Source organism: Lolium perenne, chromosome 7 (assembly GCF_019359855.2).
Source record: "Lolium perenne isolate Kyuss_39 chromosome 7, Kyuss_2.0, whole genome shotgun sequence".
In the NCBI taxonomy this organism is placed as follows: Eukaryota; Viridiplantae; Streptophyta; class Magnoliopsida; order Poales; family Poaceae; genus Lolium; species Lolium perenne.
In genome coordinates, this window is record NC_067250.2 from 313,566,375 (window position 1) to 313,638,463 (window position 72,089).

General features: G+C 43.1%; 2 protein-coding genes across 2 annotated transcripts; both read left to right on the plus strand.

The window, feature by feature from the left end:
• The first annotated feature begins 28,770 nt into the window (after window positions 1–28,770).
• LOC127311321 (DNA (cytosine-5)-methyltransferase CMT1) lies at window positions 28,771–31,304 on the plus strand. The gene is made up of 5 exons (XM_051341730.2): window positions 28,771–29,567; window positions 29,714–29,736; window positions 29,847–29,943; window positions 30,951–31,058; window positions 31,137–31,304. The coding sequence occupies exons 1-5, from the start codon at window positions 28,914–28,916 to the stop codon at window positions 31,302–31,304; spliced, it is 1,050 nt and encodes a 349-aa protein (XP_051197690.2). The 5' UTR covers window positions 28,771–28,913.
• On the plus strand, window positions 31,142–35,198 carry LOC139829887 (DNA (cytosine-5)-methyltransferase CMT1-like). The gene is made up of 17 exons (XM_071824738.1): window positions 31,142–31,271; window positions 31,374–31,473; window positions 31,740–31,927; window positions 32,014–32,079; window positions 32,170–32,394; window positions 32,528–32,586; window positions 32,660–32,726; window positions 32,801–33,130; window positions 33,211–33,279; window positions 33,352–33,438; window positions 33,540–33,627; window positions 33,829–33,947; window positions 34,028–34,132; window positions 34,213–34,256; window positions 34,329–34,398; window positions 34,489–34,592; window positions 34,699–35,198. The coding sequence occupies exons 2-17, from the start codon at window positions 31,374–31,376 to the stop codon at window positions 34,895–34,897; spliced, it is 1,920 nt and encodes a 639-aa protein (XP_071680839.1). The 5' UTR covers window positions 31,142–31,271; the 3' UTR covers window positions 34,898–35,198.
• Window positions 35,199–72,089: the final 36,891 nt, after the last annotated feature.

Below are 72,089 nucleotides of genomic sequence, written 5' to 3' on the forward strand. Positions count from 1 at the left end.
ATCATCTAGTAGATCTGATCCGTTACGATTGCTCCTTGCTCCGCAAGGATTAGTTTAATATCTGCAATAGTTAGGCCTTACGAAGGGGGGGAGGATCCAGCGGCACGTAGGGTGGCGTTCGCAAGTCCTAAACAGGATGTTCCGATGATCAACGTCACGTTGGTTGAGTGGCCTTGTTTAGGATCGGCTTACGAGCACCGTGCGTGGCCGCGAGGCCCAACCTGGAGTAGGATGATCCGATTATGCGGTGAAAACCCTAAATCGTCGTAGATCTCATTAGCTTTATCTTGATCAAGCAGGATCACCAAGTATTCGTGCACCCCGTACGGATCATGGGTGGATCGGCTCTTTGAGCCGATTCACAGGATAACCTGAGAGCCGATCGAGGCTCTGATTTAATGTTTACGTGTATGCCATGCAGGAACTAAGCGAGGCATCCCCATCACCTTCCTGACCAGGTATAGGTCAGGTGGCACGCCCTTGCACTTCGCATCGCCGCGTGTGACCAGAAGAGCATTGCGGGCCGTCGCTCGGAGGGGTCTCAGCCAGCCGCAGCTCTAGGCTCTTCCCGGCTCTACCGTGTTGACAGGCCGCTGCCCGCCGGTGGGTTTTGGCGATCAACAGAGACCAAGATGTCATTTGTTGATGGAGAGCCTCTTCCTTGGAAGTCTGATGATGGGAAGGATTCATCACCACCACCACCGAAGGAGTAATTCGTCATCGGTATTGGCATCCCCTTGGTTTGTTCCAAGCTTGGGGGAGTGCCGCGGTATCACATCATCACTATCTTTTACTTTTTACTGTCAAGTAGTGTCATATCATGAGTAGGTAAGTTATCATATAAGATGGGTTGCAGTGTGGAAGTATCTCTCTTTAGTTGGTTGTCTATGTATCCCTTGGTGTGAGTTATCGTTATGGAATATTAATGAGAATATTTATCATTTACATGTTGCACATCTTATTTTAGTTTGCAATCTCTATTATATGATTGATCTTGTTGTTAGTATTGGTATCACTTTGGGAGCATTGAGTAAATCTATTTGGTTTTGGCAAACTTAGCATTGGTCAATAGCAACAACACTTTGAGTTTAAATGGAAAAGAGGAAATACATGTAGATATGTTAGTATATTATCTTTCTTTCTTGTTAGCTCTTAGCTTCTTATTCTGAAGATTAAAATTGTTTGTGCTTACAAGGAAGATGCATGATTGTTTCTATCACATGTATATTTGTTTGTTTCCCTCAACTCTTATGCTTGCTAATCAACCTTGCTAGCCAAAGACCTGTACTGAGAGGGAATGCTTCTCGTGCATTCAAACCCTTAGACCAAAACTTATGCCATCAGTGTCCACCATAACTACCTACTATGTGGTATTTCCTGCCATTCCAAGTAAATACTTCATGTGCTACCTTTAAACAATTCAAAATTTATCATCCCTTATTTGTGTCAATGTTTTATAGCTCATGAGAAAGTATGTGGTGTTTTATCTTTCAATCTTGTTGGGCAACTTTCACCAATGGACTAGTGGCTTCATCCGCTTATCCAATAATTTTGCAAAAAGAGCTGGCAATGGGGTTCCTAGCCCCGATTAATTAACCTTCATAATTTTACAAATAGACACTCCTCCATGGTATGAGATTGTTGGAAGGCACCCGAGGATTCAGTTAGCCATGGTTAGAGAAAGCAAAGGTTGGGAGGAGTGTCATCTCTAAATAAAACTAAAATAAATAGACACTCCTTCATGGTATGTGAATGATTGGAAGGCACCCGAGGATTCGATGCAGGAGGGATACCAGGATCTTAGAGTTTAAGGTTGTGGTTAGATTTATCTTAATTACTCTTGTAGTTGCGGATGCTTGCAAGGGGTATAATCACAAGTATGTATTAGTCCTAGGAAGGGCGATGCATTAGCATAGGTTCACCCACACAACACTGATCAAAACAATGAAGATTAATCAGCTATATGAAGCGAAAGCACTAGACTAAATTCCCATGTGTCCTCAAGAACGTTTGGTCATTATAAGTAAACAAACTGGCTTGTTCTTTGTGCTAAAAATGATTGGGCCACTCGCTGCAATTATTTCTCTCGCATTTTACTTACTCGTACTTTATTCACCTGCTATATCAAAACCCCCTGAATACTTGTCTGTGAGCATTTACAGTGAATCCTTCATCGAAACTGCTTGTCAACACCTTCTGCTCCTCGTTGGGTTCGACACTCTTATTTATCGAAAATACTACGATACACCCCTATACTTGTGGGTCATCATTTAGCAAAATGTGTGCCGGCCCAACTAGGACCGACGGTATGAATCTTACCGTCCAGCGCCGGTTTCCTCCGCCAGCTGCGGTTCCTCCTCCTCTAGCGACATACACCACTGTAACGTAGTGTGCGAGCCAATCTTCTGGCTTGGTACTGCCATCATATGTTTTTGTGCCCCGGGGCAACTGGAAGTTACGCATCGGCGGTTCCTCCCTCATGATCCGGGGGTCGAAACACTACAGACCCGACACACCCTCAGACTCAATCATTTCGGACAAGTACACTATGTCCAGTTTGTGCCGCGCGTCTCATTCCGGCAAGCATCTTTCTCCGAGACATTCTCCCAAAGGATTCCGGTGGTATTCAGTTCTTTACAACCCGGAATTCGCTTCATCATACCGGCTAGGCACGGCGGCATTTCCTCTCGGATACCTTGGTGGTGGCATTTCATCATCGGCGTACGCTGCTCTGGCTGCCCGATAATTTTGCCCAGTTTCGCCCTTTCCGACAAGAGTGTTTCCGGCGTAACCATTTCCGGCATAGCCGTGGCCTGCCCCTTGGCTTTTTCTATCGGCATTATATTGCCCGGCTTTTTGTTTCCCGGCCAAAACCGGATCATACACAGTCATTTGTTGTACATTCACATCTTTTTCTCTTCTTCTGTCTAGGGGGGACGAGGCCTGCCCATGCGATTTGCTTCCGGCATTCCTTGCTGAATGAACTGTTTGGGATGTCGAGGCCGGTTTATTGTTCCTGGCCATCTCAACATTTTGTGCCTCGATCGTATCAAGTAACTCTTTTACACGGGCTTGTTGTTTTACCCAAGCATCACCTGATAGTGAATCACATGCTTCTACTGCAGCTCTAGCAGTTTTGAAAGTTTTATCCGGACTGCTATACTTAGGTTCCTCTACCGGCCCCAAAGATGCCGACGTGGTTTTACCGGAGAGAACCTCCTGCCGCAGATCCTGGTCTAAGTTACGACCTCTAAGCCGGTTGCCAGCTATTTTAGCGGGGTTCGCACAAACTAAAGCAAAGCCATGCGCTGCGTTTAGGTTGAGCTCCTTCTGGGCTCGGATGACATCTGATGCGCCGGTGAGCAGCGTCTGCCGCTGTGCTTCTAGCTCAGCTTGAGTGGCCATGACATTGGCGTTGTGCGCGATGGGCGTGGCCAACACGCTCATCGCTGCCTAGAGCGGAGTTGCCGCCGGTGGCACGTTGGAGGTGTTGGCGTTGTTCTCGTCCCGCTCGGTCGGGGATTTCGCCATGCGCCCGGACTTGGATTGCCCAGTGCCCTCTTCTGCAGCTCCTTTGCCCACACCAGCTGTGCCGTCCATCATGACCTCGATGCTACTGGCGACGCGGTCGGTGCGCGTCCCGCGGGCAGCTGCAGACCTTGGTGGATCCGGCGCCACCATCACTAGCGATGGGTACCAGGGCTTCGGCACGGTGCCGAGGTAGATGCGGTGCGAGCCAAACTCGATGATGCGACCGTTCTTGGGGAAGCGGCCGCCGTGGGCGAAGCAGCCGACGTTGTCGTTGACGAAATTCAGCGAGCTGAGGTGCTGGATGAGGCCAGATACCACGCGCTCGCCAGAGACGGTGAGGAGACCCGCCCGGATATGAACTCCAGCAAGCGCAGGTGCTGGCCCCACTGTGGGCACCAACTGTCGTCGTGGTGTAACAACAAATACCATGGGTAGGCTTAAGATAGGGGCCGGATGTACGCTTGAGGATCCGGGTGAGGGGAAGGATTAGAGGAGAAGGAGATTGAACTCAGGATCGTATTGATTTACGGACTACAAGGTGAAAACCTACAGCACAAGGGTCGATCCTCTACTGAACGCTTGATCGGTCGATCCCCACACAGGGGTGCCCTTCCTCTCCTTATATAGGGGACAGGAGGCTTACAGGGGAAGAAACCCTAGGGGTATCTTTGCTGACCTAAGCTACTTTATAAAGCTTAATTGGCTCCACGGATGACGTTTCTATCTTTAATCAGAGGGCTAGTGACCTCCTCCAGTATCTTTATCATCAGCTTCACCTTTGACGTCAGGGCTTCGATTAAAACTGAAGTGCTTTGCTCATATTGTAATTTAGTCCTTGAGGGAATCTTTGACCCGGGTGCCGACATGCTACAGTTGAGCCTATGCCGGATCTTCGGTATATTTACCTGTGAACTCCAGCTTCTTTGCCTTGGTACCTCAATCTCTTCTGTTTCCCGCACTCCGGCATACCCTTCCTGGTATACCGGACTGTACCAACTTAGCACTGCTAAACTTAACTCTTAGGATCCGGATTAATCTTTAATCCGGTATACAAATGGTTTATCATGGCATATTTGCCATAGTCTTGGCCTAGCGGGGGCCATGCCCCCGACAGAGATTGTGCGTACTGGTTGACACATTCGAAGATCATGTTCGATGTGTCCGTGGAGGTAATGAACCAGCAGAGGATCATGATGTAGTTTGGCTCTTGGCAGTTGGTCGATCCTCCGCCACCGATAGTACCTCTCCCTGACTACGTGTACACAAGTAAATTTAGAGTGTCATGATAACGCGTGAAGCACACGTCCGTTGGGAACCCCAAGATCATGGTGTGATGCGTACAACAGCAAGTTTTCCCTCAGTAAGAAACCAAGGTTATCGAACCAGTAGGAGATGAAGGCCACGTGAAGGTTGTTGGCGGAGGAGTGTAGTGCGGCGCAACACCAGGGATTCTGGCGCCAACGTGGAACCTGCACAACACAATCAAAATACTTTGCCCCAACTTAACAGTGAGGTTATCAATCTCACCGGCTTGCTGTAAACAAAGGATTAAACGTATGGTGTGGAAAATGATGTTTGTTTACAAAGAACAGTAGAGAACAATGATTGCAGTAGATTGTATTCAGATGTAAAAGAATGGACCGGGGTCCACAGTTCACTAGTGGTGTCTCTCCAATAAGAAATAGCATGTTGGGTGAACAAATTACAGTTGGGCAATTGACAAATAGAGAGGGCATAACAATGCACATACATATCATGATGAGTAATATGAGATTTACATAGGGCATTACGACAAAGTACATAGACCGCTATCCAGCATGCATCTATGCCTAAAAAGTCCACCTTCGGGTTAGCATCCGCACCCCTTCCAGTATTAAGTTGCAAACAACAGACAATTGCATTAAGTATGGTGCGTAATGTAATCAACACAAATATCCTTAGACAAAGCATTGATGTTTTATCCCTAGTGGCAACAACACATCCACAACCTTAGTGACAAGGGATTAACTTGTCAATGCCTACGGATGGTACACTAGGGTTTAGTTGGAAGTAGAGGGCAAGTAGATCTCGAAGGTTTCAGCCGAAAAGTACTCGACGATTATGAAAACTAGGGTTTGCGAGACAATGATTCGATGCTTTCTTTGTCCCTCGACTCCCCTTTATATAGGAGGTGGAGTCGAAGGATTCGTATTGTACAAGTTTACAGAGTCCGGGAGGGTTTCCAACTCATCCTGCAAGATTACAAATATCTTCTCCTAATACAACTCTAGCTTTCCTTAATATCAACTTGGGCTTCCGATTCTTCTTATTCTTCGGGTCGTGGGCCTTCAGTAAACCCCGGGTACTATCTTCGGCAGGCCCATTGGGGATGCCTATGTCAGTAGCCCCCGAGATTTTGCTTGAATCGTAGAGTCAGGGAAAATCTCCACTGTTTATATTTACTCGACAACTTTAAGCTTTTTTATATTTCTTCATATGAATTTCTATATTGTACAGGGATAATGGTAGTTGGGGTTAGTTCATCTGACGGATCAGGTACTAGTTAACTGCTCTAGTGGCAATCCGCAAAAACCTACTTCAAGATCACGTCCCTGGACATGATCTCGGGATACTGGTGTAAACTTCGACAGGTGCCGCTTAAGGTCTTACCATTCTGTCGAGTCCCAGTCATATTTATCGGGTACCTAACGCGTCCGTTAGGATTTTTCTTCGTATCTGTTGATACGGATAAAAGTAGCAAACCGACGTCGTAGACGGCGCCACGCCACACGTAACGGATGCTGGTCTTACCTTCGCAAATTTGCGGCATTCAGAAATTGTTCGCAACTTTGGCGTTCTGAGAATATATTGTCGAGTGCTTATTCGGCTGTTGGAATGGCACATTTTATTGAGTCAACGGATGACTTATATTGCTCTCCCGATGGGAGTATATGTAGAGTTATTTATAACTCGAAATATACTCTATTGTTCTTCTATCTTTTCTTCTTTTTATCATTTCATCGGGTACGCGAACAGCGTTCCCGATGGGAGTAGCCCCCGAGTCTACAGCCAAGGACTTGTGCTTGGGTGTAGGCTCCACGCCTTATGCCGCTATATTTTTCCTCTGCCGAAATTTCCAAATCTCTCGGGTGCGCGAACAGCGCTCCCGATGGGAGTAGCCCCCGAGGCTATGATCAAATATTTGTATTTGATCATAGGATCACACCATTTCTATTTTGTCTTTCTCGAACTTTTCATTTTTTCCAAAGTAGCCCCCGAGCATTTGATCAAAAACTTGTATTTGATCAAAGGCTCTTCAATATCAAAGGCTCTCCAATATCTTTTGCTATCGCCTTTTTTATGAAGCTGGTAAGTCGAATTTTTCTCTTGCTAAAGTGACGTCATTGCTTACGATAGCCACGACCGCAGTTCCTGGAAATCGCGAAAAGTTCTCTCTCGCTGCCTTGCGGGCCCAAATTACGTATCATATTGACACGTCGTGCAAGTGGGGGACACACGTCCTCCGCTTTTCCTGGCGCACGCACTGTAACTCCTTCAGGGTGAAATTACTTTTTTACCCCTGTTCCACGTGGATACCATCTACCGCACACTTTTTCCATCCAACGGTACGCCGCTTCGCCGCACCTCTATATAAGGTCCCCTTCTTCTTCCTCGAGCACTTTCGCTCGCGCCGCTCTCCTACTTTCCTCTGCAAAAATCTCCTCTTGCGCCCCATAGTTCCCTGAGCTCAACTTCCCTCGAGTTGTACTCCTGCGCCATTGTTGATGCCACCGCGCAGACTGACAAGGCACAGCACGCCAGAATCAATAATGGCTTCCGTGGAAATGGGGAGCGCTGAATGGGAGAGATCCAAAATCTCTACCCAAGACATCAACCTCTTGAAGAAACTGGGGATAAGCAAGAAGCCCAAGGCGCTGTGCTTCCCCAGCGAAGAGAGCTACCCAACCCCTCCAATGGAGTATCGGGTTAGTTTCGTCGATCACCTCATCCGCGGCCTTTCTGCCCCCATTCACCCTTTTCTCCGGGGGTTGCTTTTTGTTTACGGACTGCAACTGCACCACCTCACACCCAATTCTATCGTCCACATTTCCATCTTCATCACCCTCTGCGAGTCCTTCCTCGGCGTCCAGCCTAACTGGGCGTTGTGGAAGCGCATTTTCTTTTGTCGCTGCAATGGCTCTCCCAATGTCGCCTATAACATAGGCGGCGTTGTTATCTGCGTTTGCCCTGATGTCGATTACTTCGATGTCAAATTCCCTGACTCAGTTCAAGGGTGGCGCAAGAAGTGGCTGTACATCCATGAGGAGAACCATGGATGTGCTGAAGACAACATCCCTCCTTTTGACGGTGCCGAGAAAATCTACCGCCGCCGCTCCTGGGATGCAGAGGCTACCGAAGAAGAAAAAACAGCGACAGAGGCATTGATGACCCGCATCCACGAGCTGCAAAACACCCGCGGCAAGGAGCTGTCGGGTATCCAAATCACGGCGTATTTCCTTAGGATTAGAGTGCAGCCTCTGCAGGCTCGCAAAAATCCCCTCTGGAAGTATGCGGGCGACAATGATGTGGATCGCCTGTCGGTGGATTTACCGGTCAAGGACTTAGAAAAACTTGTCCGGAAAATTTCCTCCCTCAGCAAAAAAGATCCTGTCCCTTCTTCTTGTCGCGTAAAACCATACAGCGCCACCAATGCGCTCCCCGAGGTAACCTTTGTCGACTTTGCTCATTTTTATTTGCCATCCTTTGCATAACTCTTTTGCTGACGCCTCCCCTTGTTTTTGTATAGAACCATGCAGATCTTGTCTCGCTTCCTCCCCTTCCTGAAGGTGGAGAAGTCGAAGAACGAGCTGTTGTCATTGAAGACAACCAAGATGCTCCTGTCCCTGATAGTGAACCCGCAGGTTCTCGAAAATCTGCGGGATCATCTGAAAAGGAAGCTGAATCCGAGGGTACCACCTCGGCACACTCTCCTCCTCATGCTGTTTCTCCAAAAAACAAAAGGAAGAGGACTGATGTCGAAGATTCCGGCACCTCCAAAGCCGAAGAAGCTGCTCCTTCACATCGGAAGGCAGCTTTCGATCCATACCTTGAAGCCCTCGTCAGTTCGTAAGTCACCTTTTGTCTCCTACTGTTTTGCTATTTGAAGAGTTTTGTCTATCTTGCTTCTTATACTGCCGCCATTTAATCGTAGTGGCGACGAGGAAGAAATGCCAGCTTTTGATGCGACTGCTCGAACGAGTACGTCGCATACTCTAGTTGTTTCTGAAGTGCAAGTTGAAGGAGAAGAATCTTCGCCTCCTCAACAAAACACCGACGAACCTGCTCCTCCTGCAAGCCCCCTTGTCCCTTCACCAAAAAGGGCGAGGGTTGAAACAATCATAGAGCCTTCCCTGCAATTGGGTAGCTCCTCGACTCCTCTTCTGGATGATGTAAGTCCTTGTACGCTTTCTGATGCTGTAGATATTTTCACTGTTTGCTTCTTTTTATTTTGTGATATCGCATTTTTGTCTCCTACTGACACTTTGTTTCTTTGTCTTTCTTTAACAGCCTTTAATTAAGGAGTTCATCCGCTTCGGTGCCCAATTCGTTGGGTACCGCGAGTATGCCAGCAAAACTGAAGGTACTGACTTCCTGCTTCTCTTTGCCCATGACTTCTTGCTCCTTTCTTGTCATAATTTTTACTTACTTTTGACTATTTTGGCAGAAAAACTTGCAAAGGCCAGCAAACGCGCCGACACGCTTGCTCAGAAATTAGAGCAAAGTGAGGAGGCTCGTAAAAAGGCCGAATCTGATGCTAGTAAGGCCAAGGCAGAGGCTGATAAGGCCAAAACAGAAGCTACTGGTGTCGAAGAGCTTCAGAAGAGGCTTCATGACGCCGAGACTGCCTTGAGCGAGCATAAAACCGCACAAGCTGCTCATGAAGAGGCGATTCTCAAGCGCTTGGATTCACAAAACCGTCGCTTTGTCAGTAAGTACTCGATCTATTTTGCATTCCTTAGACTTGCTTTTATTTACTTGTTTGTTGACCAACATATTTTTTCCTCGACAGGGAAAACAAACCAAGAATTTGAACTTGAAGATCCTGACAATGATCCCCTCCTCGACTCACTTTCTTTTCTTGAGTTTCACGGAACAGAAACCCGTGAAGGCATTGAACAGGCCCAGGAAGGATTGTCGCGGCTCTATCCTTACTTCTTCCCGAAGAAAAAGGAACCCGCGACTTTCCTTGCTCTTGCCAAGGATTTTAATCCGCCAGAAGATCTTGGACTGAAACTGCGCCAAGAAAATATGAAGATTGCCGTTGAAAGCACTGTCGCTCTGGTTGCTGACAGTTAACAAAACATCGACTGGACCAAGGTTGGCGACACACAGGAGATGGAGACCACAAAGTGGCGATCGCTGATCAAGGTTGCAAAGCCCAACACGAAGAAAATCCTTGCTTATCTTGGATTCAAGCCCACTCCTGCTCCTAGCTCGTCGAAGCCGGAGGTCTAGTAGAATGCCCTATCTTTTTTTTTTCCTGTTTCTTTTGAAGTTGTCGCCATAGTAGCTTTGGCGACAATTGTCGTAGCAACCCTTTTGAAGACCCCTTTCTGTAATATCTATGTAAATTTCCAGAAGATCAATGAAATTCTATTTTGCATGATCATTGATACTGAAATTTTCTTTTCCAGTTGATATTTGATAACTACTCCGCCAATCCTTGTCCTGCCGATACTTCGCCTGCTTCTTCCTTCTCGAAGAAAACCCTTGTCGATGATAACCTTATCGAAGTTTCTTCAAGTAAACACTTGTCGCAAGATTTGCAAGAACTTCGCCAACAACTTCAATCCATGAAAAAGAAAACTCTTGTAATGATGGAGCAATCTCGCAAAGCATCCGAAAGGGAGAGGATTGCTCTTCAACAAGCTAAAAAGCCATAACTGCCAAGGAAGCTGCTATTGCGGAAGCTGAAAAAGCAACTACTCGAGAAAATAGTATGCTCGAGCTAATGATTGAAGCTAGTGTGGATATGTTGGGTATGATTTTTCCAACTTAGAGCTTCCTCTGTCTTTTGCTGTATCTTCCTTTTTGTTAAATTTCTTGTTCTTTCGCCTGATAGGTTCTGTGCTCGACACTGCTGCTGAAGATGAGAGGGTAAGTGTAAGGACGAACCTCCTCGTTAATCTCTCTCTCAACCATGGCTGTCTATTCTGGGCCACTCCCGAGCGGACCCAACAGATTGTCAGGTTCCAAGATCGCGCGTGTCAGTTCGCGAATTTTTAACTTCTGCACGAGAACCTTGACTCTTGTGTACAAGACTATGTTTCCGCGAGATGAAGCTCCCGATACTCTTCTTGGATTGATGGAAAAGTTTCGAGATGCTCCTCGGATTCATAACTTTGTGCGAGCTCAATTGACTGCTAGAGAAAGATTCGCCATGATCATGATACATATTTGCCATCCAAAACTAGATCTGACAAAGATTGTCCCTAACTGCCTGGCCAAGAAATCGCGACGAAAGAATAACGTCGACGATATCAATGAAATGGTGACTCCTGTGGCCGAAGCGATGATGGATGAACTTCTTCGCATGGATTCTGAATTCTTCATCAAGGGGAGCTATGCTGAGCACAAGACAACTGCTGCAAATAACAAAGGTTTATCCATAGATAGTATATTAGGTCTTGACTGAGTTGTACTATATTGCAAAAAGTTACGTCTATATTTTTTGTCGGACTTTTTGTATTGATGAAGTTGTCTATATTGCGAAGTGTAATCTATATTGCGAAGCCCCCGAGCCTTTGGCTGGGGCCTATAATATTTTGTCTTCTCGAAGAATTTACTGTTTTGCGAGAATATATGTATTTTGCTGTCGCGGGTATGAGCCCCCGAGCGTGTCGAAGAAAAAAGATGTATCTCATCACTATCTTTTATTATATTGCAGCACCGCGAGCCCGCCTCATTAAAAACCTTTCCAGCCCCACTCGGTGCCCTGAAAAGGAAAAGAGTGCGTCTGAAAACTCGCGGGCATTTCAGTACATTGTATTTTTACAAGGGAGGACTATATTTTCGGCTCTAAGCGTAGAACCGCCTGAGCTGCGCCACGTTCCAGGGGTTTTTCTCGGGGACCCCTGTCTTCTTGTCCTTGATCCTGTACGCTCCTCCTTCGATTACTTCTGTGACGACGTAAGGGCCCAGCCATGGTGACTCGAGCTTTTCAGTACTTTGTTGATTGAGCCGTAGAATCAAATCTCCGACCTGGAAAGATCTTGGCCGCAATCGTCGACTGTGGTAATTTTTCAGGTCCTGCTGGTACTTGGTGACTCGTGATAGTACTTCATCTCGAGCTTCATCGAGTGCATCTACATCGTCCTCCAAAGCTTTTCTTGAAGTTTCCTCGTCATACTCTGTCACTCTTGGGGAGTCATGCTCTATTTCAATTGGTAGTACTGCCTCAGCTCCATGGACTAAAAAGAACGGAGTTTCTTGCGTCGCCGTATTTGGTGTTGTTCGAATACTCCACAGGACACTTGGCAATTCTTCTGGCCAGGTATGCCGAGCTTTTTCAAGCGGTCCTAGCAGGCGCTTTTTAATACCGTTGCAGATGATACCATTGGCTTGCTCGACTTGGCCGTTGGTTTGCGGGTGCCCAACTGACGCGAAGTGCAATTTAATGCCTACTTCTGCGCAATACTCCTTGGACGTAAAGTTACTACCGTTGTCTGTGACGATGCTGTGAGGTACTCCGAATCGAAAAACGATGCCCTTCACGAATTTTATCGCTGACGCTGCATCTGGTGAATTTATCGGCTTTGCTTCTATCCACTTGGTGAATTTATCGACAGCAACCAACATGTACTCGTATCCTCCTGGCGAAGCCTTGTGCAATTTTGCCACCATATCGAGTCCCCATTGGGCAAACGGCCAAGACAATGGTATTGGCATCAGCTCTGCCGCCGGAGAGTGGGGTTTTGCGGCAAATATTTGGCACGCGTCGCAGGTTCGTACTATCTCTTTTGCATCCTCGATCGTTGTCAACCAGTAAAATCCAGCCCGAAAAACCTTGGCTGCAATAGCTCGACTGCTCGCATGGTGACCACATATTCCGTCGTGTACATCTTTTAGGATTTTCCTTCGTTCTTCGGGTTTAACGCACCTTTGCAGCACGCCCGAAATACTTCGCTTGTATAACTCCCCTTTGACCACTGTGAAGGCTTTGGATCGTCGAATAACTCGCCTTGCTTCAACTGGATCGTCGGGTATTTCTTTCCTTAGGATATACGATATGTACGCTTGCATCCATGGAACTTCTACCATCATCACCAGCTCCTGGTCCTCTTCTTCGTCTGGAGCTTCTTTGAGAGGCGCCGAAGTTTTCTCCTCCTTCGTTTTCTTCTGCGCCTTCTTTGGCTTTGTGGATCTCTCAGCTATTTCTTCCCAAAACACTCCTGGCGGTATTGCAAGGCACTGCGACCCGATGTTTGCAAGAACATCGGCTTCATCGTTGCTCAGCCTACTGATGTGATTTACTTCGCATCCATCAAACAGCTTCTCGAGTTCGTTGTATACCTCCTTGTATGCCACCATACTGTCGTTGACTGCATCACATTGGTTCATAACCTGCTGAGCTACCAATTGTGAGTCGCCAAAGATTTTTAGTCGAGTTGCGCCGCAAGCTTTCGTCATCTTCATCCCGTGTATAAGGGCTTCATATTCTGCTTCATTGTTAGATGCGTTCGGGAACGTCATCCGTAGGACGTACTTTAATTTGTCGCCTTCAGGTGATATTAGTATCACCCCTGCATCAGCTCCTTCTACTCTCTTGGATCCATCGAAGTTCATGGTCCAAGTTCTCGACAAATCTGGGGGTCCTGTATTTTGTAGCTCCATCCACTCTGCAATGAAATCTGGCAGAATTTGCGACTTGATTGCTTTTCTTTTTTCATACGTGATGTCCCGAGGGGAAAGTTCTATTCCCCAAAGGGAGACACGTCCTGTAGCTTCTGGATTGTTCAGTATATGTGATAGAGGTGCTTCATTGACCACTATGATCGGGTGTGCCGAAAAATAGTGGCGCAATTTTCTTGCTGTGGTGAATACTCCATATGCTAACTTCTGGTACTGCGGGTACCGCTGTTTGGAAGGAGATAAAACTTCACTGATAAAATATACCGGCCTTTGAACTCCATGGAGTTTTCCTTCTTCTTCTCTTTCAACGACTAGCACCGTGCTAACCACCTGAGGTGTGGCTGCGATGTATAGCAGGAGAGGCTCCTTCTCTTTCGACGCCACCAGGATTGGTGGTGTCGAAATTGTGCGCTTCAAATCCTCGAAGGCTCTATCGGCCTCTTCGTTCCTGGAATTTCTCCCCTTGCTTGATTAAAGCATAGAACGGTAACGCTCTTTCTCCCAGCCTGGCGACAAATCTGCTTAAAGCTGCGACTCGCCCAGTTAGCTGCTGTATTTCCTTCAACTTTGTTGGCTTCCTCATGGTTATGATAGCTTGTATTTTTTCGGGATTTGCTTCAATCCCTCTTGCTGAAACTAGAAAACCAAGAAGTTCTCCTGCAGGGACGCCAAAGGAACACTTCGTCGGGTTCAACTTGAGGCAGAATTTGTCAAGGTTGTCGAAAGTTTCCTTCAGATCCTCAATTAGCGTCGTCCCCTTCTTTGATGTTATGACGACATCGTCGATGTACACTTGTACGTTTTTTCCAATTTGTGTCGCCAAGCACTTTTGCATCATCCTCTGGTATGTTGCTCCCGCGTTTTTCAGACCAAAAGGCATTGTTCTGTAGCAAAACACGCCGTAAGGTGTGATGAACGCTGTTTTGACCTCATCTTCTTCTTTCAATCTGATCTGGTTATAACCACAGTATGCATCCAAGAAGGAAAGACGTTCACATCCTGCCGTGGAGTCGATAATTTGATCGATCCTCGGGAGGGGAAAGTGATCCTTTGGACAATGTTTATTGAGACACGTAAAATCGACGCACATGCGAAGGACCTTAGTGTTTTTCTTCGGCGCCAACACTGGATTTGCTACCCATGTGGCCTCTGTATGCAGCTCCTTGATAAAGCCAGCTTCTCTTAGTCGATCGATTTCTGACAGCATAGCTTTGCGGTTTGGCTCCGAAAAACGCCGCAAAGGTTGTTTGATTGGTCTCGCTAGTGGATCCAAGTTTAGGTGGTGCTCGGCAAGTTCCCTGGGTACTCCTGGCATGTCAGCTGGACACCATACGAAGATTTTCCAGTGCTCACGGAGGAACTCGACGAGCGCGCTTTCCTATGCGAGGTCCATGTCCTTTGCAATGGACGTCGTCTTCTTCGGGTCTGTCGGGTGAATCTGCACCTCCTTAGAATTTTTCTCAGTGTTGAAAGTTGATTCTTTGTTTGGCCTTCCTACATCTGGCAGCACATCATAGTCAGTCGTGAGTCTTGACGCCATATATTCTGCTTGCATCCCGAAAGTTTCTGACAGTCGATGAAAATCCTTATCGCACTTATCGGCTAGCACAAAGCTTCCTTTGACTGTGATTGGTCCCTTAGGCCCAGGCATCCTCCACAATAGGTACGTGTAATGTGGTACCGCCATAAACCTAGCATATGCTGGTCGTCCCAACAAAGCGTGGTATTGTGATGGGAAATCCACGACTTCGAATTCCAGCCTCTCTATTCTGTAGTTTTCTCGGGTTCCAAACTGAACATCGAGATTAATCTTCCCCAGCGGATAACTTGGCTTCTCCGGTGTAATGCCGTGGAATAGTGTGTCGGTTGGTTTCAGATTTGCTAGGGATATGTTCATCTTCCTTAATGTATCTGCATACATAAGGTTTAAACTGCTGCCGCCGTCAATGAACACTCGAGATACGTCGAATCCTGCAATTACTGCTGGTAAGATAAGTGCTGATTGCCCTGGTCGAGGGACCTGATGTGGATGATCCGCTATTGTGAAGCCAATATCTTGCCCTGACCAATTAAGATACTCGACTGTTGGTGGAGGCATCTTCTCTGCCATGAACACCTGTCGCGAGATTACTTTGTGAGCTCTATTGGATGGCCTGCCTTTCTGAATCATCGAGACCGCTCCATTGGAATTGGGATCAACATAAGGTGGTGGTGCAGGTGCTGCCGCAATTCTGAGCTTATGTCGATTATCGTCCGTAATTGCGGGAGGAGGTGGCAGGTGAATCTCACTCCTGGGTCCTTGAGGATTTCTGGGTGCTGCCTGAGCATTGGCATGCCCTGCCCACCTTAACATTGCCTGAAAATTTCGGCAATCCTTCTGCAAGTGTCCTGATTGTCTTTTTCCGTTGTTGTCAAGATAAAAATGCATTTGACACGGCCCGTTCATCATCTCCTCGGGAGACACGAAAGGCCTCTGAAACCTCGACCCAGTATTTTGCCTGTTGTTTCGAGAGTCATCTCTATTGTCGCCTCGCTGCTCGTTGCTCCTCTGGTAATCATCTCTATTGTTTCCTCCGGCGCTTGCTCGGAAGCCAGCCGAAATTTGCCCAGGTGCATCATAACCCGAGTACTGTCGAGGAAATCGTCGCCTATTTTGATAATTTCGGCCGCGGTCCTCCTCTGGTGACCTATGCCGTTTGTTGTGAACAGCATCTTCTCCATCTGCCCATCTGTTTGCTATCTCCATCAATGCTGATACTGTCTTTGGATTGGTTCTCCCCAAATCCTCGACAAAATCTCCTCGCCTGATTCCTGCGACAAACGCATCTATCGCTCTCTCGTCAGATATATTCTCTGCCGATTTTTTGATAATATTCCACCTTTGGATGTATTTTCTCATTGATTCGTCTGGCTTCTGTCGACACGCCCTCAATTCCTCTAGTGATGCGGGTTTTTTGCAGGTGGACCGGAAATTCTTGATGAATATGTCCTCGAAGCTATCCCAGCTGTCGATAGATCCTGGAGGAAGCTTCTTGATCCAAGATCGCGCGGCTCCACTTAAATGCACCTGGATGCTTTGCATAGCTGTTGCTCTGGTCCCTCCAGTGAGCTTCACCATCTCAAGGTAATCAACTAACCAATCCTCTGGATCTTGCAGGCCGTCGAATTTCTTGAAGTTATCAGGCAACTTAAATCCCGAAGGGACTCGAGTTTTTCGTACTCTCCTCGTTTAGTTCTGGGGAGTGCCGATGTTCCCTTCTACTTTGCCGTGCTCTATCCACCCTTGCCTGCGCTGCCGTGTCTCTTGCTCCACTTGTTCCTTCGGGAGTCGCTGCTTCTGCTGCCGCAGGTCGTGGACTATTTTGCCTTGCTGTTCCTTCGGGAGGTGTTGATGCAAACGCCGTTCCCATGGCTCCAACTCCTGCCATTGCCATGTTGTACAGTGCCTCCCTTGGATCTCCTGGAGGTGGCCTGGATGCATGGATAAAGGCTTGTGTCGCCATATACCCAGCTTCTGGTGTCTTGGGGATAATATTCCCTCTCGTGTCTATCGACATAAAAGACATGTCGAGGTTTTGAACCAAGTGCTCTCTTTCTCCTTCGGGTATATGTTGCAACCTTGATCTTGCTCTGTTTCGAGATTCCCTGTGGCTATCTCCCGAGGTTCCAGATTGTCGACTCAGCTCTGCCCTTCGCCTGCTTGACGCAGAGGCTGCCTCCTTTCTTCTGTTCAGGGCAGCTGTCTGTTTTTCCAATTCCCTCGCAGCCCGTGCGAGCCTATATTGATATGCTTGCAACTCTTCTAGCGTGGCTGTTGTGGTCATTGGTTCTGAACCATCCATAGCTCTTGCGGCTCTATCCCATGCTGCTTGCGGGAGTTGAACTCTATCACGAGGCTCAGATCCGATATATTTGTTGCCTAGACCTCGTCGTAAATCCGAGGGATCGACATATGGATTTCCCAAATCGTCGAAAGCCTCAGATGTTTCCTCCTGATCGCGGCTTGGCTCTCTGATGGCACAGATCTGATGGTATTTTGTATTCAGATCTGTGCTGGGTTTGGTGACACCATCATAAAGATTGGTGAAGACCTTGCCCACTGTAGTGGATTTGTCGATGAAGTTGAAGCTGTCGACACTGCTCGAGTCTAGGAGTCCGCAGATGACTCGAAGGACATGTAGCTGAAGATCTTGGCGAGCTTTTCGCTTGCCCTGGTGCTGATGAAGTGTGGCGATGAAGTCTCCTCTTCGCCTGACTCGATCGACGATGTTGAGTTCGAAAAATCGGAATCGACCGCCGACAATCCCGACGATATCAGAATTTTGAGACGATACGTTCCCTCTTTCTCGACGCGAAATTGGAATCTTCCGAACGTCATCTCCATAGGCTCCTCCAGATACGCATATGCATCCAAACGGGAGGGCGGGTGAGGAACAAAATCGACAGGACCAGTTGCGATCTGTTTACCTCGATCCATCGCGTTGCTTGCAGTTGATGAAGTCGACGATCTTGAACGTGCCATCGAGATCAGATCCTTGACACCTCTAATCCCCACGGTCGGCGCCAATTGACAAGGGATTAACTTGTCAATGCCTACGGATGGTAGACTAGGGTTTAGTTGGAAGTAGAGGGCAAGTAGATCTCGAAGGTTTCAGCCGAAAAGTACTCGACGATTATGAAAACTAGGGTTTGCGAGACAATGATTCGATGCTTTCTTTGTCCCTCGACTCCCCTTTATATAGGAGGTGGAGTCGAAGGATTCGTATTGTACAAGTTTACAGAGTCCGGGAGGGTTTCCAACTCATCCAACAAGATTACAAACATCTTCTCCTAATACAACTCTAGCTTTCCTTAATATCAACTTGGGCTTCCGATTCTTCTTATTCTTCGGGTCGTGGGCCTTCAGTAAACCCCGGGTACTATCTTCGGCAGGCCCATTGGGGATGCCCATGTCACTTAGAACTTTCTGTCGCTGTCCCAGATTCAATGGAGGCATGAACCCACTATCGAGCATAAATACTCCCTCTTGGAGTCACAAGTATCAACTTGGCCAGAGCCTCTACTAGCAACGGAGAGCATGCAAGATCATAAACAACACATGTATGATAGATTGATAATCAACTTGACATAGTATTCCATATTCATCGGATCCCAACAAACACAACATGTAGCATTACAAATAGATGATCTTGATCATGATAGGAAGCTCACAAGATCTAAACATGATAGCACATGAGGAGAAGACAACCATCTAGCTACTGCTATGGACCCATAGTCCAAGGATGAACTACTCACACATCAGTCCGGAGGCGATCATGGTGATGTAGAGTCCTCCGGGAGATGATTCCCCTCTCCGGCAGGGTGCTGGAGGCGATCTCCTGAATCCCCCGAGATGGGATTGGCGGCGGCGTCTCTGGAACTTTTTCCGTATCGTGGCTCTCGGTAATAGGGTTTTCGTGACGGAGAGTTTAAGTAGGCGGAAGGGCAGAGTCGGAGGCGGCACAGGGGCCCCACACCATAGGCCGGCGCGGGCCCCATGCTGACCGCGCTGCCCTATGGTTAGGGCGCCTCGTGGCCCCACTTCGTATGCTCTTCGGTCTTCTGGAAGCTCCGTGGAAAAATAAGACCCTGGGCGTTGATTTCGTCCAATTCCGAGAATATTTCCTTTGTAGGATTTCTGAAACCAAAAAACAAGCACAAAACAGGAACTGGCGCTTCGGCATCTCGTTAATAGGTTAGTGCCGGAAATGCATATAAATGAGGTAAAGTGTATATAAAACATGTGAGTATTGTCATAAAACTAGCATGGAACATAAGAAATTATAGATACGTTTGAGACGTATCAAGCATCCCCAAGCTTAGTTCCTACTCGCCCTCGAGTAGGTAAACGATAACAAGGATAATTTCTGAAGTGACATGCTATCATAATCTTGATCAATACTATTGTAAAGCATATGAGATGAATGAAGTGATTCGAAGCAATGGTAAAGACAATGATTAAACAACTGAATCATATAGCAAAGACTTTTTATGAATAGTACTTTCAAGACAAGCATCAATAAGACTTGCATAGGAGTTAACTCACAAAGTAATAAATTTTTAGTAGAAAGTTTTGAAGCAACACAAAGGAAGATATAAGTTTCAGCAGTTGCTTTCAACTTCAACATGTATATCTCATGGATAATTGTCAACACAAAGTAATATGATGAATGCAAATAAGCAAGTATGTAGGAATCAATGCACACAGTTGACAAGTGTTTGCTTCTAAGATAGAAAGAAGTAGGTAAACTGACTCAACATAAAGTAAAAGAAAGGCCCTTCGCAGAGGGAAGCATGGATTGCTATATTTGTGCTAGAGCTTTTATTTTGAAAACATAGAAACAATTTTGTCAATGGTAGTAATAATTCATATGTGTTATGCATAAGACATCCTATAAGTTGCAAGCCTCATGCATAGAATACCAATAGTGCTTGCACCTTGTCCTAATTAGCTTGGATTTACATGGATTATCATTGCATAACATATGTTTCAACCAAGTGTCACAAAGGGGTACCTCTATGCCGCCTGTACAAAGGTCCAAGGAGATAAATCGCATTTGATTTCTCGTTTTTGATACATCTCAACTTAGGACATCCATACCGGGACAACATAGAAAATAGATAATGGACTCCTCTTTAATGCATAAGCAGTCAACAACAGATAATATTCTCATAAGAGATTGAGGATTGATGTCCAAACTGAAACTTCCACCATGATACATGGCTTTAGTTAGCGGCCCAATGTTCTTCTCTAACAATACGCATACTCAAACCATTTGATCATGATAAATCACCCTTACTTCAGACAAGACGAACATGCATAGCAACTCACATGATATTAAACAAAGGTGTAATAGTTGATGGCGTCCCCAGAAACATGGTTACCGCTCAACAAGCAACTTATAAGAAATAAGATACATAAGCTACATATTCTTTACCACAATAGTTTTTAAGCTATTTTCCCATGAGCTATATATTACAAAGACAAGGAATGAAATTTTAAAGGTAGCACTCAAGCAATTTACTTTGGAATGGCAGAGAAATACCATGTAGTAGGTAGGTATGGTGGACACAAATGGCATAGGTTTTGGCTCAAGGTTTTGGATGCACGAGAAGTATTCCCTCTCAGTACAAGGCTTTGGGCTAGCAAGGTTGTTTGAAGCAAACACAAGTATGAACCGGTACAGCAAAACTTACATAAGAACATATTGCAAGCATTATAAGACTCTACACTGTCTTCCTTGTTTAGAGAGACCAATCATGCAAACCAAATTTCAACAAGCTCTATGGTAGTTCTCCACTAATGGGTGCAAAGTACATGATGCAAGAGCTTAAACATGATCTATCTGAGCACAACGATTGCCAAGTATCAAATTATTCAAGACAATATACCAATTACCACATGAAGCATTTTCTGTTTCCAACCAAATAGCAATGAACGAAGCAGTTTCAACCTTCGCCATGAACATTAAAAGTAAAGCTAAGAACACCAATGTTAATATGCAACAGCAGAGCGTGTCTCTCTCCCAAACAAAGAATGCTAGGATCCGATTTTATTCAAACACAAACAAAAATAAAAACATACAGACGCTCCAAGTAAAGCACATAAGATGTGACGGAATAAAAATATAGTTTCACTAGAGGTGACCTGATAAGTTGTCGATGAAGAAGGGGATGCCTTGGGCATCCCCAAGCTTAGATGCTTGAGTCTTCTTGAAATATGCAGGGATGAACCACGGGGGCATCCCCAAGCTTAGAGTTTTCACTCTTCTTGATCATATTGTATCATCCTCCTCTCTTGATCCTTGAAAACTTCCTCCACACCAAACTCAAAACAAACTCATTAGAGGGTTAGTGCATAATCAAAAATTCACATATTCAGAGGTGACATAATCATTCTTAACACTTCTGTACAGTGCACAAAGCTACTGAAAGTTAATGGAACAAAGAAATCCATCCAACATAGCAAAACAGCCAATGCGAAATAAAAGGCAGAATCTATCAAAACAGAACAGTCCGTAAAGACGAATTTTTTAGAGGCACTTAACTTACTCAGATGAAAATGTTCAAATTGAATGAAAGTTGCATACATATATGAGGATCACTCACGTAAATTGGAAGATTTTTCTGAGTTACCTACAGAGGGGGCTACTCAAATTTGTGACAGCAAGAAATCTATTTCTGCGCAGTAATCCAAATCTAGTATCAACCTTACTATCGAAGACTTTACTTGGCACAACAATGCAATAAAATAAAGATAAGGAGAGGTTGCTACAGTAGTAACAACTTCCAAGACTCAAATATAAAACAAAAGTGCAGAAGTAAAATAATGGGTTGTGTCCCATAAGCGCTTTTCTTTAACGCCTTTCAGCTAGGCGCAGAAAGTGTGAATCAAGTATTATCAAGAGATGAAGCATCATTACCAGGGAGTTGGGAGTTTTCTCAACAATGCATTGTATCTTGTCTATGTAAGTAACTCCTCTTTCGTTGCTCCTAGGCTTACTATCCTCATCAAACAAATTTTCAGGAACAAGTCAAGCATAGTTATTTTCTAGAGCTTCATGCATTCCTAGGAGCTTACTAGGTATAGGTACTTTAATCTCCCTCTCACCATTGACGTTATTAGTGTACTTTAATCTATCCATGTCCATCTTTTCAAGTGTTTTTTGCAAAATCGGTACAAAATCCAAGCCTCTTATGCTGAATAAAAACTTTTCTAGCTTCTTTAGCTATATCACCAAATTCTCTAAGAAGGACCTCTAAAACAAAATCTCTCTTTTCTCCATTTCCATATCAGAGAGTGTAAGAAACATATGTTGTATTATAGGATTGAGATTAACAAATCTAGTTTCCAACATGTGTACTAAAGAGGCAGTAGCACTTTCATAAGCAGGAACAACTTTTACCAAGTGTCTATCTTCAAAATTTTCAACCATACTAACATGAGTGAAAAATTCTTCTATATTATCTCTTCCAATAATAGACCCTTGCCCTACCGGTATATCTTTCAGAGTGAACTTAGGAGGAAGCATGATGAAATAACCAAAAGGTAAATAAAGTAAATGCAAGTAACTAATTTTTTTGTTTTTTTGATATGAAGAAAACAAACAAGACAGTAAATAAAGTAAAGCAAGTAACTAATTTTTTTGTATTTTTGATAGAGAAAGCAAACAAAGCAGTAAATAAAATAAAGTAAAGAAAGACAAAAACAAAGTAAAGAGATTGGATGTGGGAAAATCCCCTTGCAGCGTGTCTTCATCTCCCCGGCAACGGCGCCAGAAAAAGAGCTTGATAACGCGTGAAGCACACGTCCGTTGAGAACCCCAAGAGGAAGGTGTGATGCGTACAACAGCAAGTTTTCCCTCAGTAAGAAACCAACGTTATCGAACCAGTAGGAGATGAAGGTCACATGAAGGTTGTTGGCGGAGTGTAGTGCGGCGCAACACCAGGGATTCCGGCGCCAACGTGGAACCTGCACAACACAATCAAAATACTTTGCCCCAACTTAACAGTGAGGTTGTTAATCTCACCGGTTTGCTGTAAATAAAGGATTAAACGTATGGTGTGGAAAATGATGTTTGTTTGCAAAGAACAGTAGAGAACAATGATTGCAGTAGATTGTATTCAGATGTAAAAGAATGGACCGGGGTCCACAGTTCACTAGTGGTGTCTCTCCAATAAGAAATAGTATGTTGGGTGAACAAATTACAGTTGGGCAATTGACAAATAGAGAGGGCATAACAATGCACATACATATCATGATGAGTAATATGGGATTTACTTAGGGCATTACGACAAAGTACATAGACCGCTATCCAGCATGCATCTATGCCTAAAAAGTCCACCTCCGGGTTAGCATCCGCACCCCTTCCAGTATTAAGTTGCAAACAACAGACAATTGCATTAAGTATGGTGCGTAATGTAATCAACACAAATATCCTTAGACAAAGCATTGATGTTTTATCCCTAGTGGCAACAGCACATCCACAACCTTAGAACTTTCATCACATCGTCCTGCATTCAATGGAGGCATGAACCCACTATCGAGCATAAATACTCCCTCTTGGAGTCACAAGTATCAACTTGGCCAGAGCCTCTACTAGCAACGGAGAGCATGCAAGATCATAAACAACACATGTATGATAGATTGATAATCAACTTGACATAGTATTCCATATTCATCGGATCCCAACAAACACAACATGTAGCATTACAAATAGATGATCTTGATCATGATAGGCAGCTCACAAGATCTAAACATGATAGCACATGAGGAGAAGACAACCATCTAGCTACTGCTATGGACCCATAGTCCAAGGATGAACTACTCACACATCAGTCCGGAGGTGATCATGGTGATGTAGAGTCCTCCGGAGATGATTCCCCTCTCCGGCAGGGTGCCGGAGGCGATCTCCTGAATCCCCCGAGATGGGATTGGCGGCGGCGGCGTCTCTGGAACTTTTTCCGTATCGTGGCTCTCGGTAATAGGGTTTTCGCGACGGAGAGTTTAAGTAGGCGGAAGGGCAGAGTCGGAGGCAGCGCAGGGGCCCCACACCATAGGCCGGCGCGGGCCCCATGCTGGCCGCGCCGCCCTATGGTTAGGGCGCCTTGTGGCCCCACTTCGTATGCTCTTCGGTCTTCTGGAAGCTCCATGGAAAAATAAGACCCTGGGTGTTGATTTCGTCCGATTCCGAGAATATTTCCTTTGTAGGATTTCTGAAACAAAAAACAGCACAAAACAGGAATTGGCGCTTCGGCATCTCGTTAATAGGTTAGTGCCGGAAAATGCATATAAATGATGTAAAATGTATATAAAACATGTGAGTATTATCATAAAACTAGCGTGGAACATAAGAAATTATAGATACGTTTGAGACGTATCATGTCACTCGTTTTAGATTGTTCATCATTGTTTGCCTAACTCACACAATTATTTCTACAGGTATAATAGAAAGGGTACTAGCCACTCAGCGCCTTAGCGGAGTGGTGGCTTAAGCGTCTTGGCACGTACGTTGCTAAGTGGGATGGTGCGACAACACAAGTCTAGCGTCACAATTAGCAGTTTGATCCACAGGAGTTTGACGCATATTTGCAGAGGTACATGCCAGCCACGCGAGTGTGCATCATCCCATCGAGAGATCCAGCTGAGGCGCCTCCAGCGACTATGCACGATATGTTACCTGACTCAGTCCACAGCCGGCAGTCGACAACACACAGTACATAACTTTCTATTCCACCAATATACTTGTCGTTTACATATTGGGTTCTACGTTTTATGTACTACCATGATTTTTGCAGGGTCAGATGACTTCAGACTTACATGATGAAGTCGCTCAGTACACATGTTCCGTGTTCACTGGGCCTCTGCTTCCGACGTCATTCAGCGCCACCACCTCCACTATGCCCCTCCACACAGCAGAAGTGAAGACACGATCCACGACCACGTCTAACACCAACGGCGGCACCCAGACCACCGCCTCCTCACCGGGCATGAGGTTCGTCGTGGCAGCAACAACACACTCCTTCGTTCGACGACTTTCAGCAGCAACAACACAGTTCACGGCCACATCTCACACCGAAGGCGACGCCCAGACCACCACCCCCTGACCAGGCAGGAGGTTCATCGTGGCAGCAACACACTCATTCGTTCGACGACTTTCTGCAGCAGCATCACGGTTCGTTCGACGACTTTCAGTGGCAGCAGCAACAGGCTCCTTTCACGGGAGGAGGAGGATACACACATGGTATGTAATGTTCTAGATATTGAGATTCATATAAAATATACTCTACTTAGTTTGACATCACTTATATTTCATGCCATAGGATACACGCAGCACACGTCATCCAACCTTTCATGGGGAGCTAGTGATCAGGATGCTGAGCACATGGAGTATTATAGCACACAACAAAACTATGTCGGGATGCAAACTCCTCCACCAGAACCCACACAGGTGACACAATACAACCCCGAGTCCGGGTCCTGGATCCCTGCTCGCAACATCAGGCCTCCGTACAGGTTTGGTTGGACACACCGTTCTACGCCACCCGCACGATAGCCCAGACACCGTTACGACTGATGTATGACCTATGTATCAGACATTTATGTATGCATGACCTATGTATGAGACATTTATGTATGTATGACCTATGTATCACACATTTATGTATGCATAACCTATGTATCACACATTTATGTATGCATGACTTATTTATCAGACGTATCTTAATTAGGGTTGTTTCTTAATTTGAAGTAAATGTGCTGCCAATATCTTTGCCACTTATTTCCCGGTCACATGTTCCACCCAGTTTTCCCGCCACTTATCTCTTGCCAAAATTTCCCGCCACTTTTCTCCCGCCCAGTTTTCCCACCGAAATTTCCTGCCTCTTTTCTCCCGCTCACATCTTCCCGCCGAAACTCTGTCCTCCATCCTATAAATACCCCATGACATTTCCTTCTGTTTTAGTGTGCTCTCTCTACAAGATGAATCCCTCATATAAGAATTCCTCCCATCTTTTCAACGAATTTATGGCCAAACCTCTTCTAGACAGTGCCCGCTATGTGATGTGGGAGAGTAAGGTAGGGACATTCGAGGAGTTCATCAGTAGAGACACCTTGCTCCGTAAGGTGGGTAGGGAATTTGAGACTTGGTCTTACGGAATTCCACTCAAGAAGATGCCTGCTCGTAGCCCCCGGGAAATAAGGTGTGAGCTTATCAGGTTGAATGAGAAGTAGAAGAAACTAACATGGAATGATGATGAAGAAAAGGAAAAGCTTTTGAATTATCCAGCACGGTGGGCGGATGAGAGCGAGGATGATGATGATGTCTTTGATCCTAGCAGCAAGGCAAGGCGAACTACATCGTCGAAGGGCATAAGTGCCAACTCCTCGAAGGTCAAGAGTGATGCACCGCCGGTCATCGACTCTGACAACGACTTCGAGCCTAGCAGCAAGGGCAAGAGAGCCGCATTGTCAAAGGGCAAGGGAAAGGGTGTGTAGCCTTTTTTAGTGTTTAAGTTTTTAGTAGAGATGTATCTTCCACTAAGTTGTAGCATTTAAGTTTCAGTACCGATGTATCTTCCACTATGTTGTAGTGTTTAAGTTTCACTACTGATGTATCTTCACTAAGTTGTACCGTTCCATGCTAAATCAATAGTACTTTATTAAAACAGCTTAGGAAATTAAGATACAATAGAGCTGAAATTAAAATACGGCTTATCACTACAGCGGAATTTAAGATACAACGACAAACTTAAACTGAAATTAAGATACATAGCTAGTATGACACTTCTCTCTACTTTCCCCGCGTCCAGCATGGCCATTTTCCGGACTTGTCGCCGCATTCTTCTGTCGCTTGCGCCTCAGCAGCTCTTTCCCTTAATTTCTTCCTTTACGCTTCACGGGCCTCCCTACGTACCTCTTCCTCCGCATACCTACGTGCAACCTCATCATCCATCCTCTTTTGATTCACCTCCCGATTGAGAGCTTGATCCACCATTAATTTCTGGATTTGCCTCTCTCGCTCTGCTTTATCATTAGCAGCAGCCTTTTCCTGACGCTCCTCCTCAAAGAACCTTTCCCATGCATGCCGGTGTTTCTCCACAACCTCCAGGCGCGCCCAATCCAGCTGCTACTTGTCTATCCAGTGAAACCATTTGCACAAGGGCGGGGGAGACTGCAACACAAACACTAATATTAAACCAGATACAAAAAGACATACAAATATGCCTAAATAAAAATTGTGTCAAAACATACCGGTGGCCTGGTGGATGACGAAGCTGAACTTCGGCCTTCGGGGTGGATCATGATCATAGTTCGTACACATGATTTTTTAATGACGAACTGATCAGAGAAATCCTCCACCCGCTTAACCTTGGCAAGAAGGCCGCACAAACACCGCTCCGCTGTCACACCCGGGGGAAAACCTGCTGCCTTAGCCTTTGTCGGTCTAGACTCCTGGTCAGAGCACGACACACTCATGGTAGCTAAGGGCGAGCCAGCAGAAAAAAGAGAGAGGTAGAAGCCCTTGTGCAACGAAGAGTGTCGATCCCTGCTTTCATAGAAAAAATCCGAGAATGAGGCGGGAACATATGGCGGGAGAAAAGTGGCGGAAAAATATGGCGGGAGAGCAGTGGTGGGAGATACGGGCCGGAAACATTTTACCGAGTGTGCCGTAGGCGGGAGATATGTGCGGGAAAATATTTACCAAAGAGATGAGATGAGCCCTAAACTAACCCTAAACATAACCAAGCAGTCCGGTCGGTCAGTAGTTGACTAGTTGCTCTCTAGTAGGCCGGTCGGCCTGTAGTTGACTAGTTGCTCTCTAGTAGGCCGGTCGGCCTGTAGCTGACCAACAAGTTTTGCTCTTTGACAGTGCATAGGCGGTGTCCATAGAAGCACCAGCCGACACCCTATGTGTCTCCTACGGACCAATCGGCCCATAGTAGGCCGACAGAGTCACAAAATTAAAATAGATCCAAAACGCGTAATACTCCCGTAAAATAATAAAAGAATCGTATTATTGAATTAAAAAAAAATCGCAAGTGATGATGTGTGCTTATATGCTTGAGTCTCATTTGTGATGAACTTGTTTGTGTGGAATTGTCCTTTGTGTTTGAACTATGTCACTATGCTATTTAGGTTGAGATTTAGGTATTTTAGAGCCATTTGTTGTTGATTTTTTTTGGTCCATTTTGATATATTCTTGTTATGGTAGTTCATTGTGATTTTGGTTAGTCTCCACCGTAGACCGGTGTGGTAAGGGGCACTGGTGCCGTGGGAGAGCCTTTATCTCTCTAGCGGATACCCACCTGCCCAGTCATCCAGACGTGTTTACAAAATTCAAAGAGCCGTTGGGAATACGTACCCCCATCTTTTCTGAACTCCATGTATATACACAGGTATCCGGCCCCTAGTCGTCTACACTCTACACCTCACCCCGCTTTCAAAATTCAAAACAAATGCAGTGAATCGCTCGCGCGGCATATTCCATCCTGATCCTCTTTTTTCCCGTACACAGCGCAAGAACGGCAGCTGGAAAAGCCAAGGAGAAAATTTCGGCGTTTTGCTCAAAGAGGAGAGCTCTCCTGACGATCGTCGTCATCGCCACCAGCCCAGGAGGAGAGCTCGTTGGCAGGCAAGATACTGTATTTCGTAAACCGCAAGCCACGTAGTTTGACCGGTCGCGCGCGGAGAGAGCGTCCCACTGCAGGTGGGCCCAGACGGAGCCCCGGCGCTCGCCATTCCGCCGCGTTCCCGCGCGCCCGTTCCAGGCCACCTTTTTCCATCGCCAAAAGCATCCAAGGCGCAGACCTCAAAGCCTCCACCTTTCCCGGCCCCCTCTCCGCCTCCGTCCATCTCGCCCGCCGCCGCCACCACCCTACCAGAAACCCTAGCCCCCAGCGATCCCCTCGCTCCACCACTCTCCGACCCCTCACCTTGTCCGCGCGCGCCCATGTCGCCGGTGACGCCCTCCCGGGCCACCGACCCCAGCCGCTCCGCCCGGCTCCGGCCCAAACCAGCCGACGCCGACGCCGACCTCGGACGCGGGACGTCGCGCTCCGCCCGGCTCCAGCCCAAACCAGCCGACGCCGAGCTCGGACGCGGCAAGCGCCAGCGCAAAGCGGCAACGGCCACGGACGACGACGGACAGCCTGTGGGGGCGGGGGTGGCGGACGCCGACGCCGAGCAAGAACGCGGGGCGTCGCGTTCCCGCGGCAAGCGCCAGCGCAAAGCGGCCGGGAAGGCAGATGCTGGTACCCGTGGCCGCGGGAGCGCCGCCAAGGACGACGACCCGGAGGAGGCGGCACAGGCGCCTGTGGGGGAGGCGCCGAGGACGATGGACGCGGACGGCGCGATCAGCGACGACATCTGCGCGGACGAGCCGGACGCGGAGGAGCTGCGGATGGGCGACGACGACGAGGAGGCGTCGGACGGCGTCGCGGCGGGTGGAGGAGACGGGTCCGGCGCCGGAAAGAAGAGGGTGGCGCGGCCGAGCGCGAAGAGGACGTCGAAGGCCGCCACCCCGGACCACTTCGTGGGCGAGCCCATACCGGACGGCGAGGCGCGGCAGCGCTGGCCGGAGCGGTACGCCGCCAAGGTGCCCAAGGTAACAATACCGTGCCTTACTGCTGTTTCCCAGCCTCTGATAGATGTCTGATCAACACGCGCGTGCTTAGCTGGTAGATCGAGATGGTCGTTCATGTTCGGACACTGTGGCTGACAAAAATCTTGCACCTTTTTGATCGCTCGCAGGGTTCCGATTCAAAGGCTAAGAGGTATGGACAGCATGGCTTGTGCAATGTTCGCCTTAATTGTACTGCCTGCAAAGGGATCGAGCTCTCCTTTGCGTTTCCGCGCGGTGCTCAAGGGATTTCTGCTTCTGCAGGTCCGATGCCGAGGAGGAAATTCGAGCCCTGCGCCACTACACAACAGTTTGTGTGGACGACGCCAACTTTCATCTTGGTGATGACGTCTACGTCAAGGTCAGCCACGACTGCCTGCTTGTAGCTGTACCGCTTATTGACTGATCGATTGCCATTGTTCTCCTTGGCTGATTGTAGTGTAGGAAGAAGCGATTCATACAGTTTGGGTTCCAATTTTTCATTATGCTTATTATTGTTCAAGCTGTCCTCCTTTTTTGTTTCTGCCGTGCTGTTAACTTCCATGCATTCAGTTTGTGACAATAGAATGTGCTCAGGTGCATGCGTGCTAGCCAGGTTCCTTGTATCAATTCAATACTGTGCTGTGCAATACTAAGTTAAGTGCATAAGCTGTGAACTAAATTGTCCTCCATCATGGATATGTATGTAAGTCAAGTTCTGAATTTTATGATTTCGTACACTAGGACTACAGGTTTGTCTGATGGAGTCCTTCTGCATTATACCAAGAGAATCTTTTCATGCATCACTAACTTACTCTGTGCCCATGTATTCTTAGTTTAGAGGGTCATTTAGATTTTTAATTAAGTAGTTTCTTCTTGATTTTATCAACATACAACACACCCTTTTCCTCATGTTATATATCTTCGATTCAAATAATGTTAGTTTGCACTGTTCCATGATATGTGTGAATCTGATCTGTGATATTTAGCGCTTCAGGAAATGTCTTGTATATATACTTTGCAGACTGCTTACTGATTGTTTCCTTTTGCATGGACCATATGAAGGGTGTGGTTCCTAAATATTCTAGTTTTCTCTCCTGCATTTATCAACATAGAACGCCCTTTTTCTCGTGTTATACATCTTCGATTCAAATGTTAGTTTGCCCTGTTCCATATTATGTGTGAATCTGATCTGTGATGTTTAGCACTTCAGGAAATGTCTTGGATATATACTTTGCAGACTGCTTATTGACTGTTTCCTTTTGCATGGACCATGAAGGGTGTGGTTCCAGAATATTCTAGTTTTCTCTCTTGCATTTTTATCTTGTTGACTACCTCTACTTTAACCAACTACGGTAATCATGTTATTGTTATTCTGACTGACTGCAGGCTGCTCCTGGTGTGGATGATTACATTGGCCGGATCACAGAGTTGTTTGAAGGAAGCGATCATGGATCACACTTCACTTGTCGCTGGTTCTTCCGTGTGGAAGATACGGTATGTGTGTCAAGCATGCATGTGTTCTTATTCTTTTTTCTGAATGCAATTCCTCATGTGCCTAACACAAATTTACAGGTCATCTCACCCAGTTTGCTGGAGGTTAATGATCATAAGCATGATCCTAAGCGTGTTTTCTTTTCAGAGGAAAAGAATGACAACCTGATTGAGTCAATTATCTCTAAAGTAAATATCATTTATGTTGGCCCAAATGTAAGTGCTCCATTCATGCTTTCAAGTTCATGAATGTGTAATACATACTACTTGTTATGTTTCTACTGATGTTTGCATGTTTGCTTTATTAAACAACTACAGATGACACCCACGGCTAAAGCTCAGCTGATCTCAAAGTGTGATTTGTATTATGACATGTCATATTCGGTAGCATATTCCACGTTTGCGAATATGCCACCAGGTAATCATCTGTAGATATTATTTTCCCTTCGTTGCAACCATCATAAGTGCTCTGTCAAGCTTGTCTTTTTTGTTTCCTGTATGCAACTTATATTAACATAAAAAATGCAGTAGACTTGGATGGTCTGATCATAATTTGAAATGGCACAATACAATGATAATTTTGATGATACTTCCGGGAAGTACATTTGGCAAACTAAAAACTCATTGATATAGTGTACCATGATATATCTCCTCATGTATTTTTGACCAGTTAAACTCTTGTAGAAAATGGTGGTGCGATGGGCAGTGAAGCAGATGCTGACTCTTCTAAGAAAAAACCAATTGCTGACATTGTGGCACCACCTGATGAACAAATGGAAACAGCAACACTGCTGGATCTTTACTCTGGGTGTGGTGCCATGTCTACTGGGCTATGCATGGGTGCTGCATGGTCTGGCTTAAAACTGAATACAGTAAGTTTTCTGCTTAGAATGTCTTAGGACTTTCACTGCTGCTGAAGGCACCGTAACTGACAATCTTAATATTATTATCTTTGCAGAAATGGGCTGTAGACATGAATACAGATGCTTGCAACAGTCTAAAGCATAACCACACAAGCACACAGGTAGCTAGTAACTACAATTGGCACTGAATTGCATTCCCTGTTTTGTTAACCAGGCATAATGACTTGTATGATTTTACCTCTAATTTGTAGGTGCGGAATGAGAAGGCTGAGGATTTCCTTTCCCTCCTTCAGAACTGGGATGCCCTCTGTAAGAAATATGATGTCCATAATAGCAACTCTCTACCACAAACTTCGAATAATGATGAAGATGATGAAAATGAAAATCTCCCGGAGGGTACATTTGAAGTAGAGAAACTGGTTGATATTTGCTATGGTGATCCAAATGGCACTGGAAAGGCTGGGTTGTGGTTTAAGGTACTGCATACAGCCTTGGTTTTTCAAAGTACCTATTTTGTGTAATTCTTTTGGATTTCAAGGCTATTTTTAGTCTTCTCTTGTATGTTTAATTTTACACTTGATAATTTAGAACATTCGTGTATTTATGTAGGTACGGTGGAAAACATATGATGCTAGTTATGATAGTTGGGAGCCAAGTGATGGCCTTAGGTTGGTATCTGTTTCATTACGTTCCTCCTTATTTTGTTTTGTCAATGGTGCCTTAACCTAGTTAACATTTCAGTGATTCCCCTGAACGCATTAAAGAATTTGTTGAGAATGGATACAGGGAATCCATTTTACCCTTGCCTGTACGTATATCCCTCCTTGTTCCTTTTGGATTCTTGTACTTGTGCTACGTATTAATGTATTTCTAATTCCAAAGGGATGCGTAGATGTTATCTGTGGGGGTCCTCCTTGCCAAGGCATCAGTGGATTGAACAGATTCAGAAATTATGAACATCCACTGACGGATGAAAGAAACAAACAACTGGTTGTGTTTATGGATATTGTGAACTACCTCAGACCCAAATATGTTCTTATGGAGAATGTCGTAGATATTCTAAAATTTGCAGATGGGCTTCTGGGGCGTTATGCATTGAGTCGCCTTGTCGCCATGAGCTACCAAGCTAGACTTGGACTCATGGTTGCAGGATCTTATGGGCTACCACAGTTCAGGATGCGAGCGTTTCTCTGGGGAGCGCTTCCTTCAGTGGTACCTCTCTTTTTCCTATGCTCCTTGCTCTGTTGTACCTTGTAACACTACTTCTAAGAAAGGTTCATCTGGCAATGTAGGTACTTCCAAAGTTTCCGCTTCCCACCCATGATGTTATTAATCGAGGAGTAGTGCCAAATGCATTCTCGGTATGAGAACATATTACTAACACCATGTTTATGTTAATATTACATCTTACTGAAATTATGCTCTGTTTTCAGCAATGTCTAGTTGCATATAATGAAAATGAAGATAAACACTTGAAGGAAGCTCTTGTCATTAGAGATGCTATATCCGATTTACCAAAGGTTTTCACTGGCCTTTTTCTTCCCCTACTCAATTATTTGTGGAGTGCTGCCTGAACATCAGTGGTTTTCTCTGTCCTCATAAGTTGTATTCTTTTCTACAGGTTGGAAACCATCAACCTAATGATGTGATGGACCATTGTATTGGACCCAAAACAAAATTCCAACAATATATCCGGCTCAACCGTAAAGGTAAACCTCCTAGTCTGACCGCTTGAGTGTTAATATCTGCATGTTTTTCTTATATTTTTGGTCATGTTGGTGGTTCAATGATGTCACCATGCCATAATTTCCACCATTTCTTACTATCTGTTTGTGACTTCTTGGTTATACTGCTACTCTTGAGTTATTTGGTGCCATTCTGAGTTATCTTGTTCTGTTATTCATGTTAAGACATGAAGGATTACTCACTTGGAGATGCTACTCCCAAGGAAGGTCAGCTATTTGATCATCAACCCCTACAATTAAACAACGACGATTATGAAAGAGTGCAGCAGATTCCCGTAAAAAAGGTAAGCTGAGGCTGAACATGTGTCATGCCCTTTCTCTTTTTACCCAGTCCTACAATTTTTGAGCAATTATTGTATTTCAGGGAGCCAACTTCCGTGATTTGAAAGGTGTCCGGGTTGGGGAAAACAATACCGTTGAGTTCGATCCAGATATTCCTCGCGTACTTCTGTCTTCTGGGAAGCCTTTGGTACTACTTATATCTGGTGTGCTTTTATCACTGTAATCTACATATTTCCCATGTTTTAATCATCCTTGCTTCTCTTGTAGGTACCTAGCTATGCCATGACCTTTATCAAGGGCAAATCACTGAAGTAAGTACACCGAATATTGGTTTGTATTATTCGTAAAACTTGATTGATAATCCTTGTTGTGTTGCTTTGCAGACCATTTGGACGCCTGTGGTGGGATGAAACTGTTGCAACTGTTGTCACCAGAGCTGAGCCTCATAACCAAGTGAGCTCTTAATACAATTTCTGGTACTTTTATGATTTTGTAACTTGCCAGTATCTTTTATTTTCATCTAGCGTGGATGGACTTTTGCAGATTGTTTTGCATCCCAACCAGAACCGAGTTCTGACCATCCGCGAAAACGCGAGGCTACAAGGCTTCCCAGACTATTACAGGTTGCTTGGCCCTATAAAACAGAAGTAAGTTCATCTACCATAACTGTTTGATTTTTGTAAGGACGGTAACTATGAACCTCTAGGCGTTTTTTATTAGTTGACTTATTTGTGATGTGCATTCTTTATATAGATATATCCAAGTAGGCAATGCCGTAGCTGTCCCTGTTGCTCGAGCTCTGGGGTATTCCCTTGGACAGGCGTACCAGGGCGAATTTGACGGCGACTATCCCCTGTTCAAATTGCCACGGAATTTTATTCCTATGGATCAAGCAACACTCACAAGATTGTCGGAAGGAACTTCTAGAGGCGAAGTAGAGGAGGCAGAATAAGTTTGTGACTGAGTGTGTTGATTTTGGTCATATACTTGCATTGGTAGCTGTCAAAACATTGTCATTTATTCTGTCCACTGATTTTTCCAACTCATCAAAAATTTGTGAACGTCTGTAACTTATAACTAAAAGCCTATGTATTTCCCCATTGCATACCTGTCTATTCCTTCAAATTCAGAACCTTTTTTGAGGAAGTTTTGCTGCTGGAAGATATGTGAGTTTTCCCTTAAGTCTATTATTCAGGATACTCTGAATTTGCTTGGGTTATGCACCAAGTCAGTTCACCATTGGTGCTGCAACATCTCTACACATCTTGTAATTCTGAAGTAGTGATGTGCTATTTGATCGAGTGACACAGAATAGATATGTGAATCCTCATTGCACTGACCTGTTTTGTTTATTCTTGTTGTTCTGAGACAAAGTTGTCTGACAAATGATGGAGGATGTGAGGTATTTAGACACGGCAGGGTGAAACATAGGTCAAGTTGGTCAGCAACCACTTCTGTTGGGATTATTTCGTGTGTTATTTCCATGTTCCTCTTTCCTGGCAAGCATTCTCCTCTTTTAGTCAGTCATCAGGTTGACATTTTTGTCAATAGTTGGTGGTTCGTTAATGTAGCTCTCCATTGGCATGCTAATAGAGCTGCCCTGCACATCTATCTTGGGAGACCCGTCAAATTCTACCTCATCTTGTTCTTTACTTTTAAAACTGTGGCTACCAAGTAGGTATACTTCATTTCTCAAGGTATTTGGTTTGCTTGACAGAACCGACGGACTAAGTAAATCTGAAGGTATCCAATTTACTTGTCTTTGTTTCCATTCAGATTTTAACGCATCTGTTCACTCACCCAGACGATCAACGTGTATGTATATTGTCCAGCACCTTAGTTAGCAGATCTAAATTCTTTTTTTTTTTGAAAGCTAGCAGATCTAAATTCTTTGTAGGTATGGACAGTTTCATAGACAATAGTTCCCCATCAGCTCCAGACGGCTTCCTTTCACGTCTTCTCGTGATTCCTACTTCCTCTTTTTATGGCCAACTTTGTGGGGGCATCATCTATAATGAGATTGAGAGTGTCCAAGAATTAAAATTTATGGTTTCATGGATATTTGTTTATGTGCCTCCGGCCTCTTTTAATTGACTCGGATTTAGTACAACTTTGTACTAAATTTGAGTTATTTAAAAAGGACGAGGGAGTACAAAATAGGACGGTTCCATAACCACCAGAAAAATTATGCTAAAGTAAAAATTTGCAAAGTAACAACTTTACTTGGCCATAATCTGTGGGAGAATGATTGCTATGATATTGCGGCAGTTTTTTAGCATGTTCTGACCATGTTCTTCTCTTAATTGATTCGGGTAATCATGGAATTGCAAATGGAGAACATAGAAGGAAAAAAAATCAGCTAGAACAAGATGAAGGAACCATAGTGGGTGATGAGAACTTACAAGTCTATATATCTGAATATTACAAGAAGTTGTTTGGAGGCCAGTTACTTCTAGCCTCGCACTGAGTGAGGAGATCCGTCAAGATATTACCCAATTAACCCTAGAGGAGAATAATATCCTGGTTGCCGAATTTACTGAGAAGGAGGTCAAGGATGCTATTTTTCAAATGGAGTTAAATAAAGCTCCGAGATCTGATTGTTTTCCAGCTGAGTTTTATCAAACCTTTTGAGATGTTATTAAGGGTGATTTAATGCCAATGTTCTATCAACTGCATTCAAGGGAATTACAGTTGTTCAAATTGAATTATGGTGTTATTACCCTATTACCCAAGAAGGAGAATGCAGTTCAAATTCAACAATATAGACCAATCTGTCTTCTCAATGTTAGTTTTAAAATATTCACGAAGGTCGCTACGATTAGGGGTAATACCGTTGCTGAAATAGTGATTAGCCCTACGCAGTCAGCATTCATGTCAGGACGGTATATACTTGAAGGGGTAGTTGTCTTACATGAAATTATCCATGAACTTCATCGAAAGAAAATGGACGGAGTGATATTTAAAATTGATTTTTGAGAAAGCATATGACAAGGTAAAATGACTTTTTCTTTAACAAGCCATGCGCATGGAAGGTTTTGACCCCAGATGTAAACTCATAGAAAAATTCGTTAGAGGAGGAAGTGTAGGGATCAAGGTCAATGATGACATTGGTCACTACTTTCAAACCAGGAAAGGTCTTCGATAGGGTGATCCATTGTCACCCATGTTGTTCAACATTGTTGCAGATATGCTGACCATCTTAATTGCAAGAGCAAAGGAGGATGGACAGATCGGAAGTCTAATACCTTATCTCGTTGAGGGAGGAATTTCTATACTGCAATATGCCGATGATACAATACTTTTCATGGAGCATGATGTTGAAAAGGCTGTAAATATGAAACTAATATTATGCTTCTTTGAAGAATTGTCAGGGTTAAAAAATAATTTCCACAAAAGCGATATTTTCTACTTTGGTAGGGCTAAGGAGGAAGAAGAACAATATAAAGAATTGTTTGGTTGTGAATCCGGTTCTTTTCCCTTCAGGTATTTGGGTATACAAATCCATTACAGAAATCTTAAAAACTCTAAATGGAATCCAGTTGAAAGTCGATTCGAAAGAAAACTTGGATGTTGGGTTGGAAAGATGTTATCATATGGGGATCATCTTGTATTGATTAACTCTGTTCTCACTAGTTTACCATTGTTTATGTTATCATTCTTTGACATATGTAAAGGGGTAAGGAAGAGATTAGATTTTTTCAGATCATGTTTCTTTTGGCAATGTGAGGAAAATAAAAGAAAATGACGATTAACTAGGTGGAACTTGATTTGCAGACCCAAAGACCAAGGTGGTCTTGGAATTGAAGTGCTGGAGATAAAAAAATCTTGCCTTCTTAGCAAATGGTTATATAAGCTGCTCTGAAGAAGGTTTATGGCAATAACTGTTAAAAAACAAATATCTATCGCAAAAGACTTTGGCTGAAGTCGAAACTAAGCCAACTGATTCACTTTTCTAGAAGGGATTAATGAAAGTTAAAGGAGAATTTTTTACCAGGGGGAGTAAGTTGGCTTAGGAGAAGAAGTTCGTTTTTGGGAAGATATATGCTAGGCGAGCAAACCCTTGCATCTCAGTACCCACAACTATATAAGAGCATCTCTAACAGAGCCCGTATTTGTACGAACCGAAAAAACGGAGTTCAGTCTCCCGAAAAACGAATTGAGAGAGCATTTGGGCACGGCGCAGAATAGAAGCTGTAAACCCAAACTGAAGTCGTGAAAATCAAACAACGCGGGAAATCTAGCGACGGGGATTGCAGTCGATTTCATCCGATCAACCTTAACTCGATTATAATTCACACTAAATAGTGGCAAAATACAACCGCATTGGACCTAAATTACGTACTACGGGCCTAATTAGACTAGAAATTAAATATCCCGGCGATTATACTGTCACCGGGCGGCGGCGGAGGGTTTTTCGACGCCGCCGGTTGCTAGGCGACGACGAGGGCCGCCAACTCGATTGCCGCCGCGCCGAAGGCGCCCCCGCAGAGAAGAGGCGGTCCGTCCACATCGTCGTCGTCGCCGCTCGGGGGCAACGGCGGCAGCGGCGGGCACCCGCCGGCAGCGGGGGGCTCCTCCGCTTCCCCAGCCGCAGCAGCTGCTGCTGCCGCCTCCGCAGCCGCGCGCGCTTGATGGTGGCGCGCCATCAGCTCCGGCCACTGATACATCCAAAACGTATCTACTTTCCCGAACACTTTTGCTATTGTTTTGCCTCTAATTTGTGTATTTTGGATACAACTAACACGGACTAACGCTGTTTTCAGTAGAATTGCCCTGGTGTCTTATTTTTGTGCAGAAAATCAACTATCAGGAAAATCCCCGGAAATAATTGCAATGGGCCTATTTTTACAGAAGACCCACGGAGCCAGAAGACGAGACGGAGGGGGGCCACGAGGTGCGCACACCACATGGCGGCGTGGTGGGCCCCTGGGCCGCGCCGCCACATGGGGACGCCGCCTCGGCCAGCCCCCGACGCTCCCCTCTGGACTACTTAAAGCCCTTGAGCTAAAAACGCACGGGGGTTCGACCAATTTGCCAGAAGACATCTAGAACTCCGCCGCCATCGAAAACCTTATTCGGGATCAGAAACTCCGTTCTGGTACCCTGCCGGGATGGGGAATTGGAGAAGATTATCGCCATCATCGCCACCGACGCCTCTCCATCGACCATCCATGTTTCTTCCATCCATGTGTGAGTAAATCCCCGCTGTAGGCTAAAGGGGATGGTAGGGATTGGATGAGATTGTTCATGTAATAGCCATAAGATTGTTAGGGCATGGTGCCTAGTATCCGTTGTTGGTACTTTTATGATACTGTTGCGACTTGTTATGCTTAATGCTTGTCACTTAGGGCCCGAGTGCCATGATTTCAGATCTGAACATGTTATTGATTCATGATGATATTCATTGTTTTATGATCTTACCTGCAAGTTGTATACACATATTGTTGTTCGGAACCCGAGGCCCCAAAGTGACAAAAATTGGGACAACCGGAGGGGAAGGCTGTGATATGAGGATCACATGTGTTCACGGAGTGTTAATGCTTTGCTCCGGTACTCTATTAAAAGGAGTACCTTAATTACCAGTAGTTTCCCTAGAGGCCCGGCTGCCACCGGCTGGTAGGACAAAAGATGTTGTGCAAGTTTCTTATTGCGAGCACGTACGACTATATACGGAACACATGCCTATGGTTATTTAATACTTGGATATTGTTTTATTATTATCTGCAAATGCCTTGTCTTGATTATTACATGAGTTATCTTATCCATGCAGCGTCCGTTCATCCATCCCTATGCCTATAGTATTTTAATCCTGATGTTTACTATAATCACTACTGTTGTCTTTATTACTCTGCTGCTTATATTTCACTACTGCTACTGCTATAAAACTGTTGCTACTGATAAACTATTGCGAGCAAGTCTGTTTCCAGGTGCAACTGAATTGACAACTCCGCTGTTAAGACTTACAAATATTCTTTGGCTCCCCTTGTGTCGAATCAATAAATTGGGTTTTACTTCCCTCGAAGACTGTTGCGATCCCCTATACTTGTGGGTCATCAAGACTATTTCCTGGCGCCGTTGCCGGGGAGCATAGCTTTATTTGCAAGTTCACCTGAATTGATATTGTTCGCTGCAAATCCTCCATCATGGGTAAACCTCGCAATACTAAAGTCACCATATTACCATCCACTACAACAAAAGGTACAACTCTGAGTACGTCTGCTGCTCTTGATTCACCATCTGTGATAAGTCAACTTGTTTCACCACCACAAGCTTCACATGTTGGTACTTCTGCTGAATCTGAAAATTCCTCTTATAATCTTGATGATGCTTCTATTGTTCTTGATGATAATGGTTCATTAGGTCCTTTTCTAGATGCTACAATTGCTAGGTCTAGACAAATTGAAAATACTGAAATTCCTAATGAAAATACTGTTACACCTGTTAATTCACCCGAGTCTGTTGAACACTCTAGTGATGATCTTGATGAAGATTATGTGGAACTTGATGATGACTTTATTGATAAATGTAATGCTACTACTGGTGCAAGTAACATTAAAAAGCTTCTTGCACAACATGTTGTTAGATATAAACTGTCTCCTGATCCTAAATTTTCCACATCTCCTATAAACATTAAGGATAAGGATTATGATTTTTCTCTTGATTTATCTCATATATCTATTGTTGAGAAAACACCTTTTTGTGGTACTGAAAAAGAAAGTGCTGTAGAGCACATGAATGAGCTTTCTACTTTGCGTAGTTTGTTTTCTGATGATATCAAGAAGCGTACTTATTTTGTTGCTAATTTTTTTTCTTTCTCATTAAAGGATGATGCTAAACCTTGGTATAATAGTTTGCCTCCTCATTCTATTGATATTCCAAGTGGTTTGCTTGATGTTTTCTTTCGAAAATATTTTCCTGCTAGTGCTCAACATATTGATTTGCTGAATATTTATAGTTTTGAACAGGAAGATGGAGAGAAATTGCCTGAGGCTTGGGCAAGGTTTTGCTCTCTTCTTAGAGCTCGGCCTGGACATGATTTGGAAAAGCATGACTTACTTGATATATTTTATAGTGGACTAACCATTGAGTCTAGGGCATACCTGGATAGTTGTGCTGGTTGTGTTTTCAGGAAAAGAACTCCAGACGAAGCTGAAGAGTTAATGGCTAGAATAAGCCAAAATCATGATGATTGGACTACACCTGAACCAATCCCAACACTAATACTGAAGAAGAGGGGTATGATTGAATTAAATGATGAAGATATGAGGGAAGCCAAGAAATCTCTTAAAGAGAAAGGTATTAAATCTGAAGATGTGAAGAATTTACCTCCCATAGAAGATTTATGTAAGATAACTCCCCCTTCATCCACAATTGAGGTACATTCTCTTCAACGCTTTGATAAAGAAGACATTCCTTACTCAAAACCTCCTGATCAATGTTTAGATGAATTTGATAATGATGTTATTAAGCAAGATAACTTTAATATGAGAGTAGAGAATCATTTAATGGAAAATTCTCAAGCCATTAGTAAATTGCATGATATTGTGGAGAGAACCTCCAATGATGTTAAGATGCTTGTTAAACATTTCCATATGGTTCAAACTCAAATTGATCAACTCACTAAAGTGAAAAATGACTTGTTAAAAATACTTCTAAAGAAAAACATGCTTATGAAGTAACAACTAGAGGTGGTGTTTCCACTCAGGATCCTCTATATCCCGAGGGGCATCCCAAAAGAGTTGAACAAGATTCTCAGCGAATTAAAGAAACTAGTGCTCCTTCTAGGAAAAATAAGAAGAAACATAAAACTGTTGTAGAATCTTCTGAACCTGTTAATGATCCTAAAATTATTTCTATTTCTGATGCTGAAACTGAAAGTGGTAATGAACATGATAAAGATAATGATAAGAATGATGTTTCTGATAAAGAAGAGGTTGAAGATGAACCTGAAAAGCATGCTAAAAATAAAAAGTACACTAAAGAAGATTTCATTGCTAAGAAACATGGTAATGAAAGAGAACCTTGGGTTCAAAAGCAAATGCCTTTTCCTGTTAAGAAACTAAAATCAAAGGAGGAAGAACACTATAATAAATTTTGTGATTGGATGAAACCTTTGTTCTTGCAAATCCCTTTGACTGATGCTATTAAATTGCCTCCTTATTCAAAGTATATGAAAGATATTGTCTCTAACAAAAGGAAAATTCCTAATGAGGAGAATTCCACTATGCTTGCTAATTACTCTTTCAATGGCAAGGTTCCAAAGAAGCTGGGAGACCCAGGTATACCGACTATTCCTTGTTCCATCAAGAATAATTATGTTAGAACTGGTCTATGTGATTTGGGAGCAGGAGTTAGTGTTATGCCTTTTTCTCTTTACAAGAGACTTTATTTAGATAAGTTGATACCAACTGATATATCTTTGCAAATGGCCGATAAATCTACTGTTGTTCCTGTTCGTATATGTGAGGATGTTCCTGTTCAAGTTGCTAATAATTGCTTAATATTAACTGATTTTGTTGTGTTGGAAATGCCTGAAGATGATAATATGTCTATTATTCTTGGAAGACCTTTTCTTAACACTGCAGGGGCTGTTATTGATTGCAATAAAGGAAAAGTTACTTTCAATGTTGATGACAAGGAGCATACTGTTTATTTTCCCAAGAAGATTGATAAAGTATATGGAGTTAATACAATTTCTAATTTGAGAACTATCAAAGTGGGAGTTATTGATTGTCCTATATATGAGCCTAATAAAGGATATCAAAATATTATGATTGGGTCCATATTAATACAATATAAGGTAACATGATTGAATTGAGGTTTATTTCTTCTTATGTCATGTAAAATTTATTTGGTGGCAAGACTTGATCAACCTTGTTAACAAGTACATTTTAAATGCATGGAAGAGCTAAACAACATTTCTTTCTTTCTCCACACTTGTTTTACTTTCTGTAGTACTACTTGTTTTGCAAGATCTTTAGTTGTTTAAAAATTTGAAAATCTTTTTCTGCCCAGAAATAATTATTTTAACACCCAGAAATGTGCATTTTTTGAAGTTTTCAAAAATTTACAAAAATTATACCACTGGTCCTATTTTTTTAAATTGCAACCTGGGACTGCCTGGGGCTGACCAGTGGGGCACCCCAGGGCTGCACCCCATGTGCCGGCGCGGCCAGCATGGGGGCGCGCCACCCTGTAGGGAGGGCCGCACCTGGCCCTCCACTCACTTATCCACCTACCACTCCACTCTCTTCCATGGGAAAACACACCACCATTGTTCAAACCCGAGTTTCTTGCTGTTCTTGCTCGAGATTTTCGATCTCCTTGCTCAGCCCATCTTTGCTGCTGAGATTTGAGGCATTTGTTCTCCGGTATGTGACTCCTCCGATTATCCAAATAGAATTTTGTTTAGTTGTGTATATCTTGAGTATTTTGCTGCTGTAGGTGACATGTTAAGTGAGTTTGCATGCTTGTTCTAAGTTGTAAAAATTAGTTTTGATGCATGTTTAGTACTCTATCAAGTTCCTATAGTAGTTTCCCTCATTTATATGTCTCAAAATCAACTTTTATAATGATTGTTAAAAAAATTCAGAAAAGGAAAATGCATAACCACACCTTTGGAGAAGTATTCGAGAGGGATACGACAAGAGTGGCAAGGCCTTCAAGGGCAGCCACTCGAGTTAGGCGATCCTACGATGAGGATGTCATTGCACCTAGCTTTGAAGATGAAGAGGACAATGGGATTCCTAATGCTTCATCCTTTCCGTGCACTGACTTTTTGCGTAATGCAGGGCTACTTGATGACTTCTTGTTTCTCATTAATAGGGTGGGCTTGTCTACCTATATGGAAGATGAGAGTGATCAATTTTATATGCTAACTAAAATCTTTGTTGAAAGCTTTAAATTCAGAAACTCACCTTTCACACCATCAGTTAAATTTAAGATTTATGATATGCTGATACGTCTCCAACGTATCGATAATTTCTTGTGTTCCATGCTACTTTATTGATGATACCTACATGTTTTATACATACTTTATGTCATATTTATGCATTTTCCGGCACTAACCTATTAACAAGATGCCGAAGAGCCAGTTGCTGTTTTCTGCTGTTTTTGGTTTCAGAAATCCTAGTAAGGAAATATTCTCGGAATTGGATGAAATCAACGCCCAGGATCTTATTTTTCCACGAAGCTTCCAGAAGTCCGGAGAGGAAACGAAGTGGGGTGACGAGGCCGCCACACACCAGGGCGGCGCGGCCCAAGCCCTGGCCGCGCCGGCCTGTGGTGTGGGCCCCTCGTGGCGCCCCCTGACCTACCCTTCCGCCTACATAAGTCTTCGTCGAGAATAACTCCAGTACCGAGAGCCACAATACGGAAAACCTTCCAGAGACGCCGCCGCCGCCAATCCCATCTCTGGGGATTCAGGAGATCGCCTCCTGCAACCTGCCAGAGAGGGGAATCATCTCCCGGAGGACTCTTCACCGCCATGGTCGCCTCCGGAGTGATGAGTGAGTAGTTCACCCCTGGACTGTGGGTCCATAGCAGTAGCTAGATGGTCGTCTTCTCCTAATTGTGCTATCATTGTTGGATCTTGTGAACTGCCTAACATGATCAAGATCATCTATCTATAATGCTACATGTTGCGTTTGTTGGGATCCGATGAATAATGAATGCTATGTTATGTTGATTATCAATCTATCATCTATGTGTTGTTTATGATCTTGCATGCTCTCCGTTGCTAGTAGAGGCTCTGGCCAAGTTTTTGCTTGTAACTCCAAGAGGGAGTATTTATGCTCGATAGTGGGTTCATGTCTCCATTAAATGCGGGAGTGTGAGAAACCTCTAAGGTTGTGGATGTCTTGTTGCCACTAGGGATAAAACATCAATGCTATGTCTAAGGATATATGTATTGATTACATTACGCCCCAGACTTAAGGCACTTGTCGGTTGTTTGCAACTTAATAGGAGGGGTTCGGATGATAACCTGAAGGTGGACTTTTTAGGCATAGATGCATGCTGGATAGCGGTCTATGTACTTTGTCGTAATGCCCAATTAAATCTCACAATACTCATCATAACATGTATGTGCATGGTCATGCCCTCTTTATTTGTCAATTGCCCAACTGTAATTTGTTCACCCAACATGCTTATTCTTATCGGAGAGACACCACTAGTGAACTGTGGACCCCGGTCCATTCTTTTACATCGAATACAATCTACTGCAATACTCGTTCTACTGTTTTCTGCAAACAATCATCATCCACACTATAATCTAATCCTTTGTTACAGCAAGCCGGTGAGATTGACAACCTCACTGTTACGTTGGGACAAAGTACTTTGGTTGTGTTGTGCAGGTTCCACGTTGGCGCCGGAATCCCTGGTGTTGCGCCGCACTACACTCCGCCACCATCAACCTTCAACGTGCTTCTTGGCTCCTACTAGTTCGATAAACCTTGGTTTCTTACTGAGGGAAAACTTGCCGCTGTACGCATCACACCTTCCTCTTGGGGTTCCCAACGGGGCATGTCGACTGCGTGCCAGCATCAAGACTTTTTCTGGCGCCGTTGCCGGGGAGATCAAGACACGCTGCAAGGGGAGTCTCCACTTCCAATCTCTTTACTTTGTTTTTGTCTTGCTTTATTTTATTTACTACTTTGTTTGCTGCATTATATCGAAAACACAAAAAAATTAGTTACTTGTTTTACTTTACTTAATATCATGCATGTTTTTATTTCACTAGTTAAGCATAATGGAAAGTAACGGTGAGCTTTTGAAGCTATTTCCTAAGTTAAGACATGGATTGTTTGATGCGAAAATTAAAAACCTATTGAACCTTATTTGCATGCTAGTAGCAATGTTATTAGTATGAACACTATTATTTCTAAACCTATGGAAGAATCTAAGCTTGGGGAAGCTGGTTTTGATGAGCATTGATACGTCTCCGACGTATCGATAATTTCTTATGTTCCATGCCACATTATTGATGATATCTACATGTTTTATGCACACTTTATGTCATATTCGTGCATTTTCTGGAACTAACCTATTAACAAGATGCCGAAGTGCCGATTCTTTGTTCTGCTGTTTTTGGTTTCAGAAATCCTAGTAAGGAAATATTCTCGGAATTGGACGAAATCAACGCCCAGGGTCCTATTTTGCCACGAAGCTTTCAGAAGACCGAAGAGGAGACGAAGTGGGGCCACGAGGTGGCCACATCCTAGGGCGGCGCGGCCCAAGCCCTGGCCGCGCCGACCTTTAGTGTGGGCCCCTCGTGTGGCCCCCTGACCTGCCCTTCCGCCTACAAATAGCCTTCGTCGCGAAACCCCCAGTACCGAGAGCCACGATACGGAAAACCTTCCAGAGACGCCGCCGCCGCCAATCCCATCTCGGGGGATTCAGGAGATCGCCTCCGGCACCCTGCTTGAGAGGGGAATCATCTCCCGGAGGACTCTACGCCGCCATGGTCGCCTCCGGAGTGATGTGTGAGTAGTCTACCCCTGGACTATGGGTCCATAGCAGTAGCTAGATGGTTGTCTTCTCCCCATTGTGCTTAATTGTCGGGTCTTGTGAGCTGCCGAACATGACCAAGATCATCTATCTGTAATTCTATATGTTGCGTTTGTTGGGATCCGATGAATAGAGAATACTATGTTATGTTGATTATCAATTTATGTCTATGTGTTATTTATGATCTTGCATGCTCTCCGTTATTAGTAGATGCTCTGGCCAAGTTGATGCTAGTAACTCCAAGAGGGAGTATTTATGCTCGATAGTGGGTTCATGTCTCCGTGAATCTGGAGGAGTGACAAGAACCTCTAAGGTTATGGATGTGCTGTTGCCACTAGGGATAAAACATTGGTGCTATGTTCGAGGATGTAGTTACTGATTACATTACGCGCAATACTTAATGCAATTGTCTGTTGTTAGCAACTTAATACTGGAGGGGGTTCGGACGATAACCTGAAGGTGGACTTTTTAGGCATAGATGCATCTTTGGATAGCGGTCTATGTACTTTGTCGTAATGCCCAATTAAATCTCACTATACTCATCATAATATGTATGTGCATGGTCATGCCCTCTTTATTTGTCAATTGCCCAACTGTAATTTGTTCACCCAACATGCTGTTTATCTTATGGGAGAGACACCTGTAGTGAACTGTGGACCCCGGTCCAATTCTCTATACTGAAATACAATCTACTGCAATTTGTTCTCTTGTTCTCTGCAAACAATCATCATCCACACTATACATCTAATCCTTTGTTACAGCAAGCCGGTGAGATTGACAACCTCGCTGTTTCGTTGGGGCAAAGTACTTGGTTTGTGTTGTGCAGGTTCCACGTTGGCGCCGGAATCCCTGGTGTTGCGCCGCACTACATCTCGCCGCCATCAACCTTCAACGTGCTTCTTGACTCCTACTGGTTCGATAAACCTTGGTTTCTAACTGAGGGAAACTTACTGCTGTACGCATCACACCTTCCACTTGGGGTTCCCAACGGTCGCGTGCTGTACGCGTGTCAAGCTAAATTTCTGGCGCCGTTGCCGGGGAGATCAAGACACGCTGCAAGGGGAGTTTCCACATCCCAATCTCTTTACTTTGTTTTTGTCTTGCTTAGTTTTATTTACTACTTTGTTTGCTGCACTAAATCAAAATACAAAAAAATTAGTTGCTAGTTTTACTTTATTTGCTATCTTGTTTGCTATATCAAAAACACAAAAAAAATTAGTTACTTGCATTTACTTTATCTAGTTTGCTTTATTTACTGTTGCTAAAATGGGTACTCCTGAAAATACTAAGTTGTGTGACTTCACAACCACAAATAATAATGATTTCTTATGCACACCTATTGCTCCACCCGCTACTACAGCGGAATTCTTTGAAATTAAACCTGCTTTACTAAATCTTGTTATGCGAGAGCAATTTTCTGGTGTTAGTTCTAATGATGCTGCTGCCCATCTCAATAATTTTGTTGAACTATGTGAAATGCAAAAATATAAAGATATAGATGGTGACATTATAAAATTAAAATTGTTCCCTTTCTCATTAAGAGGAAGAGCTAAAGATTGGTTGCTATCTCTGCCTAAGAATAGTATTGATTCATGGACTAAATGCAAGGATGCTTTTATTGGTAGATATTATCCCCCTGCTAAAATTATATCTTTGAGGAGTAGCATAATGAATTTTAAACAATTAGATACTGAGCATGTTGCACAAGCATGGGAAAGAATGAAATCTTTGGTTAAAAATTGCCCAACCCATGGACTGACTACTTGGATGATCATCCAAACCTTTTATGCAGGACTGAATTTTTCTTCGCGGAACCTATTGGATTCAGCTGCCGGAGGTACCTTTATGTCCATCACTCTTGGTGAAGCAACAAAGCTTCTTGATAATATGATGATCAACTACTCTGAATGGCACACGGAAAGAGCTCCACAAGGTAAGAAGGTAAATTCTGTCGAAGAAACCTCTTCCTTGAGTGATAAGATTGATGCTATTATGTCTATGCTTGTGAATGGTAGGCCTAATGTTAATCTTAATAATGTTCCGTTAGCGTCATTGGTTGCTCAAAAAGAATATGTTGATGTGAATTTCATTAAAAATAACAATTACAATGATTCTAGGCCATATCCTGCTAATGGTAACTCTTATGGTAGATATGTTTCACCTAATGAAGAAAAGATGCTAGAAATTGAAAGATCCACCAAGAGCTTTATGCAATCACAATATGAGCAAAATAAATTGTTTACTAAAACTATGAATGAGCAATCTACCCTGCTGAAGAATATAGGAAATCAACTTGAAAATTTGAATATGGAGATCTCGGGGTTGCAAACTAAACTTGCTAATGCTGAAAACCGAATCTCATACATGTCTGCGTCACAATCTTCTTTAATTAATAAAATGGCTGCTAAACCTGAGGATTTAGATAACAAAATTGTTACTACAGCAAATGCCATCCAAGTTAGAATTAATGAGAATATAAGATTGATGGCCGAATTGCGTGCTAGGTGGGAAAGAGAAGAAAATGAAAAAGAAGATAATATAGCTAAAGTTTGGACTATCACCACCACTAGTAATGCTAATGCTACACATGTTGCTGCACCTCCTACTACTAATAATAAAATAATTGGTGTTAGCAATGTTTCCACTTCTAATGCAAAGCGCGAGAAACCGCTGAAAGCTAAAAGCGATGAAACCGCTTTGTGATAAAACGCTGAAATTTTTCCAACATTGGGGATGATGATCCCATTGCTTTAGATTATAATGGTTTGAATTTTGATGATTGCCACATCTCTGAAGTTATAAAGTTCTTGCAAAAACTTGCTAAAAGTCCTAATGCTAGTGCTATAAATTTGGCTTTCACAAAACATATTACAAATGCTCTCATAAAAGCTAGAGAAGAGAAATTAGAGCGCGAAGCCTCTATTCCTAGAAAGCTAGAGGATGGTTGGGAGCCCATCATTAAGATGAAGGTTAAAGATTTTGATTGTAATGCTTTATGTGATCTTGGTGCAAGTATTTCTGTTATGCCTAAGAAAATCTATAATATGCTTGACTTGCCACCGCTGAAAAATTGTTATTTGGATGTTAATCTTGCTGATCATTCTACAAAGAAACCTTTGGGGAAAGTTGATAATGTTCGCATTACCGTTAACAATAACCTTGTCCCCATTGATTTTGTTGTCTTGGATATTGAATGCAATGCATCTTGTCCCATTATATTGGGAAGACCTTTTCTTCGAACTGTTGGTGCTATCATTGATATGAAGGAAGGTAATATTAAATATAAATTTCCTCTCAAGAAAGGTATGGAACACTTCCCTAGAAAGAGAATGAAGTTACCTTTTGATTCTATTATTTGAACAAATTATGATGTTGACACTTCGTCTCTTGATAATACTTGATACACACTTTCTGCGCCTAGCTGAAAGGCGTTAAAGAAAAACGCTTATGGGAGACAACCCATGTTTTTACTACAGTACTTTGTTTTTATTTTGTGTCTTGGAAGTTGTTTACTACTGTAGCAACATCTCCTTATCTTAGTTTAGTGTTTTGTTGTGCCAAGTAAAGTCGTTGATAGAAAAGTTCATACTAGATTTGGATTACTGCGCAGAAACAGATTTCTTTGCTGTCACGAATCTGGGAAAAATTCTCTGTAGGTAACTCAGCAAATTATGCCAATTTACGTGAGTGATCCTCAGATATGTACGCAACTTTCATTCAATTTGAGCATTTTCATTTGAGTAAGTCTGGTGCCTCGATAAAATTCTTCAATACGAACTGTTCTGTTTTGACAGATTCTGCCTTTTATTTCGCATTGCCTGTTTTGTTATGTTCGATGGATATTTCGATTCCATTGACTTTCAGTAGCTTTGTGCAATGTCCAGAAGTGTTAAGAATGATTATATCACCTCTGAATATGTATATTTTGATTGTGCACTAACCCTCTAATGAGTTGTTCTAAGTTTGGTGTGGAGGAAGTTTTCAAGGATCAAGAGAGGGAGATGATACAACATGATCAAGGAGAGTGAAAGCTCTAAGCTTGGGGATGCCCCGGTGGTTCACCCCTGCATATATCAAGAAGACTCAAGCGTCTAAGCTTGGGGATGCCCAAGGCATCCCCTTCTTCATCGACAACATTATCAGGTTCCTCCCCTGAAACTATATTTTTATTCCATCACATCTTATGTGCTTTGCTTGGAGCGTCGGTTTGTTTTTGTTTTTTGTTTTGTTTGAATAAAATGGATCCTAGCATTCACTTTGTGGGAGAGAGAGACACGCTCCGCTGTAGCATATGGACAAGTATGTCCTTAGGCTCTACTCATAATATTCATGGCGAAGTTTCTTCTTCGTTAAATTGTTATATGGTTGGAATTGGAAAATGATACATGTAGTAATTGCTAAAATGTCTTGGATAATGTGATACTTGGCAATTGTTGTGCTCATGTTTAAGCTCTTGCATCATATACTTTGCACCCATTAATGAAGAAATACATAGAGCATGCTAAAATTTGGTTTGCATATTTGGTCTCTCTAAGGTCTAGATAATTTCTAGTATTGAGTTTGAACAACAAGGAAGACGGTGTAGAGTCTTATAATGTTTACAATGTGTCTTTTATGTGAGTTTTGCTGCACTGGTTCATCCTTGTGTTTGTTTCAAATAGCCTTTCTAGCCTAAAACCTTGTATCGAGAGGGAATACTTCTCACGCATCCAAAATACTTGAGCCAACCACTATGCCATTTGTGTCCACCATACCTACCTACTACATGGTATTTCTCCGCCATTCCAAAGTAAATTGCTTGAGTGCTACCTTTAAATTTCTATCCTCCACCTTTACAATATATAGCTCATGGGACAAATAGCTTAAAAACTATTGTGGTATTGAATATGTACTTATGCACTTTATCTCTTATTAAGTTGCTCGTTGTGCGATAACCATGTTCACTGGGGACGCCATGAATTACTCTTTGTTGAATATCATGTGAGTTGCTATGCATGTTCATCTTGTCTGAAGTAAGAGCGATCTACCACCTTATGGTTAGAGCATGCATATTGTTAGAGAAGAACATTGGGCCGCTAACTAAAGCCATGATCCATGGTGGAAGTTTCAGTTTTGGACAATATCCTCAATCTCATATGAGAAAATTAATTGTTGTTACATGCTTATGCATAAAAGAGGAGTCCATTATCTGTTGTCTATGTTGTCCCGGTATGGATGTCTAAGTTGAGAATAATCAATAGCGAGAAATCCAATGCGAGCTTTCTCCTTAGACCTTTGTACAGGCGGCATAGAGGTACCCCTTTGTGACACTTGGTTAAAACATGTGCATTGCGATGATCCCGGTAGTCCAAGCTAATTAGGACAAGGTGCGGGCACTATTAGTATACTATGCATGAGGCTTGCAACTTGTAAGATATAATTTACATGATACATATGCTTTATTACTACCGTTGACAAAATTGTTTCTTGTTTTCAAAATCAAAGCTCTAGCACAAATATAGCAATCGATGCTTTCCTCTTTGAAGGACCATTCTTTTACTTTCATTGTTGAGTCAGTTCACCTATTTCTCTCCACCTCAAGAAGCAAACACTTGTGTGAACTGTGCATTGATTCCTACATACTTGCATATTGCACTTATTATATTACTCTATGTTGACAATATCCATGAGATATACATGTTATAAGTTGAAAGCAACCGCTGAAACTTAATCTTCCTTTGTGTTGCTTCAATGCTTCTACTTTGAATTATTGCTTTATGAGTTAACTCTTATGAAAGACTTATTGATGCTTGTCTTAAAGTACTATTCATGAAAAGTCTTTGCTATATGATTCACTTGTTTACTCATGTCATTTACATTGTTTTGATCGCTGCATTCACTACATATGCTTTACAAATAGTATGATCAAGATTATGATGGCATGTCACTCCAGAAATTATCTTTGTTTATCGTTTACCTGCTCGGGACGAGCAGGAACTAAGCTTGGGGATGCTGATACGTCTCCGACGTATCGATAATTTCTTATGTTCCATGCCATATTATTGATGATATCTACATGTTTTATGCACACTTTATGTCATATTCGTGCATTTTCTGGAACTAACCTATTAACAAGATGCCGAAGTGCCGATTCTTTGTTTTTCTGCTGTTTTTGGTTTCAGAAATCCTAGTAAGGAAATATTCTCGGAATTGGACGAAATCAACGCCCAGGGTCCTATTTTGCCACGAAGCTTCCAGAAGACCGAAGAGGAGACGAAGTGGGGCCACGAGGTGGCCACACCCTAGGGCGGCGCGGCCCAAGCCCTGGCCGCGCCGACCTGTAGTGTGGGCCCCTCGTGTGGCCCCTTGACCTGCCCTTCCGCCTAAAAATAGCCTTCGTCGCGAAACCCCCAGTACCGAGAGCCACGATACGGAAAACCTTCCAGAGACGCCGCCGCCGCCAATCTCATCTCGGGGGATTCAGGAGATCGCCTCCGGCACCCTGCCGGAGAGGGGAATCATCTCCCGGAGGACTCTACGCCGCCATGGTCGCCTCCGGAGTGATGTGTGAGTAGTCTACCCCTGGACTATGGGTCCATAGCAGTAGCTAGATGGTTGTCTTCTCCCCATTGTGCTTAATTGTCGGGTCTTGTGAGCTGCCGAACATGATCAAGATCATCTATCTGTAATTCTATATGTTGCGTTTGTTGGGATCCGATGAATAGAGAATACTATGTTATGTTGATTATCAATTTATGTCTATGTGTTGTTTATGATCTTGCATGCTCTCCGTTATTAGTAGATGCTCTGGCCAAGTTGATGCTAGTAACTCCAAGAGGGAGTATTTATGCTCGATAGTGGGTTCATGTCTCCGTGAATCTGGAGGAGTGACAAGAACCTCTAAGTTTATGGATGTGCTGTTGCCACTAGGGATAAAACATTGGTGCTATGTTCGAGGATGTAGTTACTGATTACATTACGCACAATACTTAATGCAATTGTCTGTTGTTAGCAACTTAATACTGGAGGGGGTTCGGACGATAACCTGAAGGTGGACTTTTTAGGCATAGATGCATGCTGGATAGCGGTCTATGTACTTTGTCGTAATGCCCAATTAAATCTCACTATACTCATCATAATATGTATGTGCATGGTCATGCTCTCTTTATTTGTCAATTGCCCAACTGTAATTTGTTCACCCAACATGCTGTTTATCTTATGGGAGAGACACCTCTAGTGAACTGTGGACCCCGGTCCAATTCTCTATACTGAAATACAATCTACTGCAACTGTTCTACTGTTTTCTGCAAACAATCATCATCCACACTATACATCTAATCCTTGTTACAGCAAGCCGGTGAGATTGACAACCTCGCTGTTTCGTTGGGGCAAAGTACTTGGTTTGTGTTGTGCAGGTTCCACGTTGGCGCCGGAATCCCTGGTGTTGCGCCGCACTACATCTCGCCGCCATCAACCTTCAACGTGCTTCTTGACTCCTACTGGTTCGATAAACCTTGGTTTCTAACTGAGGGAAACTTACTGATGTATGCATCACACCTTCCACTTGGGGTTCCCGACGGTCGCGTGCTGTACGCATGTCAAGCATGCTATTTTTAGTCCCCCAAGCATTGAGGAGAAAATTTTCTTTGATGATACTTTGCCTCCTATTTATGATGATTAGAATGATAGTGGTCTTTTGGTGCCACCTAATATGGAGAGTAAATTTTATTATGATTATACTATGCCTCCTACACTTGATAAGAATAATAATGATAGCTACTGTGTTGAATTTGCTCCCACTACAACTAATAAAATTGATTATGCTTATGTGGAGAGTAATAATTTTATGCATGAGACTCATGATAAGAATGTTTCATTTGATAGTTATATTGTTGAGTTTGATCATGATGCTACTGGATATTATTATGAGAGAGGAAAATATGGTTGTAGAAACTTTCATGTTACTAAAACACCTCTCTTTTTGCTGAAAATCTTGAAGTTGCGCTTGTCTAGTCTTTCTATGCTTGTTGCATTATGCTTCATGAACTTGTTTATTTACAAGATTCCTTTTCATAGGAAGTGGGTTAGAATTAAATGTGTTTTGAATTTACTTTTTGATGCTCTCTTTTGCTTCAACTCTTATTTCTTGGGAGTGCATCATTAAAATTACTGAGCCCATCTTAATGGCTATAAAGAAAGCACTTCTTGGGAGATAACCCATGTGTTTATTTTACTACAGCACTTTTGTTTTATATTTGAGTCTTGGAAGTTGTTACTACTGTAGCAACCTCTCCTTATCTTAATTTTTTTGCATTTTTGTGCCAAGTAAAGTCTTTGATAGTAAGGTTCATACTAGATTTGGATTGCTGCGCAGAAACAGATTTCTTGCTGTCACGAATTTGAGCAATAGTTTCTGTAGGTAACTCAGAAAATTCTGCCAATTTACGTGAGTGATCCTCAGATATGTACGCAAATTTCATTCAATTTGAGCATTTTCATCTGAGCAAGTCTGGTGCACCTATAAAATTCGTCTTTACGGACTGTTCTGTTTTGACAGATTCTGCCTTTTATTTCGCATTGCCTGTTTTGCTATGCTTGATGGATTTTTCTATTCCATTAACTTTCAGTAGCTTTGCGCAATGTCCAGAAGTGTTAAGAATGATTATGTCACCTCTGAACATGTGAATTTTGATTATGCACTAACCCTCAAATGAGTTGTTTTGAGTTTGGTGTGGAGGAAGTTTTCAAGGATCAAGAGAGGAGGATGATACAATATGATCAAGGAGAGTGAAAGCTCTAAGCTTGGGGATGCCCCGGTGGTTCATCCCTACATATTTCAAGAAGACTCAAGCGTCTAAGCTTGGGGATGCCCAAGGCATCCCCTTCTTCATCGACAACATTATCAGGTTCCTCTAGTGAAACTATATTTTTATTCCATCAAATCTTATGTGCTTTACTTGGAGCGTCTGTATGTTTTTATTTTTGTTTTGTTTGAATAAAGTTGGATCCTAGCATTCATTGTGTGGGAGAGAGACACGCTCCGCTGTTGCATATGGACAAATATGTCCTTAGGCTTTACTCATAATATTCATGGCGAAGGTTGAAACTGCTTCGTTAAATTGTTATATGGTTGGAAACGGGAAATGCTACATGTGGTAATTGGTATAATACTTGAATAATGTGATACTTGGCAATTGTTGTGCTCATGTTTAAGCTCTTGCATCATATACTTTGCACTTATTAGTGAATAAATACATAGAGCTTGCTAAAATTTGGTTTGCATGATTGGTCTCTCTAAGATCTAGATATTTTCTAGTAAGGGTCGAACAACAAGGAAGACGGTATAGAGTCTTATAATACTTACAATATGTATTTTATGTGAGTTTTGCTGTACCGGTTCATACGTGTGTTTGTTTCAAATAACCTTGCTAGCCTAAGCCTTGTATCGAGAGGGAATACTTCTCATGCATCCAAAATCCTTGAGCCAAACACTATGCCACTTGTGTCCACCATACCTACCCACTACATGGTATTTCTCTGCCATTCCAAAGTAAATTGCTTGAGTGCTACCTTTAAATTTCAATCCTTTATCTTTGCAATATATAGCTCATGGGACAAATAGCCTAAAAACTATTGTGGTATTGAATATGTACTTATGCATTTTATTTCTTATAAGTTGCTTGTTGAGCGATAACCATGTTCCTGGGACGCCATCAACTACTCTTTGTTGAATATCATGTGAGTTGCTATGCATGTTCGTCTTGTCTGAAGTAAGGGCGATTTACCATGAGTTAAATGGTTTGAGCATGTATATTGTTAGAGAAGAACATTGGGCCGCTAACTAAAGCCATGATCCATGGTGGAAGTTTCAGTTTTGGACAAATATCCTCAATCTCATATGAGAAAATTAATTGTTGTTGAATGCTTATGCATTAAAGAGGAGTCCATTATCTGTAGTCTATGTTGTCCCGGTATGGATGTCTAAGTTGAGAATAATCAAAAGCGAGAAATCCAATGCGAGCTTTCTCCTTAGACCTTTGTACAGGCGGCATAGAGGTACCCCTTTGTGATAGTTGGTTAAAACATATGTATTGCGGTGATAATCCAGGTAATCCGAGCTAATTAGGACAAGGTGCGGGCACTATTAGTATACTATGCATGAGGCTTGCAACTTGTAGGATATAATTTACATGATACATATGCTTTATTACTACCGTTGACAAAATTGTTTCTTGTTTTTAAAATCAAAGCTCTAGCACAAATATAGCAATCAATGCTTCCCTCGTCGAAGGGCCTTTCTTCTACTTTTATGTTGAGTCAGATCACCTATTTCCTCCCATCTCAAGAAGCAAACACTTGTGTTAACTATGCATTGATTCCTACATACTTGCATATTGAACTTATTTTATTACTTTATGTTGACAATATCCATGAGATATACATGTTACAAGTTGAAAGCAACCGCTGAAACTTAATCTTCCTTTGTGTTGCTTCAATGCCTCTACTATGAATTTATTGCTTTATGAGTTAACTCTTATGCAAGACTTATTGATACTTGTCTTGAAAGTACTATTCATGAAAAGTCTTTGCTATATGATTCAGTTGTTTACTCATTGCATTTACATTGCTTCGAATCGCTGCATTCATTACATGTGCTTACAATAGTATGATCAAGATTACGATGGCATGTCACCTCAGAAATTATCTTTGTTATCGTTTACCTACTCGGGACGAGTAGGAACTAAGCTTGGGGATGCTGATATGTCTCCAACGTATCGATAATTTCTTGTGTTCCATGCTACTTTATTGATGATACCTACATGTTTTATACATACTTTATATCATATTTATGCATTTTCCGGCACTAACCTATTAACAAGATGCCGAAGAGCCAGTTGCTGTTTTCTGCTGTTTTTGGTTTCAGAAATCCTAGTAAGGAAATATTCTCGGAATTGGACGAAATCAACGCCCAGGATCTTATTTTTCCACGAAGCTTCCAGAAGTCCGGAGAGGAAACGAAGTGGGGCGACGAGGCCGCCACACACCAGGGCGGCGAGGCCCAAGCCCTGGCCGCGCCGGCCTGTGGTGTGGGCCCCTCGTGGCGCCCCCTGACCTACCCTTCCGCCTACATAAGCCTTCGTCGAGAATAACTCCAGTACCGTGAGCCACGATACGGAAAACCTTCCAGAGACGCCGCCGCCGCCAATCCCATCTCGGGGGATTCAGGAGATCTCCTCCGGCACCCTGCCGGAGAGGGGAATCATCTCCCGGAGGACTCTTCACCGCCATGGTCGCCTCCGGAGTGATGAGTGAGTAGTTCACCCCTGGACTATGGGTCCATAGCAGTAGCTAGTTGGTCGTCTTCTCCTAATTGTGCTATCATTGTTGGATCTTGTGAGCTGCCTAACATGATCAAGATCATCTATCTGTAATGCTACATGTTGCGTTTGTTGGGATCCGATGAATAATGAATGCTATGTTATGTTGATTATCAATCTATCATCTATGTGTTCTTTATGATCTTGCATGCTCTCCGTTGCTAGTAGAGGCTCTGGCCAAGTTTTTGCTGGTAACTCCAAGAGGGAGTATTTATGCTCGATAGTGGGTTCATGTCTCCATTAAATCTGGGGGAGTAACAGAAACCTCTAAGGTTGTGGATGTGATGTTGCCACTAGGGATAAAACATCAATGCTATGTCTAAGGATATATTTATTGATTACATTACGCACCATACTTAATGCAATTGTCGCTTGATTGCAACTTAATACTGGAGGGGGTTCGGATGATAACCTGAAGGTGGACTTTTTAGGCATAGATACATGCTGGATAGCGGTCTATGTACTTTGTCGTAATGCCCAATTAAATCTCACAATACTCATCATAACATGTATGTGCATGGTCATGCCCTCTTTATTTGTCAATTGCCCAACTGTAATTTGTTCACCCAACATGCTTATTCTTATCGGAGAGACACCACTAGTGAACTGTGGACCCCGGTCCATTCTTTTACATCGAATACAATCTACTGCAATACTCGTTCTACTGTTTTCTGCAAAAATCATCATCCACACTATACATCTAATCCTTTGTTACAGCAAGCCGGTGAGATTGACAACCTCACTGTTACGTTGGGACAAAGTACTTTGGTTGTGTTGTGCAGGTTCCACGTTGGCGCCGGAATCCCTGGTGTTGCACCGCACTACACTCCGCCGCCATCAACCTTCAACGTGCTTCTTGGCTCCTACTGGTTCGATAAACCTTGGTTTCTTACTGAGGGAAAACTTGCCGCTGTACGCATCACACCTTCCTCTTGGGGTTCCCAACGGGGCACGTCGACTGCGTGCCAGCATCATATGCCTATTACTATGAAGTTGGGTGATTTTTGTGCTGCATTGGACATTACTCCTATAGGTACAACGAAGAAGATCGAGAACCGCCCCAAAGCTTTGATGGAACTCTATCGAGAAGTTACCAACGATGATGATCGTACCATTCAACGCGGCAAGATAAGGAACATTCAGCTCCCTGCCATTAGATATTTCACTTACTATCTTGCTACTAGCATTCTTGGTAGGAGAACACTAGCAACATTTCTAGTTATCATCTTGCTTTTCTAGTTGTTGCATGATACGTCTCCAACGTATCTATAATTTTTGATGTTCCATGCTAGTTTTATGACAATACCTACATGTTTTGTTCACACTTTATATCGTTTTGATGCATTTTCCGGCACTAACCTATTAACAAGATGCCAAAGTGCCAGTTCCTGTTTTCTGCTGTTTTTGGTTTCAGAAATCTTACACAGGAAATATTCTCGGAATTGGACGAAATCAAGGCCCACGATCTTATATTTCCACGAAGCTTCCAGAACACCGAAGAGGGACTAGAGGGGAGGCCCAAGGCCTCCACACACCATGGCGGCGTGACCAGAGGGGGGGCGCCCCCCTACTGTGTGGGCCCCCTAGGGCACTTCCGACTCCGCCTCGTCGCCTATATAAGTCCTCGTGACCTACTACTTCGATACGAATAAACCACGATACGAGAAACCTTCCAGAGCCACCGCCATCGCGAAGCCAAGATTCGGGGGACAGAAGTCTCTGTTCCGGCACGCCGCCGGGACGGGGAATTGCCCCCGGAAGGCATCTCCATCGACACCACCGCCATCTTCATCGCCGCTGCTGTCTCCCATGATGAGGAGGGAGTAGTTCACCCTCGAGGCTAAGGGCTCTACCGGTAGCTATGTGGTTCATCTCTCACCCATGTACTTCAATACAATGATCTCATGAGCTGCCTTACATGATTGAGATTTATATGATGAGCTTTGTATCACTATTAATCTATGTGCTACTCTAGTGATGTTATTAAAGTACTCTATTCCTCCTCCATGATGTAATGTTGACAGTGTGTGCATCATGTAGTACTTGGCATAGGTTATGATTGTAATCTCTTGTAGATTATGGAGTTAACTATTACTATGATAGTATTGATGTGATCTATTCCCCCTTTCATAGCCGATGGTGACAGTGTGCATGCTATGTTAGTACTCGGTCTAAATTGCAATGGTCTATCATGCACTCTAAAGGTTACTTAAATATGAACTCCGGATGTTGTGGAGCTTGTTAACTCCGGCTTGAGGGAGCTCTTGTAGCCCTACACAATGAATGGTGTTTGTCATCCAACAAGAGAGTGTAGAGAAAGTAGCATTTATTTATTCAGTTATGTGATCAATGTTGAGAGTGTCCACTAGTGAAAGTATGATCCATGGGCCTTGTTTCTAAGCATTGAAACACCGTGTCCAACAAGTTCTGTTACATGTTTGCTTGCTGCCATCTTTATTTCAGATTGCAATTACTACTTACAATCATCCATATTACTTGTATTTCACTATCTCTTCGCCGAACTAGTGCACCTATACATCTGACAAGTGTATTAGGTGTGTTGGGGACACAAGAGACTTCTTGTATCGTAATTGCAGGGTTGCTTGAGAGGGATATCTTTGACCTCTACCTCCCTGAGTTCGATAAACCTTGGGTGATTCACTTAAGGGAAACTTGCTGCTGTTCTACAAACCTCTGCTCTTGGAGGCCCAACACTGTCTACAGGAATAGAAGCGTGCGTAGACATCAAGCTATTTTCTGGCGCCGTTGCCGGGGAACGAAGGAAAATTACAACAAGCTATTTTCTACCTCCCACGTCAATTGCGCGCCAGCAGTAGACAACAAGCTATTTTCTGGCGCCGTTGCGGGGGAGGTAAGGTAAAAGGTATTCACATCCTCCGACTACTAAGCTATTTCCTAGCACTGTTGCCGATGTGTGAGTGCTCGAAGCTATTTCCTTTAGATCCTGCAATTGCATCTTTTTGTTTCTTGTTTTTCACTAGTTAGGCATAATGGAAAATAACAGTGAGCTTTTTAATCTATTTCCTGAGTTAAGACATGGATTGTTTGATGCGAAAATTAAAAAACCTATGGAACCTTATTTGCATGCTAGTAGCAATAATATTAGTATGAACGCTTTGAACACCATTGTTGCTAATGCTATGGAAAATTCTAAGCTTGGGGAAGCTGGTTTTGATGAGCATGATATTTTTTGTCCCCCAAGCATGGAGGAGAAAATTTACTTTGATGATACTTTGCCTCCCATTTATGATGATTATAATGATAGTGGTATTTTGGTGCCACCTACTATTGAGGAGAAAATTAATTATGATTATAATATGCCTCCTATATTTGATGATTATGGTGATAATGATAGCTACTTTGTTGAATTTGCTCCCACTACAATTAATAAGAATGACTATGCTTATGTTGGCAGTAGTAATTATTTTATGCATGAGACTCATGATAAGAATGCTTTATGTGATAGTTATATTGTTGAGTTTGTTCATGATGCTACTGGAAATTATTATGAGAGAGGAAAATATGGTTGTAGAAATTTTCATGTTACTAAAACACCTCTCTACATGCTAATTTTTTTTAGGTTACTCGTGTTTTATCTTCCTATGCATGTCACTTTGCTCCTCATGAATTTATTTGTGTACAAGATTCCTTTTCATAGGAAGTGGGTTAGACTTAAATATGTTTAATATTTGCTTTTTGATGCTCTCTTTTGCTTCAACTACTATTTCTTGCGAGTGCATCATTAAAATCACTGAGCCCATCTTAATGGCTATAAAGAAAGCACTTCTTGGGAGATAACCCATGTTTTTATTTTACTACAGCACTTTTGTTTTATATTTGAGTCTTGGAAGTTGTTACTACTATAGCAACCTCTCCTTATCTTTATTTTATTGCATTGTTGTGCCAAGTAAATTCTTTGATAGTAAGGTTGATACTAGATTTGGATTACCGCGCAGAAACAGTTTTCTTGCTGTCACGAATTTGGGCAGGGTTCTCTATAGGTAACTCAGAAAAATCGGCCAATTTACGTGAGTGATCCTCAGATATGTACGCAAGTTTCATTAAATTTGAGCATTTTCATCTGAGCAAGTTAAGTGTCCCAGAAAAATTCGTCTTTACGGACTATTCTGTTTTGACAGATTCTGCCTTTTATTTCGCATTGCCTGTTTTGCTATGTTGGATGGATTTCTTTGTTCCATTAACTTTCAGTAGCTTTGGGCAATGTCCAGAAGTGTTAAGAATGATTGTGTCACCTCTGAACATGTGAATTTTTGATTATGCACTAAGCCTCTAATGAGTTTGTTTTGAGTTTGGTATGGAGGAAGTTTTCAAGGATCAAGAGAGGAGAATGATACAATATGATCAAGAAGAGTGAAAAGTCTAAGCTTGGGGATGCCCCCGTGGTTCATCCCTGCATATTTCTAGAAGACTCAAGCATCTAAGCTTGGGGATGCCCAAGGCATCCCCTTCTTCATCGACAAATTATCAGGTCACCTCTAGTGAAACTATATTTTTATTCCGTCACATCTTATGTGCTTTACTTGGAGCGTTTGTATGTTTTTATTTTTGTTTTGGGTTTGAATAAAATATGATCCTATCATGCTTGTGTGGGAGAGAGACACGCTCCGCTTGTTCATATGAACACTGGTGTTCTTAGGTTTACTTTTAATGTTCATGGCGAAGGGTGAAACTGCTTCGTTCATTGTTATTTCGTTGGAAACAGAAAATGCTTCATGTGGTATTTGGTATATTGTCTTGAATAATTTGACACTTGGCAATTGTTTTGCTCAATAGATCATGTTTAAGCTCTTGCATCATGTACTTTAAACCTATTAGTGAAGAACTACCATAGAGCTTGTTGACATTTGGTTTGCATGATTGGTCTCTCTAGAGTCTAGATATTTTCTGGTGAGGTGTTTGAACAACAAGGAAGACAGTGTAGAGTCTTATAATGCTTGCAATATGTTCTTATGTAAGTTTTGCTGTACCGGTTCATACTTGTGTTTTCTTCAAACAACCTTGCTAGCCTAAGCCTTGTATTGAGAGGGATTACTTCTCGTGCATCCAAAATCCTTGAGCCAAAAACTATGCCATTTGTGTCCACCCTACCTACCTACTACATGGTATTTCTCTGCCATTCCAAAGTAAATTGCTTGAGTGCTACCTTTAAAATTCCATTCTTTGTCTTTGCAATATATAGCTCATGGGAAAAATAGCTTAAAAACTATTGTGGTATTGAATATGTACTTATGTATCTTATTTCTTATAAGTTGCTTGTTGAGCGGTAACCATGTTTCTGGGGACGCCATCAACTATTACACTTTGTTGAATATCATGTGAGTTGCTATGCATGTTCGTCTTGTCTGAAGTAAGGGTGATTTATCATGAGTTGAATGGTTTGAGTATGCATATTGTTAGAGAAGAACATTGGGCCGCTAACTAAAGCCATGATCCATGGTGGAAGTTTCAGTTTGGACAACAATCCTCAATCTCTTATGAGAATATTATCTGTTGTTGAATGCTTATGCATTAAAGAGGAGTCCATTATCTGTTGTCTATATTTTCCCGGTATGGATGTCTAAGTTGAGAATAATCAAAAGCGAGAAATCCAATGCGAGCTTTCTTCTTAGACCTTTGTACAGGCAGCATAGAGGTACCCCTTTGTGACACTTGGTTGAAACATATGTTATGCAATGATAATCCATGTAAATCCAAGCTAATTAGGACAAGGTGCGGGCACTATTGGTAATCTATGCATGAGGCTTGCAACTTATAGGATGTCTTATACATAACACATATGCTTTATTACTACCGTTGACAAAATTGTTTCTATGTTTTCAAAATAAAAGCTCTAGCACAAATATAGTAATCCATGCTTCCCTTTGCGAAGGGCCTTTCTTTTACCTTTATGTTGAGTCAGTTTACCTACTTCCTTCCATCTTAGAAGCAAACACTCGTGTCAATTGTGCATTGATTCTTACATACTTGCTTATTTGCATTCATCATATTACTTTGTGTTGACAATTATCCATGAGATATGCATGTTGAAAGTTGAAAGCAATTGCTGAAACTTAATCTTTCTTTGTGTTGCTCCAATGCCTTTACTAAGAATTTATTGCTTTATGAGTTAACTCTTATGCAAGTCTTATTGATGCTTGTCTTGAAAGTACTATTCATGAAAAGTCTTTGCTATATGATTCAGTTGTTTAGTCATTGCCTTTACCATTGCTTTGAATCACTGCATTCATCTCATATGCTTTACAATTGTATGATCAAGATTATGTAAGTAGCATGTCACTTCAGAAATTATTCTTGTTATCGTTTACCTACTCGAGGGCGAGTAGGAACTAAGCTTGGGGATGCTGATACGTCTCCAACGTATCTATAATTTCTGATGTTCCATGCTAGTTTTATGACAATACCTACATGTTTTGTTCACACTTTATATCGTTTTGATGCATTTTCCGGCACTAACCTATTAACAAGATGCCGAAGTGCCAGTTCCTGTTTTCTGCTGTTTTTGGTTTCAGAAATCTTACAGAGGAAATATTCTCGGAATTGGACGAAATCAAGGCCCACGATCTTATATTTCCACGAAGCTTCCAGAACACCGAAGAGGGACCAGAGGGGAGGCCCAGGGCCTCCACACACCATGGCGGCGCGGCCAAAGGGGGGCGCCCCCCTACTGTGTGGGCCCCCTAGGGCCCTTCCGACTCCGCCTCTTCGCCTATATAAGTCCTCGTGACCTAAAACTTTGATACGAATAAGCCACAATACGAGAAACCTTCCAGAGCCGCCGCCATCGCGAAGCCAAGATTCGGGGGACAGAAGTCTCTGTTCCGGCACGCCGCCGGGACGGGGAATTGCCCCCGGAAGGCATCTCCATCAACACCACCGCCATCTTCATCGCCGCTGCTTTCTCCCATGATGAGGAGGGAGTAGTTCTCCCTCGAGGCTAAGGGCTCTGCCGGTAGCTATGTGGTTCATCTCTCTCCCATGTACTTCAATACAATGATGTCATGAGCTGCCTTACATGATTGAGATTCATATGATGAGCTTTGTATCACTATTAATCTATGTGCTACTCTAGTGATGTTATTAAAGTACTCTATTCCTCCTCCATGATGTAATGTTGACAGTGTGTGCATCATGTAGTACTTGGCATAGGTTATGATTGTAATCTCTTGTAGATTATGGAGTTAACTATTACTATGATAGTATTGATGTGATCTATTCCCCCTTTCATAGCTGATGGTGACAGTGTGCATGCTATGTTAGTACTCGGTCTAAATTGCAATGGTCTATCATGCACTCTAAAGGTTACTTAAATATGAACTCCGGATGTTGTGGAGCTTGTTAACTCCGGCTTGAGGGAGCTCTTGTAGCCCTACACAATGAATGGTGTTTGTCATCCAACAAGAGAGTGTAGAGAAAGTAGCATTTATTTATTCAGTTATGTGATCAATGTTGAGAGTGTCCACTAGTGAAAGTATGATCCCTAGGTCTTGTTTCTAAGCATTGAAATACCGTGTCCAACAAGTTCTGTTACATGTTTGCTTTCTGCCATCTTTATTTCAGATTGCAATTACTACTTACAATCATCCATATTACTTGTATTTCACTATATCTTCGCCGAACTAGTGCACCTATACATCTGACAAGTGTATTAGGTGTGTTGGGGACACAAGAGACTTCTTGTATCGTAATTGCAGGGTTGCTTGAGAGGGATATCTTTGACCTCTACCTCCCTGAGTTCGATAAACCTTGGGTGATTCACTTAAGGAAAACTTGTTGTTGTTCAACAAACCTCTGCTCTTGGAGGCCCAACACTGTCTACAGGAATAGAAGCGTGCGTAGACATCAAGCTATTTTCTGGCGCCGTTGCCGGGGAACGAAGGAAAATTACACCACAGAGACTTCTACCTCCCACGTCAACTGCGCGCCAGCAGTAGACAGCACTGCACTTACTGGAAGTACACCTTATCATCTTGGTGCTCTCATTGCTCGTCGCTTTGCTAGTAAGGGACCTATTTATGGAGGAATTGTTGCCTCACGTATTGTTTCATATCTAGGTCTTTCTGTTGATCCTAGTGATGAGAAATTAATTCCTATTAAGCTTGATATTGCTGTTATGAAGGGTCACCAATTTGTCACAACTAACTCTAATTTAGACAGGAATAGAAGCGTGCGTAGACATCAAGCTATTTTCTGGCGCCGTTGCCGGGGAACGAAGGAAAATTACACCACAGAGATTTCTACCTCCCACGTCAACTGCGCGCCAGCAGTAGACAGCACTGCACTTACTGGAAGTACACCTTATCATCTTGGTGCTCTCATTGCTCGTCGCTTAGCTAGTAAGGGACCTATTTATGGAGGAATTGTTGCCTCACGTATTGTTTCATATCTAGGTCTTTCTGTTGATCCTAGTGATGAGAAATTAATTCCTATTAAGCTTGATATTGCTGCTATGAAGGGTCACCAATTTGTCACAACTAACTCTAATTTAGAAAATATTGTCTATACAATGTTGCTTATTTACGGGGATGAGAGAGAAATCTCTTTGCCGCAGGCCGATTTGTTCAGTGTTCGCAGGAGGCCGTGGTCGCGCTCCAAGGAGGAGGTGGATGCATGAGCAGCTGAGGATACTTGGCTTTCACCAGCAGCACGACTCCGAGGACGCCGAGCCCTCCGACGGGTACACTATCACGTATCCTGGTGCGTCCTCCAGCTTGTACAAAGGACAGGATCCTCCTTCATCATATTACGGAGGTTCCACCTCATGGGCACCGTGGGGTTGATCTCCACTTAGGCCAAAACCCTAAGATTGGGGGGAGCTATGCCGGCATCACTCATTCATTGCATATTACAATTGCCGGTCATTTGTGTATACTTGTTTCGCTTCTTTTGGTTGTTTCTCTTTCGGTTAGTTTTATTTCAGTAGGTTCTTATTTTAGTTTTTGAAGGTTGTTACTACTGTAGTAAACTTTACTTTTACTTTTTTATTTCATTTGTGTGACCGATGGTTGCCTCTAATATGAGGAAGATGATATTTAGGAAAGTGCTGTCTAAAAAAAAGATTCTGGACTGATACTAAAAAAATTCCTAAAACTATCCAGAACGTTATTTTGAGCAGCCAATTTTTGTGCATGTTCCCCAGGTTATTATCTAACTTTCATTAGTTGAGCACTTTTCGATTTGAATAGCAGAAGATTTTCGAAAAAAATAATTACTGTACTGCTATCAAAGTTTGGCAGATTTCTGCCACTTTGCGTTTATGTGACTCTTTTAGTTTTCATTCGCTTGTTTTTGCTTTGTTTCTTTTCTAAAACATAAAAGGACCAAAAATATTTCTGTTGTTTCTCTTTATCATTTGTTTATTTGGTTTCTTGTTCCTATTTTGCTTTATTTACTATCGTTGGTTTGCTATGAGAAAATCCAAAACGATTTTACTTTCGTTCTTGTTTCCAATTCGAAAATACCAAAAATATTTGTTTTTCTTCTTCGGTTTTGTAAAGTTTATTATGGAGTTCAGCGGTCTCCGGTGGTTGGAGCTTGGTTTTCATTTCATATTATTCAAGCCACACAAGTGAAAGGCAATAATGACGATCTACGACAACTCGACTGTGGTGAGAGACTGGTATGAACTCTATTTGTATTCATTTTTGTACATATACTCATCCATGTGAACATGCTTAGTTGGTTCATGTGAGGTATATGTCATTTAATGAAAGTCTAGTAGTTCATGATCTCTCATGTTTAGCTCCAATTATTAATAATGAGTAGCATGTCATAAATATTTGCTTGCATTGTTTTATTCATAAATAGGTATAACATTGTGGTATCCTCCTCTGAATAATTCATTTGAATTGACTTGGCACATGCTCATGCATGCATATGAATGAGAAACAAAAAGTCAATTAAGCCTCGATGATTTACTTTGCTTCAGAGTTCTTGTATCACTTTTATGCCTCCGTTAATTTTATTTTGTCGCAAGCATGATTATGACGGTTATTGCTCTCTTGATTGTCGCTTCCTAGTCTATTGCTAGCCTTCACTTGTACTGAGCGGGAATGCTGCTCGTGCTTCCAAATCCCTGAAAACCAAGTTATTCCAGAGTTTCCACCATAAATACCTATGCATGGCATTTCAAACCATTCCAATTAAATTTTCATGTGCTACCTTTAAAACCTTCAAAGTACTTCTCAATTTGTGTCAATGTTTTATAGCTCATGAGGAAGTATGTGGTGTTTTATCTTTCAACCTTGTCATTTACTCCTGACAGACTTTCACCAATGGACTAGTGGCATATACATCCGCTTATCCAATAATTTTGCAAAAAGAGCTGGCAACGGGGTGCCCAGCCCCAAATTAATTAACTTTCATTAATAATTCTCTTCACATGTTTTTTCCTGATTTATCAGTCAGCAACTTAATTTGCAAATAGACACTCCTCCATGGTATGTGAATGTTGGAAGGCACCCGAGGATTCGGTTAGCCATGGCTTGTGTAAGCAAAGGTTGGGAGGAGTGTCATCCATAATGAAACTAAAATACATGTGTAAACAAAAGAGAAGAGGGATGATCTACCTTGCTGGTAGAGATAACGTCCTTCATGGGAGCCGCTCTTGAAAGTCTGGTTGACAAGGTAGTTAGAGTGCCCACTACCATTCGTTGACAACAACAAACACCTCTCAAAACAATTTTACTTCTGTTTAAAAAAATGAAAAGCTCTAGCACATGTTAATCCCTCCTTCCCTCTGCGAAGGGTCAATCTTTTACTTTTATGTTGAGTCACCATCCTTTCTTTGAGCACCTTCTTGAGAGCATAATTGTCATTCTTAGTGCAATATGTTTGTCCCAGAATATGGTTAACTTTGGTATAACTTTGATGCTTTTATCTTTGATAATCTTTACTTCTAGTCTTTCCATGAAATTCAGAGGTGCCTGGGCATTTATGTTTTGTTGTACAAATACGGGCAAGCGAGATACCACTTTTCATATCTTTTTATGAGCATTGCAATCCTGCTGATAGATATGTTTCATGATGCTTATTATTAGTTTGTTGGTATCTTTTTCATGATTGACATAACTATTAGATGACTTTATTTGCATTTATCTTATTATGAATTGCCTAAGTACTCGTCCATATAATGAGAATATTTACATCATATGAGCAAATGTGTTCGTGAAAGTTCTTTTATCGCACTCAGTTGTTAACTGACTTGCTTGAGGAAAAGCAATAAGCTAAGCTTGGGGGAAGTTGATACGTCCAAAACGTATCTACTTTCCCTAACACTTTTGCTATTATTTTACCTCTAATTTGTGTATTTTGGATACAACTAACACGGACTAACGCTGTTTTCAGCAGAATTGGCCTGATGTCTTATTTTTGTGCAGAAAATCAACTATCAGGAAAATCCCCAGAAATAATTGCAATGGGCCTATTTTTACAGAAGACCCACAGAGCCAGAAGATGAGACGGAGGGGGGCCACGAGGTGCGCACACCACATGGCGGCGTGGTGGGCCCCTGGGCTGCGCCGCCACATGGGGACGCCGCCTCGGCCAGCCCCCGACGCTCCCCTCTGGACTACTTAAAGCCCTTGACCTAAAAACGCACGGGGGTTCGACCAATTTGCCAGAAGACATCCAGAACTCCGCCGCCATCGAAAAGCTTATTTCGGGATCAGAAACTCCGTTCTGGCACCCTGCCAGGACGGGGAATTAGAGGAGATCATCGCCATCAACGCCACCGACGCCGCTCCATCGACCATCCATGTTTCCCCCATCCATGTGTGAGTAAATCCCCGCTGTAGGCTGAAGGGGATGGCAGGGATTGGATGAGATTGTTCATGTAATAGCCATAAGATTGTTAGGGCATGGTGCCTAGTATCCGTTGTTGGTACTTTTATGATATTGTTGCGACTTGTTATGCTTAATGCTTGTCACTTAGGGCCCGAGTGCCATGATTTCAGATCTGAACATGTTATTGATTCATGATGATATTCATTGTTTTATGATCTTACCTGCAAGTTGTATACACATATTGTTGTCTGGAACCCGAGGCCCCAAAGTGACAGAAATTGGGACAACCGGAGGGGAAGGCTGTGATATGAGGATCACATGTGTTCACGGAGTGTTAATGCTTTGCTCCGATACTCTACTAAAAGGAGTACCTTAATTACCAGTAGTTTCCCTAGAGGCCCGGCTGCCACCGGCTGGTAGGACAAAAGATGTTGTGCAAGTTTCTCATTGCGAGCACGTACGACTATATACAGAACACATGCCTATGGTTATTTAGTACTTGGATACTGTTTTATTATTATCTGCAAATGCCTTGTCTTGATTATTACATGAGTTATCTTATCCATGCAGCGCCCGTTCATCCATCCCTATGCCTACAATATTTTAATCCTGTTGTTTACTATAATCACTACTGCTGTCTTTATTACACTGCTGCTGCTTATATTTCACTCATCTTTGCTATAAAACTGTTGCTACTGATAAACTATTGCGAGCAAGTCTGTTTCCAGGTGCAGCTGAATTGACAACTCCGCTGTTAAGGCTTACAAATATTATTTGGCTCCCCTTGTGTCGAATCAATAAATTAGGTTTTACTTCCCTCGAAGACTGTTGCGATCCCCTATACTTGTGGGTCATCAGCCACTTGCGGCCAGCCCGCTTCCATGCGCCGTCGGAGCGCGCCCGCCTGCCGCGCTCCGTCTCCGCCCGTACGCCCGGGAGACGGCGACTTGCCCTTCCGGCGCCGGATCGGCTGCCGCCCTACCCACTGCTGCGCGTAGTTGACGTGTGTCTTTCCGTTCAACACGCGACCGTTGGGATCCCCAAGAGGAAGGTGTGATGCGTACAGCAGTAAGTTTCCCTCAGTAAGAAACCAAGGTTTATCGAACCAGTAGGAGCCAAGAAGCACGTTGAAGGTTGATGGCGGTGGAGTGTAGTGCGGCGCAACACCAGGGATTCCGGCGCCAACGTGGAACCTGCACAACACAACCAAATTACTTTGCCCCAACGTGACAGTGAGGTTGTCAATCTCACCGGCTTGCTGTAACAAAGGATTAGATGTATAGTGTGGATGATGATGTTTGCAGAGAACAGTAGAACGAGTATTGCAGTAGATTGTATTCGATGTAAAAGAATGGACCGGGGTCCACAATTCACTAGAGGTGTCTCTCCCATAAGATAAATGGCATGTTGGGTGAACAAATTACAGTTGGGCAATTGACAAATAAAGAGCGCATGACCATGCACATACATGTTATGATGAGTAGTGTGAGATTCAATTGGGCATTACGACAAAGTACATAGACCGCTATCCAGCATGCATCTATGCCTAAAAAGTCCACCTTCAGGTTATCATCCGAACCCCCTCCAGTATTAAGTTGCAAATAACAGACAATTGCATTAAGTATGGTGCGTAATGTAATCAACAAATACATCCTTAGACATAGCATTGATGTTTTATCCCTAGTGGCAACAGCGCATCCACAACCTTAGAACTTTCTGTCACTGTCTCAGATTTAATGGAGGCATGAACCCACTATCGAGCATAAATACTCCCTCTTGGAGTTACACGTAAAAACTTGGCCAGAGCCTCTACTAGCAATGGAGAGCATGCAAGATCATAAACAACACATAGATAATAGATTGATAATCAACATAACATAGCATTCACTATTCATCGGATCCCAACAAACGCAACATGTAGCATTACAAATAGATGATCTTGATCATGTTAGGCAGCTCACAAGATCTAACAATGATAGCACAATTAGGAGAAGACGACCATCTAGCTACTGCTATGGACCCATAGTCCAGGGGTGAACTACTCACACATCACTCCGGAGGCGACCATGGCGGTGAAGAGTCCTCCGGGAGATGATTCCCCTCTCCGGCAGGGTGCCGGAGGCGATCTCTTGAATCCCCCGAGATGGGATTGGCGGCGGCGTCTCTGGAAGGTTTTCCGTATCGTGGCTCTTGGTACTGGAACTATTCTCGACGAAGGCTTATGTAGGCGGAAGGGTAGGTCAGGGGGCGCCACGAGGGGCCCACACGCTAGGGCGGCGCGGCCCAGCCGCACCGCCCTAGTGTGGCGTCGCCTCGTCGCCCCACTTCGTATCTCCTCCGGACTTCTGGAAGCTCCGTGGAAAAATAAGATCCTGGGCGTTGATTTCATCCAATTCCGAGAATATTTCCTTAGTAGGATTTCTGAAACCAAAAACAGCAGAAAACATCAACTGGCTC

Excerpts from the sequence above, each read along its gene's own strand:
- LOC127311321 (XM_051341730.2), top strand. The coding sequence starts at position 28,914 with ATGTCGCCGGTGACGCCCTCCCGGGCCACCGACCCCAGCCGCTCCGCC. Across the intron at positions 29,568-29,713 it reads ACGCCGCCAAGGTGCCCAAG|GGTTCCGATTCAAAGGCTAA; the intron begins GTAACAATACCG and ends GATCGCTCGCAG. Across the intron at positions 29,737-29,846 it reads TCCGATTCAAAGGCTAAGAG|GTCCGATGCCGAGGAGGAAA; the intron begins GTATGGACAGCA and ends CTGCTTCTGCAG.
- LOC139829887 (XM_071824738.1), top strand. The coding sequence starts at position 31,374 with ATGACACCCACGGCTAAAGCTCAGCTGATCTCAAAGTGTGATTTGTAT. Across the intron at positions 31,474-31,739 it reads GTTTGCGAATATGCCACCAG|AAAATGGTGGTGCGATGGGC; the intron begins GTAATCATCTGT and ends AAACTCTTGTAG. Across the intron at positions 34,133-34,212 it reads TGTCTTCTGGGAAGCCTTTG|GTACCTAGCTATGCCATGAC; the intron begins GTACTACTTATA and ends CTTCTCTTGTAG.